Genomic DNA, 72089 nt, shown 5'->3' with positions numbered 1-72089 from the left:
GTCACCAAGAGATTGGAACTCAGAGCAAGCAAGTTGGAAACATAACTGTGGACGAACTTAGTAATGCAATACTAGAAAAATTAAAGGTAAAGTAGGGAAGAGAAACATCTTAATGCATCCACAAGGGAATTTTTGTGGTGCTCTATGTGCAAATTGAATCACACTATCACCAAATGTCCATAGTTAAGAGCAAGGCCACTACTCTATTGTGCACACTGTGTAAAATTAGGGAATCATGACACCTCCATGTACAGATATCCAAGGTTCCAAATAGTTACACAACTTCCGGTGTGTCTAAAGATCCATTGGCCTTACCAACACCACTTTTGTGCAAATCATTGCAGCTGCAGGACAACCCAACTCTTCCTATTTACCTAGGGGTATGTTTCGGGTACAGGACACTTCACCTCTACCACCACCTGTTCTACCACCACAACCACCACAGGCTAAAATCAACCAAGTATTGATTGAAGAGCCATCATAAGATATGAATATGGTGCGTGAAGTAAAACTTAGTGGAGAGTACTATCATTAGGAAATTTTTGAGGTCATTTTGGGGCCTTGTAAGGAAGTTTGACCGGAATATTTCGTCCAAAAAGGGGCACCAGATAAAATTTTTGCAAACGAACTCCAAATTTGTCGGACCTCACATATTTAGATTCTACTCTTCAAAAGTTATCCATTGATATATAACACGATAGGGTTAGGAGAAGGGACAAGATAGATACCTAGAAGATTCCTTTGTGCCTGGGGAAGATTCACGTTACAAGATTCACGTAACGTGAATCTTTCCCAGGCACAAAGGAATCTTCTAGGTATCTATCTTGTCCCTTCTCCGAACCCTATCGTGTTATATATCAATGGATAGCTTTTGAAGAGTAGAATCTAAATATGTGAGGCCCGATAAATTTGGAGTTCCTTTGCAAAAATTTTATCCGGTGCCCATTTTTGGAGGGAATATTCTGGTCAAACTTCCTTACAAGGTCCCAAAATGACCTCAAAAATTTCCTAATGGAGGAAGCTGTGGAGATCGCACCAGAATTAGACTATGTTCTACAGAATAACATGCCAGTATCTGGGTCAAAGTAATGGAGGAAGCACTAAAAAAGCATTGTTTGGGGGAACAACATGCTGAAAGCACCTCATTTGTGCTTTAAAGGGATTTTCCTATGTTCTAAAAAGTGCATATAGGTTATTTTTTGTTGTTTGTTATTCCAACCATTTTACAATAAAAGAGGAGTGGATTGTTAAAAACAGAAAAGCATGGGAGGTTTTGTGTCCCTCTCTCTCTATCACAGTATACTCTCCAGCACAGTGATCTCTTTTAGCAATTAGGCAATTTTCTCTCCACTAAGATCAGATCTCTCTCTCTCTCTCTCGCTCCCCCTCTCTCTCTCTCTCTCTCTCTCTCTCTCTCTCTCTCTCTCACTCACTCACTCACTCACTCACACACACACACACACACACACAAAAAGCAATTATGCCTAATCTCTCTTCCACTCTCTCTTTGTCTTTCACACACATGCACACAAAGAAATTATACCTAATATATGTATCTGCCTAATCTTATTTGAGGACCTGTTGTTATCTCTCTCTCTCTCTCTCTCTCTCTCTCTCTCTCTCTCTCTCTCGCCACCTCTTGAGGCACCATTAAAACATGTTTGGGCAAAATGCATCGTTCTGCGTTTCCAAAGGATGGTTCTGTGTGGGCCACTCGCAAATTGTAACTTGTACATAGCGATGTATGTGGGCCTATGCAAACTCCGTCATTTGGTAAAACACTTGTACTTCGTGACTTTCATTGATGATTACTCAAGGCATGCATGGGTATATCCACTTAAGGCAAAGACCGAAGTGTTTTTGTGCTTCAAATTTTTTTTTTTTGCTTATGGTTGAAAATGTATCCAATTGTACTGTTGTGGGCACCCTCCATTCTGATCGAGGGGTGAGTACATGTCTAAAGAGTTCGATGCATTTTTGGCTAGTCGTGGGATAAAACACCAATGTACAGTGCCGTATACCCCTCAGCAAAATGGTGTTGCTGAGAGGAAAAACAGGTCACTTATGGAGACGGCACGATGTATAGTCAAGAGCCAAGCTTTGCCACATGCGTTTTGGCTTTAGGCTGTCATGTATGCTACATATGTACTCAACATGTGTCCCACTAAGGCCTTGCAATCTGTTACTCCATAATACGAAGCTTGGCATGGTAGGAAGCTCTCTACTGGTCTTGCGTGTCTTTGGTTACTTGGCCTATGCTTTAGTGCCTGTGCACAACGTAGAAAATTGGATGTGATAAGACTGTCAAATGCATTTTTATTGGTTACAGTGCTGAGAGAGCAAGGGTTATAGATTGTATCATCCGCAGTCAAAGCATATCTTAATTAGTCAAGATGTTGTTTTTGTGGAAGATGCTATTCAGCCTTTGTTATCATGTACCAAAGAAACAAGTGTGAGCTCATGGGATGTATTTGATACATTGTTGCCTTTGTTTACAGGTGGGAATTCAAATGTAAGTCCTAATGAGGCAAATATTCAACCTATGCAGATTTCAAACGACATCATAGATCAGCCTATTTCTAATGCAGATTTACAGGATATAATTTATGAGGACAGGGCTGAAAATGAGCAGGCTAGATGTATGCCTAAATGGCTGGTGCAAACCTTGCGTGATAGTAAAATTGATGCACCTATTTTTAGTCGTACTCGTTCAGGTTTTCAGCATGCCTCATGCATCAGATTGTTATGCTTTGGCTATGTCTAGTATGTGTGAAGAGGAAGAACCTCTTTCATTTGATGAGGCACAAAAATCAAAAAGTTGGTTGGTTGCAATGCAAAGTGAATATGATGCTAATGAAGAATGGTACGTGGTCTTTGTGTGATTTGCCTATTGGTAAAAAGGTCATTGGATGTAAGTGGGGTTTTAAGTTGAAACGAAAGCCAGATGGCAGTGTTGATTGCTATAAGGCTAGACTTGTTGCAAAGGGTTATGCTCAAGAAAAGGGCATTGATTTTGATGAGACCTTTCCTCCCACTTGTCGTATGACTACCATTCGTAGCATTTGTGCATTGGTAGCTCATAATGGTTGGAATGTACATCAGTTGGACATAAAGACTGCGTTCTTGAATGGAGATTTGCATGAGGAGGTGTATGTATCGCAGCCTCATGGTTTTGTTCAAAGAGGACAGGAAAACAAAGCGTGCAGGTTGAAAAAGGCTTTGTATGGTTTAAAGCAAGCTCCACGAGCTTGGTATGAAAAGATACCTGCATACTTGACTGCACATGGTTTTCAAAATAGTCCAACAGAAAGCACTTTATATGTTAAACGTGTGGATGATGTACATCTAATCATTGCTCTCGATGTCGATGACATGCTCCCAAGGATTTCACTGACGTAAACGAGAACATGTGAACATGTTAATAACATATGTTAATAACACAAAAAAACTTGTGATCACATGTTATATTCACAAAGCTTTCACAAGGGTCTAAAAAAATTATCTTTGTCGGGCATAAAAAATCTTCTTAGGTGGCCACCACTGACCTGCTATTATGTGAAGATGGTAACATGAGAACATGTGAATAGCTTATTCCCATGTGTAGCCAAGCTTTTAAGGGGTTTTCAAATGGCAACGACCTGTTATTTAGTGAACAGTAACATGAGAACATGTGAATAACTTGTTCACATGTGTTATTATCACAAAAAATCTTGTGATCACGTGAATATTAAATCCTTGCATGCTACTCACAAGACCAAATGAGAGTCATATTGTTGATTTTAAGCTTGATTTGAATGCCTCTTTTGAGATGTCAGATTTGGGGCATTTGCATCATTATTTGGGGATACAATTTAAGCAGTGTGATGGAGGTATTGCTTTGTGTCAGACAAAGTATATTAAGACATTGTTGCAAAAATTTGGCCTTGAAGACTGCAAGCCTATTGCTACTTCAATGGAGACAGGTTTGAAGTTGAGTCTTCATGATGTTGGAGATCACTTTGATGTCACACTCTACCAGATACCTGCTGGTTACCTCATTTATGTATGCATTACGAGGTCGGACATTCAGTTTGCAGTCTCACAAGTGAGCAGGTTTATGCATAGCCCAGGGTCTCAGCATTGGAAGGCAGTTAAACGCATCTTTCACTACTTAAGTGGCACCATACATCTTGGGCTGTTTTTATCCCTGTTGAGAGATGTAATCGCGGTGATGTGTGTATGTGGGAAAGCACCCTAGAGGTGCAAGATATTGTGGTGAGATAGGAATGCCACATGTAATATTGCATGGTGTGTGAGAGCTGACCAAAAGAGTGGAAAAGGAGTTGCCACATGGATGATGATGTGTAAAGTGGGATAAGGCTAGAAAGCCTATATCATTGTATGGTTCACTGGAGATATGCAATAGAGTCTTGTTGAGTGTGCAATCTCTCTTTCTCTCATGGAGTTTTTAGTGTGGTTTAATCCACCTTAATCTTATGCTTAATCTATGTCCTTCACCATGATCAATCCCATTTTTAGAATCTTAACATGGTATCAGAGCTTGGGTGGGCTCTTGGTCATGGTGTTTATTATGTATATTAGCTTGGTTGTGTGTTTCTTTGATTAAGCTTTATATTTTTAGTTTATTATGAAAAAAATTATGCACACTCATATTATCATTTGGATTTGCATTTGTGAGGATTTGAGGGGAGATTTGCATTTGTGAGGATTTGAGAGGAGATTTGCAACAACGAGGTTACATAGAAGCTGCCCAAGAGAGTTGCAAATGGAGTTTTGCAACATGGAGAGCTTGCTCATCATCAAGGAAGCTGAAAATGAAGATTTCAGCATTATGAAGGCTACGGAGTCTTCATCACCGTGAAGGAGAAGCTGTCAAGAGAAGATATGTTGCTCATTATGCCTCAAGAAGGTTGGTTTTGTGAAGTTTTGCCTCAAAGTTTTGTGTTTGAGCATGGAAGAATGCTCTATGAAGGGTTGCTATGTATGGGATTTGTGTATCCCATGAATCTTGTGTGGAGGTGCATGCTTGTCAAGATGATGGCAAGTGAGATGGTGAACTCAATGGAGTTCACATGTGTGTGCATCAAGAAGAGGATGCACTTGTGAATGTTTGCTCAATGAAGGAGAGCAAAGAAGGGGATGGAAACCTTGGCAGTTTCCACATGTTTATGCACCTTCGTTTCTTATGAGAAACCACTTTGAAGAGCTCCCTTGTGAAGATTTGGCATGAAAAGAGGAAAAGCATGCATGTTGTAAGCTCAAAGTGAGCCATGGTGGTCAAACTAATGGGTATGTTAACCTCATGATAGAGGTTAGTTTGTGATGCAAGATAAAAGAAGAAAAAAAGAGGAGGAGGTTACTGTGAGGGTTCTTCGTATAGAGAGAGGCCATGTTACTCTTACTACTAAACAGGAAGTGGACTACAACAAGATAAACGAGGCCCTCAACAAGGATGTGGTAGGGGGGGCTACTAGTCCCTTCGAAATAGCTTTTCGCAGGAATGAGCTGATTGCCAACTTCTTGGCAGAGAGGGAGAAGCTGAAGATTGAAGCAGAAGCTGAGAGTATAGCCAAGGGAGAGAAAGTGGAGGCTCCATTGGATGAGGGTGTCGTGACAGAGCCTGTAAGTGAAGCAACTTCAGAGGAGCTAGCTGAGCAGTTGATTCTATTGTGGAAGTGAAAGATGCAGCTGAGGTAAGCCTTGCGGAGGAAGTGTCAACAAAAGAGAGTTCTTACGATGAGGAAGCAGCTCCATCAGAGCCATCTGATGCCGAGCCTATCGAGGATACGTGGATACACTTGAAAAGGCAGTGGCTGCTGTTGAAGAATCCATTATTGAACAAGCTTATGCTGCAGTTGAAGAAGTGGTAAACCTAGTCGAGGAGAGTGGGTGACCCGCACAGAAGGGAGTTACCCGCCATAACTGCTGTGCAAAAGCAGTCGAGAGGAAAGAGAAGAGACCCTATGTGTGTCAGGGAACCTGACGACTGCAGCAGCAGAATTGAATCATCAAGCACACAGGTGACAAGCTCGTGGTGGTGATGAGCTCATCGTAATCCATCGTGTGTGGTGTGAGAAAAATATTTTTTTTAAAAAAACCTAAAAGATAAAGGTTTTTCTTTTAAAGTCCTTAAGATTTATAAGGTCGTGTAAAACTACCTATATAAAGGGTTGTTCTCATGCCCTTGTTGTAGTCACATTGGTATGATAAAAAGAGAACCATATAAAGGCATATCAAGAAGGATGTATCACCACAAAGCCGTGCAGGATGTTTATCATTATTTTTTTAGACAGGTGCCCTGTCCTTGCATAGCTCATAAAAAGGTTTGTAAAATTATCTCACCCATGTATATGAGGGCAACCGTACCCGAGCCTGCATGCTCAAAATGAGATGGGTATGAGGGTCGTCATGCCCGAGCTCACCTAGAAGCTCAAAATGGTTGTTGTGATGTGTGCATGAGCGATGCACGTGTGAGGTGCATGCGCATGGGTTGGTTCCCACCCGAACTTCTACGTTCAAGCGAACTCAGTGGTTTCACTGTGAGCAAGTCGGCTCAAAATAGACTAGGTGTCTAAGATGGTAGACACGTGCATACATGATTGGTTGATGGACACTCCAATGTATCATTGAGGGGGAGTGTTGAGAGGTAGCGATTGCGGTTATGCAATGCTACATTGATATGGGTGATGGATGATGGGTGAGTTGTGGAACACCTTGATTAAGAGGGGGTGTTGAGAGGTAATCGCGGTGATGTGTGTATATGGGAAAGCATCCTAGAGGTGCAAGATATTGTGGTGAGATAGGAATGCCACATGTAATATTGCATGGTGTGTGAGAGTTGACCAAAAGAGTGGAAAAGGAGTTGCCACATGGATGATGATGTGTAAAGTGGGATAAGGCTAGAAAGCCTATATCATTGTATGGTTCACTTGAGATATGCAATAGAGTCTTGTTGAGTGTGCAATCTCTCTTTCTTTCATGGAGTTTTTAGTGTGGTTTAATCCACCTTAATCTTATGCTTAATCTATGTCCTTCACCATGATCAATCCCATTTCTAGAATCTTAACAGTCCCAAGGGACATCGTTGTTGCCATATTTACATGCTTTTTCAGACTCAGATTGGGCTGGTTTCTATGACACAAGAGTGTCCACAAGTGGTTTTTGGAAAGCACACAAAGCTTAGAGAAGAAGAAGCGAGAATGCACACAACACACAGTGTATTAGATTGTGTTAATGTACAAAAGATAAGTTAGCCCTAGAAGGATGGGCATATATACAAGCCGAGGGAAAAAACCTCCTAAGGAGGGAAAAAGTGCCCCGACGGTCCTAAGTGTGTTCACACACATCATTGCCTATATATATGGCAATAAATCCCCCCTGGGAGTGATGGTGTGAACGAGAACTAGCACTTATGTATAGGGAAGTGCCATGCCCAAAGTAGATCAGTCCACAAAGGGGAGAAAGCCCAAAGCTTTGCAGAAAAGGCTTCAAACTTCTCATGAGGAAGCATCTTTGTGAAAAGATTGGCGAGGTTGTCCTGTGTTGGCACATATGCCAAACTGATCTCTCCTGTTGAGAGTCTCTCCCTGACATAGTGATAATGCACCTCAATGTGCTTTGTGCGAGCTTGAAAAACTGGGTTTCTCGCAACTACCAATGCGCTCTGACTGTCAGTGTAGATAGAGGTGGTAGACTCCTGTCTCAACAGTTTTGCACATAGCACCCTTAGTAGAATGGAAACTTGGGTGATAATTCTCTTTGTCTTCAACATGAGCTTGTCAAACCTTGTGAGATGGTCCACCCTTGTCTTCATCCTTGGTCTTCATGTCTCCATGCATGCCCCTAATCTCTTGTACAAGTATTTGAGTTATGGTGTCCATAATCTCTTGCAAAAGTGGTTGCATCATGATTTCCATCATACTTCTCATCATCATCATCATTTGTGACATATCATTTGTCATAGCGAGCACTGCTTGCTCATTTACTTCCCCGAAATGATTTGATGTATTGACCACATTTGTAAAACTTGGCCCAATTTGCACATGATTGGTTCTACATGCTGCATTTACAATGTTGTCATCTTCTAGATTCACACCCTCATCACTAATCTCTTCTACATAATCCTCATTCACCATTTCCCTATCTTTCCTTATCTCATGAAGTTCAATTGCTTGCTTAGCGAGACGGACGTCTCCTTGGCATAATGGTTGAAAATGGAAAATGGCTAGTAGAAGGCTTGAATGATGTCAAAATTTGATGATCTAAGGCTCTCTTGAAAGACCTTGTGTGGCGTAGAATGCAAAGATTCAAGAATAAAAGATTTTGAATAGCCCTTATATTCTCTCTTTTAGGGTTAATGCGACATTTTTGAAAATAGGAATTAGGTCATAAAAAACTCAAAATTCATCAGATTTAGATGAAGTTTGGCGTGTGGGCTTGTGATGACAAGTACTAACTATGCCTAAGAGGTTTTGACCAAAGTCAAAGTATAAATATCCTCTGTTTTGACTTTTTGGTCAAAGTCAACGTGCTAGTTTTGAACCCTCAAACGATGTCCAAATAGAGTGGTTCTTGGTTCATTGGATAGCCATAAGGGAGTATTATGAAGACTTGTAAACAAAGTTTTGACAACCCTAAGGGTCTATGATTGAATTAGGGTTTCTAGTTCATTACTAAACCCTAATTTGGGTGCCCTACTGGTGTCCGATTCAAAAGGTTAATAGCTCTCTTTGTAGCTTCCAATCGGCTCTTCCAAGAGGTGTGATTTCCCAATAGAAACTCTTAATCACCAATTAATGATTAGTGATTTTCTTGATCAGCTGTGAAGGACTTTTGGAAAAAATCAAGTAGCATCTCCTTTGTATTTATCTAACATTCACATCAAATCTTGTCAACACCCCACCAACAAATTTGCATCACTTTGCATCCCAAAAAAAAAATCATTTGCCCAATCATATATGTAACATAGGCTCATGCAATGCCATTGCCATTGCCATTGTCCATCCTTTCTTTACCATGTGACATAATTGCATCCCATGCAATTTCTTGAATGCAATGATGAATGTAGGATGTTAATTCCTAAATAAATCCCAATTTTTGTTGATGTAGAGCGTTGATGCTTGCCGATCTCCCGGCCAAGCACTTCCCACCCTCGTACCTAGGTCGAAACTAGGCACAAGTTGGGGCCATTTCTTCACATTCAATGTACCTAATCCTCTTCCTTACCGCTTTACCATGGCACTCACAGCAGCAAGGAAGATTTAAGCCATGCTCCCCTTGGCCTCTCCAACCAAATGCCAAGGTACCCTCACACACGTCAAGATTCTAGAATAGAATGTGGGGTACAAAGTGATGTGATAGGTGTGATTTGAACTTCAAAGATGTAGGTATGATGACTTACAATGCTTTGCATGAACGCATACACAATCCATTATTACATTAGCATGTACTTATGCTATACTTTCTCTTCCCAAGCTTCATTGTCCAAACAACATCAACACCAATGCAACAATCAAGGTGAAGCAAATAGCATATGGATTGGCATGTATCTTGACATTCCCAAGCATAGAGATGGCTTGAATGTCATGCCAATGATTGAAGAAGCATCAAATGGTTCCAATGGCATTCAATGGTGTATGAATTTGATCAAGAACCCACAAACTTGAAAAACAAATGGCTTGATCATTGGTCTATTTGAAGCATTAGCCTGTGTAATGGAATCATTAGTGTAATTAAAGATGATTAGATAAGATTAATGGCAAGTTGGAATGGCCAATGTCAAGAAATGAGGGTTTCTTGGAAGAAAGCCCTAAATATCAAGGGAAGATTCAAGAACTCCAAGATTCAAGCAAGAAATGCAAGGAAAAGCTTAGCAAATGCTCAAAGATCACCACAAAGCCATGATGCCCTTGCCTTGAAGAAAAAAATGTGGATCTCTGTTTTTAGCTTTGGGAGAGTCCAATGGCTTCATAGATCAAGAAATAGGCCTTCCAAAGAGTGGAATATGTTTGGAAACTCCATGTATATGCTTAATAAAGCATTTAGGCATGGCATTGAAGCTTCCTTGGTGCATTTTTCACGAAAAACACCACCACCACTATTGGAATTCACCGCCTTGCTGTCCTCTCTCCAAGGCTCAAATGAAATGGATAATATGCTCAATAATCCTCTCATAGTGTTGCCTAAATGGTGATTAAGAAGGATCGAATGATTAGAACAATAATGATGATAAATCTAGGGTTTTCCTTGAAGCACCTAATGTCTAGAAATTTCTACAGCAAAACTTGTTCACTCAAAAATCACTAGGAATCCATAAAGGGGACAAGTGATGTTAGCATACATAAAGATGAAATGTCACTAATAACCGACATGTCCCATGAATCGTTGGACTCCTTTGAAGTTTGTCAAGGGTGGTAGCTCAAGAATGAGTCACACCTTGGTGCTATCATATGTGGAGCTACCATGTTCTGAGATAACGATCCCTAGGATCACACCATGCCTAACCCAGAATTTGCATTTTAGAGAGTTGAGAGAGATCCTATAGATTCGATATCTCTTTAGCACTTTCCTCAAACTCCACAGATGTGCTTTCCATGTAGAGTTGACACAAAGGTCATCCATGAAGACTTCTATAAATTTATGTAGATATTCCTTTTACAGGCTACTATGAACATTAGGCATTGGAAGGTGCCTGGGGCATTGGCCAACCCAAATAGCATCACTCAATATGAATACATGTCCCATTTGGTGGAACGCGAAAGTCATTTTATGTTAATCTTTGGGTCGATCAACACTTGATCATAACCAACAAAAAGTCCATTAAGGAAGCTTTATGCTTCCTTTCCTGGGACCCAATTGAGCACATGCTTTGTGAAGGGCAATGGATAGTGGTCCTGTATCGTGGTGGCATTGAACTTTTTGAGATCTATACACACTCTCATTTTACCATTCTTTTTGGCCACTATTAGTATGGGTGAGAACCATTCCGTGTTCTCTCTATCTCATTGATGAATCTGACATTTATGAGTTGATTGATTTCTTCCCAGACCATCTTGGAGTATTTGGGGTTCATAGCATATCCTCTCTACTTTACTGGGGTCTTGCTCCCTTGACCATTGGTGTGTGTTTGACCACTTCGGGAAGTATATTCTTCATATTTGTATACTTCCTTGTGAAGCAATCTTGAAATTCTATGAGAAGAGCGATAAGGTCTTTCTCTTCCTCTTAGAGAGGTCTTCTCCTATGTAGATTGGTTAATTTTCTTGAGCTTGGCCGGACCATCATAAGATGTTCGTGGTTTCCCATCGTGGATTCTTTGGGCCTTCTTGTATTGTATAAAATGGTCTCCTACCTTATAGACCTTTAAGTGTTTGGGAATATGTTTAGTCTTTGCAGCTTTAGCGCTTTCTTCCTCCATTAGCTTTTTAGCTTCTCTTTCATCTAGTGCCAATTTTTTGTTTCGTGATTTACATGCAGAGTGGAAAAGTTTTTGGGGTTCGACTAGCTGATTCTTCCTCCTTTTTGTGGTCACAATATTAACCAAAATTGGGAACTTGTCGATCTCATTTTGCTAGCTTCTCTGATGAGGATGTGTGGTATGAGGTCGTGGACTAGGTGCCACAGAAGAAAGGGGAGTGGGCTCGTCTCGCAACCTACACGTGAAGGCCCATCACCCTAAAATGGACTAGATACTCTAATGGGAGTGGATAAGGGTATAGGAGTGCGTAACCTAGGAGTAGAACTACCCATTGGAGTACCCCCATAGGTGTAGGGTTAATTGTGGAAGGAATCAAGGGTGGAGCAAAAATGTTCCACACATTCTCTCTCCCATACCATGCGACAGACTTGTGGCCAACTGTGAGAGTTGCTCCATATCTCAATGATGGGCTACGGAGCTTCTTGAGTCTGGATCCTCTCCCCACATGTCTATATTTAAAAAACAAGGCTATCATGTTTATAAAATAAGGACGACTTAAAAAACAAATCTATTATATGTATACCTTCTGCATGCATAGAGCTCTATGCATAAGGCTCTATGCATAGCCACATAAGCTCTATGCATAAGCCTTATGCATAGAGCTTATGGATTATGGCTTATGTATAGAGCTTATGACATGCATAAGGCTTATGCTGCCTAAAGCTCTATGCATAAGCCATAAGCTTGGTGTGCGCTTTTGCCGCACAGGTCGTAGGCTGGGGACTTGCCAGACACCGTATGCGAGCCACGAATGGCTGCAAGCATACAACCAGGAAAGCAAGCTCAAACAAAATGAAAAGGTGTGTCACTCACCCCTCTAACCGCCGCCGTGAAGGATTCTCGCATCGCAGTAGTGAAGGAGGAGCCGCCGTCGCCACTCTACCGCCTCTCCGCCGCCGTGCCGCTACACAGTGCTCGATCGCTCTCTCACTCTCTCTCTCTCTCTCTCTCACGCAGGAGAAGGAAACCAAGGAGATAAGGCAAGAGCACTCTTGTATTCAACACAGGAGAATGAGGATTTTAGGGTTACATTTGACTCTTATAGGTGACTTGGCCGTTCACACTTGGGCGCCCATACATGGTCGGCCGATCCTAACCCTTATCCTATTGATATTCAAGGTGCGCCTCTCATCGGCGATCACCCAATCCCTTCATCCTTAACATATGGTGCCGACAAGCCCGGCCCATGACTCAGAATATTTAAATTAATGACGTAAAACATAGTACGTCTCAATGTCCGTCCATAGGTTAACATGCCCCCCTTCCTGATGTAGATTCCATCCTCGGAAGCTATGGTATGGTAAGCTCGTTAGGGTTGTTGTGGTAGACCGTCTGTAAAATAGGGAAGTAGAGTGAAAGTATGCTGGAATTCAAAAGATATAAAGTGTATAAATTCAAGCATGTTAGACCACAATGGATATTGCTATGAAAACTTAGTTTAAGGGGTCACATGAATGAGCTAGTGTAGCAAATTAACAGGAGTTTAAAATCATTGAAAGTAAATCAAGAGTTAGCAAGGTGTCAAAGGTAAATCAAGGTTTATAACTGGCCTAAGTCATGGAAAATAACCAAGCTTAATAAATAAACAGATGACCACACTGTGTCTACTCTAAGAACAAGTTAATACCATGAGCCTAGGGACACAAGAAACATCAGAGTTACAGGAGCCTTTTGCCTTTATTTCTTTATGCACGTGACAATTTTTAAACACAATGGCGACCTTCCTAAGGCAAAACTAACATCGATCCTGGTACCATGTTTAACACAAGGCATTATCTAGGAATCTATTAGGCAAGGCTATCCCCTACCAACCAAGGCATCGGAGTAGAATACTCCTCGCCTACCAAGTATCAATAAGGCGATAGGCCAACATTAGAGCACATCATAGACTTGCATTGCCATTTATTATAGGCTTTTTTTTTTAATTTAAATTTTGTTTGATCTTCGCTCCTGAACTAAAATGTGTTCTTACATCCTTTCGATGACAAGGGGTAAAAGCTATGTCCTAGAGGTCAACACACACACAACCAGGTGTTCAAACATTAAGATGGTTATAACCCTAGTCTTAAGACAATCATATTCCAGGCTAACTAACGACTTCATGCATTCTCAGGAATATATCCAATAAGGTTAAACTCATTAATAATTTACACTAGCACGTCAAGCAACTTCAAAAACTAAGTAGTATTTACAATTTCCATGTGGTCAGGCATTATAGTTCATGCAATTAATTGAACAGTAAAAAATTAAAGAGAGTGGGCATGGAAGAATTACACCTGAGATTGGAGATCTCCTTGATTTGACGAGACAGCTTTCTATTTGATGTAGATATATTTTGATGAACGTTGTGGCAGTCTCAGGACTTGGAAGCGAACCCACCTCAAACTTTTTAACCTGTACAATCAACTAACAAGCACTATACCTCAAGAGGCACATCAGTGTGAAAATTTCAAGACTCGTTTAAGGAATCTAAACTAGAAAAAACTTGAAAACACTAACCTACCTACCAGCTAGAGTCCTGGCTCTAGCCCTAAGGCTAAGCCTTTATCCGCATCATCCAAATAAATAAAGTCAACCTCAGTAGTGCCATGAGTTTCATCCGTCCATTTATCATTGTCAGATATTTCCTGTTCATTTTCCCATCCACATAAACTCATCAAGAATGTAACCATGCGAGGATAGTTATCTTGTGGAAAAAGAAAGCATCGGGCTATCGGGGATATGTCCTCTACGGAGTAGGGGTCAGTCATGGTCAATAGGAAAATTAGCCATTCTAATTCTTCAACATTTTCCTCTCTGGCTAGTACATCTATATGATCCCATTTAGTTTCAATTACAGGATAGCACATGTGAAATATTTGAGAAAGGTATAGATGATACCTCTCACCAAAGGTGGATGAAGTGTGTGATGCCCTTGCATTTACCATATCTGCAAACACAGATATAGCATCAGTAGGTTTATGACAGGTCAATCTAGTTCCTGATTGTATACGGATATTTCTTCTCTTTTTGCGCTCTTGCTCTTTTTACTATTTTTTATTTTTCTTTCCTTTTCTTTTCTATGTATGAAGCTATATATATACATCCCCTTGAATTTGGCAATTACATGGTAAGGGGAGAAGGTTAGGGAGAGGAAGCAATAGAATGTTGAGCGTGAGTACATGCTCCCCCTTTCCTTGGGTAGATCATATTTTATGCAATGATGTTGCAGCTTCTTGGAACCAATTTGTCCAGCGGGTCATAGGTTGTGATGTGGGCAGATAGCTTTTTATGACCCTTGTAGCCACATCCAACTGCAGAGATGGTAGTGTATGCTCCCATTGACGAATGGAGGAAATGGTTTTTGATGATACTTTTACAAAGGGAGACACAGACTCATTGGTCTCTTGTTGGGTGTTGACAAGAGTAGGTGTAGAGCATGAAGAAACTTCTATATCAATGTGTGTTTGGCATGAAGAGCTAGAAGCTTCATGTGACTCCCCCCTTCCTGAGCTAGGTGGTATTGATCGATATCGTTTGGGAATCCAAACTAGCTCTGGAAGAAGTGGTGCGGAGCACTGTGTTACCTTTTCCTTACCACGGTCTTGAATTGTCGTTTTGGGGTGGCAACAATTGGTTTGCAAGGTTTTACAGGTGATGTAGAGGGATTCAGCTTATGTTTAGGGACCCAAATCTGGTCATTCCCCTCGTAGTACCCTTGGGCTACTAATAATTTTTTAGGGATCCATCGTGATGTTACATTGCCCTTTCTTGGGTGGGTAGCTGCTTTCCTTCTACGAGGCTTCTTGTCTGAACGAGATTGAGCAGGGGAAGTAGCTGTAAACGAAGCTTTTGGGACCCATTTGTATATACTCTTTGGAATAGTAAGCGGAACCTTAGAGACCACCTTGCTTGTTTCCACTCTTGGCATTGAAGCGTTAGAGGGGTGGCAAACAATCAAAGATGGTTTTGCCACTGGACTTTGTGATTTTTCGTTATCCAGCATTTTGTCCAGAGTCGATGGCTTAGGAGAAGGATTTTGAGCGGTCAGACCTAGTGTTGGTTCTTGCGTCGTGACTCGTCTGGTTGCCCAATCGATATTGCATTTGGTGGCCATCATCCATTTACACCCTAAGTTTACAGTCCCTTCCATGGTACCAGCAGGCATAACTAAAAAGCTTTGAATTATGGTCCCCTTGTCATAAGCAACCGGAGTGTGCAGAATTCCTGAGACAGGGGTTTTCTTCTTGTTGATACCTTTAATTTGGATAGCACTCTTGGATAAAGGTGGTTTTCCAAGTTGACACCACACGCCATATGATAGCAAATTGTGTTGAGCTCCTATATCCAATAATGCATTATACAGCACCTCCCCGTAAGGACTCTGTAACTCAATTGGGTATCTTAGAGGCGGGTCGGATTCCAGTGAATCCTCCTCTACTTCCTCTAAAAATACTTGCGTAATTCCCAAGTCGGCTTCTCGTTGTTGCCTAGCACGCTGTTGACGTTCTTTGGCTTCAACTCTCGCTTGTATCTTTTTAAGCTCAGCTTGTTCTTTAGCTGCCTTCTTTTGATGGATTGCATGTAACTCCTCTTGGCCTAGGGGGTCATAGTATCTTTTGAATTTACTCCCATCAAGGAATCCAACGGTTTCAACTCCGTCGAGAGTCTCCACTCTGATGGTACCTTGTTGCGGGGTAATTTCACATACTCTATATGGTCCCTTACCAGCATATTTGAGCTTCTTCTTTTCGTTTGGCACTCCATACATCAGGACTTTATCCCCAACCTTGATGTCCTTGTCCTTTAGGTGGCGATCAAACCATTTTTTCCTTCTATCCTTCTCCACAAGGGCATTGTACACAGCCAATTGTCTTTCTTCATTTAGCCGCTCAAGGATATACAGACGCTCTGCTAAGGGATTACCATCCCAACCGTCTTGAGTAGCAACACGAAGACTTGGAATGACAAATTCCCACAGCATGACTGCTTCTTGGCCATATACCATTTTGAACGATGTGCAATTAATAGCCACTTTGTACGCAGTACGATAGGCCCATAAAGCTATCGTAAGCTTTAGATCCCAATCCGTGCGGTGAGCAACTGTCTTTGTCAAAACAGAGATTAAGGTCTTGTTGGCACTCTCGGCTTGGCCATTCGCTTGTGGATAGTAAGGAGTAGATTTATGATGGGATATCATGAAATTTGTTGTGAGCTCCTTAATCACTTCATTTATAAAATGCGTGCCATTGTCGCTCACAAGTTCAAAAGGACAACCGAAGCGTGTGATTATATTTTCAAAGAGGAACTTGGCTGTTGTCCTTGCATCTGCCTTACATGTCACCTTCGCTTCAACCCATTTGGTCATATAGTGAGTGGCCACAATAATATAGCAAGATTATGTGTTTCGGGCCGCTGGGCTAATTGGACCTACAAAGTCTAAACCCCACTTTTCAAATGGTTGGTTTACTTTGATTGGATGTAGGGGCATCTGATCTTTCCTTTGGGGTTTCTTGTATTATTGGCATTCATCGCAACCCTTCACAAAGAGTGATGTATCTTGGAACATAGTGGGCCACCAATACCCCGATTGTAAGATCTTTCGCGCAGTTAAGTCTCCTGAGAAGTGACCACCGGCTACGCCCATATGTGCCTCTTGCAAAATGTATAGATACTCATCCTCTCGGGGCACAACGCCTAAGAACGTCATCCTTTCCTCTTTTATAAAGAGTCCCTGCTATAAGACAATAGGGTTCGCATTCTTTGATCAGCTTTTGAGCTAGATCTTTACGAAGCTCCTTGGGTGGAAAGCCATTAACTAAAAAGTTAACAATCTTCTCACTCCATTCAGGCATTGTCTCCACCATGAACAGGGAAGTGTCAGGTAAGTCATCATCAACCCCGGTAGGAGCTTCACCATTAGGTATGCGAGATAGATGATCAGCCATAACATGTTTTTTGCCAGGTCTCACAACAACAATGAAATCAAACTCAAGAAGAATCAATAGCCATCATGTGATTCTTCCTGTGGAGCATGGTTTGTTTATCAGATACAACAATGCTTGATGATCCACATAGAAAACAAACTTGGTGGCAAGGAGGTAATAACGAAATTTCCTTACTGCATATATCATTGCCAACCCTTCTCGCTCTGTAGTGGTGTAGTTCATCTCAGCATCGTTCAACTGGCGACTGGCAGAGCTAATGGGGTAGTCTAGCTTATGTTCTCCAGGTTGAGTTAACACACACCCAATAGCAAAGTTTGATGCATCAATATGCACATGGAAGAGTAAATCCCAGTTAGGCATTCTCAAGATTAGAGCACTCGCTAAGGCCTTCTTTAATAGCTCATAGGCACGGTCACATTCTTCGGTCCAAATAAACTCGATGAGAAGCTTATACAATGGTCGAGCTATCTCGGCGAACAATAGAATAAACCTTCGATAATAACCAACGTGGCCCATAAAGCGTTGGACTCCCTTATAGTTGGTGGGTGGAGGCAATTCTAGAATGACCTTGATTTTACTCTTGTCAGTGGAAATCCCATCTTTGGAGACTATATGTCCTAAGATAACTCCGTGTTTAACCCAAAATTGGCATTTGAAAGGATTCAATGAGATGCGATATAATCTACACCTTTCAAATATTTTTCGTAAACACATCAAGTGCTCGTCCCAAGAGGAATGAACATAAAGATCATCTAAGAAAGCTTCACAGAAGTCCCTTAGATATTCCTTAAAGGCCGTGTTTATCAATCGTTGGAATGTTGCAGGTGCATTGGTCAAGCCAAAAGCCATGACATGAAAGGCAAACACTCCAAACTCCGTGATAAATGTTGTTTTAGCTTGGTCCTCGACTGCAATTGTGATCTGATTGTAACCCGAGTATCCATCTAAAAAGCTATATGCCTCCTTGCCTGCCACTCTTTCAAGAACATGTTCAAAATATGGCAAGGGGTAATGATCCCTTCTGGTGGCTACATTAACCTTTTTGAGATCAACGCACACTCTGAGTTTCCCATTCTTCTTTGGTACGATGACTATCGGAGAAACCCATTCTGAGTGCTCAATAGGGTATATAAATCCACATTTTACAAGCTTTTCAATTTCCTCTTGTACAATCTTTGCATACTTAGGATTCATTGGGTAGGGACGTTGCTGGACTGGTTTAGTAGTGCTAATCATTGGAATCGTGTGTTGTACCACCGAGGGTGGAACACCCTTCATATCATGATTTGTCGAGGCAAATATGTCCTTGAATTCCTTAAGAAGCTTCGTAAGTGCAGCTTCTTCTGCCTTGGTGAGGTCTTGAGCAATAAAAACTGGTTTAGACTCCTTACCTAGATCTGCTAAGTCTATCTCCTTAACTACCGCAGGGCCATCGTAGACACCGCTACTCCCGTTGGGCTTTTGTGTAGACCACTTTACGTTCCCCTCTTGTGGTAAACGATTTGAAATGCTCGGGTGCGGGGTGTAAGTCTACTGGTTCTTGTTGTACCATGTTTTTTTCTTTCAATTCCGCCTCCTTTTGTTGCTAAGCTAACTCTTGGTTTTTCTGCCTTCTTGCAATACGACTTAGTTTTGGCTTCTCTTTGATTTCTAATTGGGCGACGTCATGAGGTTGCGGAATACACCACATGACACTTTGGAGGTATTGTCCCCAATTATCCGCTATCTTTCGATGAGCGTCAATGGCTCCTACATAACTAAGCCATTCTGCAGTGGATCTTTCCTTGTTTATTGCAGTGCGTACATTAGCTCGATAACGTTGGCGCTTATGTCTCGTTTTCTTCTTACCAAGTTTTTGATTTTTGTTTCTATCAGATTCGAACTCACTTGGTGGATCTTCACTTGTGTCCCCCTCACTCTCGGATGAACTATAGGAGGTCACTATCCTAGGCCTTAAGCACCTTGCTTTCACATTTGGGTGAATATTTGATTCATCCCTCCCATCAGGCTCAGAGTCAATTTCTTCTTGAGATTCAGATGACTCAGAGTTGCATTGGTTAGAGTCTTCGCTACTGTCATTGTCAAGGGAGTTTGCCACTTTCTTGCCAACAGGAGTCAAGTGCATAACACCTATCATGTTTATTGGCACTAACCGTGGCATATCTTGCCCCTCAGGTGTTACCCAGCTTGTCCCTCTATTTCCCCATGTGTCTATGGTTGCCGCTAGGTGTACCCAATCCACGTTATCCAACTCAATCATACCCGGTAGGACATCTATATAAGGAGAATCTTTCCCATCATCAGTCTCTTTTTTGCATGTATAGCAATACCTTAATGGGGCAGAGTGAACAGTGGTATCCGATCGATTATCGATGATAACCTTGCTTCCTAAAGGATGCGCACGACCATTCTCAAGATCAACTCGAATGACAGAGTCCTGGAATTGTAGATAGACATGGTTTTTCGACCAGTCATGCACCATTTGTGCTTCCCTCACATGAAAGGACGTCCTAAGATCATTTGATATGACATAGGATGCTCGGAGAAATCCATTACAATGAAGGTATGTTTTACCTTGTATCCTAGGACCTTGATCTTAAGGTCCCTTAACATTCCAATAGATTTAGCTATGGTTCCATTTGCCATCTTAACCACTATTTTTGTGACTTCAAGGTGAGGTCTTCCCATGGACTCCCAACAGTTTTTAGTCACAATGCTCACTCCAGCACCACCATCTAGGATTCCCTTTAGAGTTAATCCCTTGGTAGTAATGGGGAGGGTGGCATTAGATTTGTCACCTTCAAAGTACTGTCCCAACTTGTTCACAGGTATTTCAACGACCGAGTCTTCATCTACGTTGGGTTGTAGATCCCAATGTTCCCCTTCATCTTGAAGCATGTCGGGTCTATCCATATTTGCAAATTGTGGTAGCCCCGCCTTTAGTTCTCCATTGAGAAATGCCCGAAGAGCTAAGAATAGCTCAGGATCTCCGTATAATTTGGATATGATCGTGGTTCTGATCTCAGAGGACATGAAATCCATTAGCTTGGACACATTCAACGGTACTTTTCGAGATATCGCCCCTTGACTAAGGACTGGTGAAGATGGAATTACTTCCTCTTCGATGGGGTCAGGCATTCCCTCACTAAACATTCTTTCTAGCAATAAGGGTGGTTGCCCACTTCCTAATGTCTTATCCTCACTTGCTTCCCGAATGATACTCGGTATAGCTAACGGTTTATGGTTCCTATGAGGCTGAACTTGCATAGGAAACACTGCGTCTGGAATTTCGACTTTTCTCAGGTTTGGCTCCAGTTCTCTTTGTGTTTCTTCCACCAAACCCCTTAAGTGTTGCACTTGTTCAATCTCCTCAACTGGGTTTGGGTAAGTTCCAATCTTTTTCTTGAGGGTTTTTGGCCCACGTGGCTTGTCTTGGGGAGTCTCAGTCAGTTTGGGTGGTCGAGAGGGCATTATTTAACTTAGTTGTGGGGCCGAGGAAGTTTCCTTTTGTTTCCCCTTATTTATGTATTCACTTGATTCTCCTTCGTTGAGCTCCCGAGTGGGTTCACTTGATTCTCCTTCGTTGAGCTCCCGAGTGGGTTCCTCCCTTAAGGTAGTGGCTTTGGTCCCCATGGTTTCTATTGAATCAGAATCATCTTCAGGATCATTCATATACACGGGGTCGTCTCCTGTCCCTGTGTTAGTCTTTGAACTGGGCTTGGAGCTCGTGGCATTAACGATCTCTTCCGTCGCGTTTTCTTTTTCTTTGCTCGAGCAATTGATGCAGTATCCCTCTCTTCGAGAATGTAGTTTTGATTTTGAAGCATTGATCGTGTAACTACATTCGCGGGTACAACAGGTATGGTTCCTCGTGCCTCATTGGTGACCTCAACCAAATTCAATGGCGTAATCTTGGGTGCATTAGGATTATGTGGACATTGAGCAATCAAATGATCTATGCCACAACGATTACATGTAAGTACCGGCATTCCCGATGTGCTCCCTTGATTTGGTTGCATCTGAGTAGCAATCTTCTGTAGCCTATTAGTGCACTCCGCTACACGATACGGTTCACCACAATCATAGCATTGAAGAGGTGGTCTCCTCGCCAAGGTATTAAGGTTTTGCCCTCTTGTGGCGAGAGCAGCCGCTTGATATACAGGCTTGACTTGCCCGAAATGATCCTCCATGTAGTACTGGGGAATCATTTCAAACGTATCAATCCCATATGGAGTAGTGGAGTCTATCTCCTCTTCATAATCCCCACATGCACTATGTGACTCACAACCCATCTGGTTTATTGGAGTAATCCTTGGATGTGGAGGTTGTGGTCCTAGCACTGGCGGTGGTAACGGCACAGACTAGACTACATTCGGATATGTGCTGTGACGGTTGCTTGACAGGTTGTGCAGGCATTAGCGTGCGTACTTGAGGTGTGTTTGACCAGGCTAGTGGTGCCTAGTTTGCCAACATTCGCTTAAGTACTAGGCAATCTTTAGATTGATAGCCATACTTACCACATGCATTGCAATTCCCATTAAATTTGACTCTGAATGTGGGACATTCACTCGTGCTATGTGGTCCTAAGCACACCGAACACCATTGTTGCTCTCTCCTTGGTGGGTACATATGGCTATTCTGAGGAGCTCGTTACCCCTAAAGTATTCTTGGAGAGCCTTAGTAAGGTCGGTCCACAGACATTTTAGATATCTTGGGTGTAAGATTCCTCCCCAGCCTCTCAAAATGTCCAGCATCTTCCCGTGTAATCAATCCCCTCTTCAGAAATATAAAAGACCTTGTTTCTAACTGTTTTGACTTAGAGAGAGAGAATATTCTAGAGAGAGAATATACAGATTTTTAATATTTTTGGATAGAAAATTATCTCATCTTATTAAAATAAGTTCCCTTGAAACAGAAATTCAAAAAGAACTTTCCAATGTGCAGTTAGAATTTATTGGAAATGGGTATAAAGGACCTTAGCCCAAGGGTCTAGATTTTTCAGAAATTTTTGGATTATGGTCCAATTAAGGTTCCTATGGGCCAATAGCATCAATCCATGTGTAGGGAGGAGATAAATCCAAATTGTAAAAGAAGATACCCAAAAATGAGTAAATGCTCACATAAGATGAAGAGTTGAAAATATACAAGGTTTATTAGTAAAAAACTATGAGCAATATTAAAAATATGAGATATTTTGGGTATCCAAAAATGAGTAAATGCTCACATAAGAAGAAGAGTTGAAATTGTACAAGGTTTATTAGTAAAAAACTATGAGCAATATTAAAAATATGAGATATTTTGGGTATAATGATTCCATTTTGACACATATATAAGGAAGGGGAGTTCTTTAAAGGAGGTGCATATTTCACATAAGATGAAGAGTTGAAAATGTACAAGGTTTATTAGTAAAGAACTATGAGCAATATTAAAAATATGAGATATTTTGGGTATAATGATTCTATTTTGACACATATGTAAGGAAGGGGAGTTCTTTAAAAGAGGTGCATATTTCACATGCTTGAATGAGTTTTAAACTCATAAAAATTGAAATATTTTATCTCTCCTCATTCAAGTCTAGCTCCAAAAAGTTAGCTTAACTGACCTAAAAATGGTCAAAAATTGACCAAACTGATTTGGAAAATTCTAGAATCAATTTGTTTGGTTAGGAGCTCAATTTTTCCTATAAATAGAAGCCTCCCCCTTGTTGAAAAATATATAGTGTTTATGCGTCGTTACTCTACTCCACCTAAGCCAAGAACTATGAATTCATTAATAATTCACTAGTTTTTGGAGCTTCCCTCTTTCTTCAATCCCCATTAGTGGCTCCATCAACATACTTAACCAATTGATTGGTTGGGGGTCTCTACCGTGAACAAAGAATCAAGCAATTTGTAAGGTAAATGGTGAATTTTGATCTTTTCTATAATTTCTCAATGCTTCTCTCTTCTCAACCCCTCTCAAGCTTGAGAAGCTTAATTGGAATGGTTTTTGAATGCTAATGAAGTTAATTGATGAATGGTAGTGAAGAGTTATATAATTTGATGAATGCTATTGAAGTAATTGATTAATGATAGTTAAGAATTACATAAATTTCTATTTATGATTAATTCAAATGGTTTTTTATGTAATTTCTCTCTCTCACTCAAGAAATGGTCATACTCATGACCCATTGTCAATCCAAATGAAGCTTTTCATAAAGCTTTTCCTTAATCCAAGATTAATCTATACTTGAGGCCAAAGTAATGACTTTTTCTATGCTTTTAGTTTATGTATATTGATAATTCAATCCATTATGGATTAATGATCCAATTAGGGATCATTCTAATTATTTTCTTAATGATAAGCTTTATCCCTTAGAAAAATTGAGATTTATCAGTCATAGCAGCGGATCTATGGTAAAATTTTTATAGAAATTACGCATAAAATAATTTCATTCAAACCATAAAAAGAGGACTTCCTACCATATTCTAGGAATTATCATCCTAGATTAATTGAAGATATTCATTGTAATCATAGAGAATTTGATTTTTATAGTATGCATAATTGATTTTCATGCATAGAGGTATGCATAAAAGATTATTATTTTAAGATAAAAGTGTTACTTTTGGCATAATCGAATTTCATGCATAAAGGTATGCATAAGAGATGATTATTTTATTATAAAAGTGTTACTTTTAGCATAATTGAATTTCATGCATAGAGGTATGCATAAGAGATGAATATTTTATTATAAAAGTGTTACTTTTAGCACGATTGAATTTCATGCATAGAGGTATGCATAAGAGATGATTATTTTATTATAAAAGTGTTACTTTTAGCATAATTGAATTTCATGCATAGAGGTATGCATAAGAGATGATTATTTTATTATAAAAGTGTTACTTTTAGCATAATTGAATTTCATGCATAGAGGTATGCATAAGAGATAAATATTTTATTATAAAAGTGTTACTTTTAGCACGATTGAATTTCATGCATAGAGGTATGCATAAGAGATGATTATTTTATTATAAAAGTGTTACTTTTAGCATAATTGAATTTCATGCATAGAAGTATGCATAAAAGATATGGGAAGTGATAAGATATGATAAGATGCATATGAGATGAGTTAGGATGTGATAAGATGAGTTAAGAAGTGATAGGATGTGTATGGGATGAGGTAAGAAGTGTATGTGATGGGATAAGATGTATATGGATTGTGATAGGGTGAGAATATGGATGTGAATGTGGATGGGTATGTATGGATGTATGCACGTAGATGTGGATGCATGAATGTGGATGTATGAATGTGAATGAGGATGTGGATGTGGATGCATGGATGTAAATGTGCATGTGTATGTATGGATGTATGCATGTAGATGTGGATGCATGAATGTGGATGTATGGATGTGAATGAGGATATAGATGTGGATGTATGGATGTGAATGTGCATGTAGATATGGATGTATAGATGTGAATGAGAATGTGGATGTGGATGTATGTATGTATATGGATGTGGATGTATGAATGAGAACGTGATAATGGATGTATGCATGTGGATGTGGATATGGGATGTGTATGTATGAATGTGGATATGGATGTGCATGTAGGAATGTGGACATGGGATGTGGATGTATAAATGAGGATGTGAAAATAGAGATAAGCATGTAGATGTGGATGTATGGATGTGAATGAGGATGTGGATGTGGATGCATAGATGTAAATGTGGATGTGGATGCATAGATGTAAATGTGGATGTGTATGTATGGATGTATGCATGTAGATGTGGATGCATGAATGTGGATGTATGGATGTGAATGAGGATATAGATGTAGATATATGGATGTGAATGTGCATGTAGATATGGATGTATAGATGTGAATGGGAAAGTGGATGTGGATGTATGTATGTATGTGGATGTGGATGTATGAATGAGGACGTGATAATGGATGTATGCATGTGGATGTGGATATGAATGTGTATGTATGAATGTGGATATGGGATGTGGATGTATAAATGAGGATGTGAAAATGGAGATAAGCATTTAGATGTGGATGTATGGATGTGAATGTGGATGTGGATATGGATGTGAATATATGATATGTGATGTGAAGGAATCTGAAGTGAAGAGATGGAAAATGAGGTGATTGGATGAGTACACATATAAATGGAATGTGGAATAAGTAATGTGGATTAATGAGGGATAATGTGGAAAAATGAGAGTTAATATAGAAACTGTATTTGTAAACTGTTTGTAAATGCTGTTTGTAAATGGCTGTTTTATGTCAAGAATGCTGGAGAAGCATTTTGACCATCTTGTGATTAAGGTCGTGGAGACCTAACTGATAAAGTTGCAACTGCTGAGGGAGAGTCAATGGAGGACGTCTCGCGTAGCAAGGTCGGCCGAGGTCTTGACCAGCCTTGGTGCGATTAAAATGGTGAGCTTCCGGTACGGTGGATGAGGGGCCAAGGAAGCGGCCTATGAGTGAATCGCTAGGTCACCTGCGAAGGATTCTAGAGGGTGCTGAGACCATACGGTACTCGGGCTCTGGGTCACCCAGGATACCCACGCGTGCGTCGAGGAAGATATTGGAACAAGGAGTAAGAGTTGTTTTCTGAAATCGGGCATGGATCTGGTTGACTGACCTTGCTGGTCCTCAACGGATGAGTCCATGGCTCTTTATATGGATCTGTTGGTTGATCTTGCTGATCTTCAACGAGAGTCCATCTTGATAAGTGATTATATTGCCGAGTATTATGGGCTAGGAACTATAGAAACGGCCCCTGAGTGGACAGGTGGTGAGCGTTCTAGTTGCCAATGATGCCATAGATACTTTGATGAAGGAATGATGGGGAATTTGAGAATCAACTGGATAATTTGGAAGACTGTGATCAGTGGTACTATGGTTTCATTAAAGGATTGTTTTAAAGTTAGCTGATGCTTAGAAAAAGGCAATTCATATTGGGTGTGTAAGTGGTGTGCCTAATTTTATGTTTGCATGAAATTCCGGCTAGGGGGCCTTGAAACTCTTTTCCTTGGTACCCGAGACAAAACCTAACCAAATTCCAAATTGGATCCCATCACTACAGTGGTTGGGCGGTTGGCTAACCCATGGGATCGGATGGGGTTAGGCTGGACTGATGGATCTGTAAATCGAGACTCAACTTTTGTTATTACAATAGATAAAGTAAATCTCGGACAGTAATTGTTCTATGGATAGGAATCAACGGCTGTGCCTCTTGAATGGGAAAAAAAGCATTGATCCCAATGATCCAAGTGCAAGTTTCTTCCTTGATCTGATCAAGTATCTTGAAGATACAATTGGATCAGCTTGATTAGAAATGATCTTGACTACGTTAGAGTAAGGAGTTATCCTGGTGGAATCGCCCGTGCTTTCCGGGTAAAGAAAGTTTTTCCAGTTTCGGTTTTGGATAAACCAACAGATTAGTCTCTTGTCCGGATATCCGTGGGCGAGGCCCCGAGTAGTGTGAGACCCCTACCCCACGCACGATGTGCTACTTCCGCTGCTAGTACCCCGAATCCGTTGCGCGGTGGAGACCAGGATCTCACAGTTGGTATCAGAGCACTTGGTTAATAAAGATCAACTGAGAAGACAAATATGTTAAAAATTTATCAAGAAACACAAAAAGGTTATAATTGTGTGATATAATTCATACAATTTGATATTCAAACTGAAATTCATAATTTGGTAATTGGGTCTTCAGATGGAAGTACCGCAATTATATAGAATCCCTGACTTGCTTGAGGCCTAGACATGATGGTATTTACCTTATAATTCCAAGGGCCGTGACTACCGTATATACCGAGTATAACTGCAGCTCTTTACTGACAGTATATACGAGTAAATCTAAGACTTGAAATTATAAGCGTTAATGCTATCCAGATGGTGATTTTGAATGTGGTTGATATGATTTTTAATTCTGTTTGAGAAGAATTGATGAATTGATTTGGATGCTGATTGAAAAATGATGATTTCTAAAATTTAGCTGAAATATAATAACCTGAACGAAACCACAATGAGGGCGAATGGGACGAGTCCCTATGATGATATTCATAACTGGAATGATGATAATGAATTCAGCAAATCACTATGAGATTAGTGGATTGTGCTGTCAGATTGCTACTATTAACACTTGATCGGTAGACCAAGTTAAGGGATGAAAAATTGAGAACTTACTTGACTGAAATTTTTGTGGAGGAATGTTCAGAAAGAAATTGCGGTCTAATAGACCATTATCGCGTTAAAAATATGAATGTTATGATCCGAATGAATTATATTTAATGATGAGTTCTATATAAGGGATATTTATCCCAGTATTCTGTTGAGTTGACCAAAATATAAGGAACCCCAGAATAAATTGGATCTTAAGAAAAAGAGTTGTCCTCTACCTTGCGAGATGAGGACATCTCGCATTGGGGTAGAATGGAAGATTCTCCTCCAGCCTTCGTATACAAGAGTAAGAATATCCCTTTTTTATCTTATAATTATTCCCTCTCTAAAATAAAGGAAAGATTCTGTTTAAAAAAAAGGAAGACCCTTTCCCTAGAATACTTCTCAGGAGTCACGCCTGTTTTAAGGATTCAGAACAATGAGTTCAGAAGTAAAAATCGGTGTTTTGGATACCAAGGTTTTGGTCTTCATTCGACTACGGCTCAAAAGAAGTTCTTTATCTATTGGGGAGTTTTAGAAGTTATCCCCCAGATATTGTGAGCCTTATCTGAATTCAAAGAAAGTAAGTGACTTAGCTTACAAGCTTCTTTTATCTCCTCAGCTCAAAGTTCTTAATGCCTTCTATAGAAAATTGTGCCAAACCCAAATCATGGAAAGATGGTAAAACTTCAGTGGCAAGTTACCGTTGGCTTCTAAGTTACGCTAGCTCCTTCCTTTATATAAGTCGTAACTTTTACTTGTCGCTCACAGTAATCTTACTCCCATCAATCTCTCTTCTTCTTAATCTCCTTCATGGCTTGGCAACAGGAATTAGTTTTATCCATGATGATTTCTCACCTTCAAGACGCAAGCGAGTCTGTGAAGAAAGATTTTATAGAACAGTATGAGCGCTCACTTTTTCCTCACTTGGGAACGTCTGTAGCTCAGACCAAATGGCGAACCTATCAAGACATAACTAGGGTAACACCTTGGGGTCAGCAGCACTTTCGTAACAATGTCCGCTTGGCCATGGTTATTGAAGCCTTGGGTTTGGGTCCCCGATACTACTGCGTCATGAGATCAAGACATCTTGGGTTTTCTGAGCGGGTCTTCTTACTGGCGTGTTTTCTTCCTCATTAGAAGATATGCCTTTACCCCGTTTTTGGCTTACCTCTCAGAGGTCCTTTTGTTAGATCACCTCATACCACTGAGATAGCTGCGGCAATAACCAATAGAATTATTCCCATAGATGAGTTACCTTATACGTGCGTAGCTTGTGAGTGCTGCTTTTGTGATCATATGATGGACGGGCTTATGGAAGTGTAAAGAGTTCTTCTATCTTTACTGTATATGTGCCAAGAATGAATAAAGATTAAATCTTGTTCTTGTCTTGACTCTTACTCTCTTGAGACTTTTTTAATTGGTGGTTAATCTTAATTAAATTTTTCTCTAAGTCTCACGTTCGTGCATCTTGCGAAATTATCACAAGTTATGAGATGAGGACATCTCGCATTTTTCAAGTGGGAGAGAATGTAAGATTCCTTCCCAGCCTCTCAAAATGTCCAGCATCTTCCCCTGTAATCAATCCCCTCTTCAGAAATATAAGAGACCTTGTTTCTAACTGTTTTGACTTAGAGAGAGAGAATATTCTAGAGAGAGAATATTCTGATTTTTAATATTTTTGGATAGAAAATTATCTCATCTTATTAAAATAAGTTCCCCTGAAACAGAAATTCAAAAAGAACTTTTCAATGTGCAGTTAGAATTTACTGGAAATGGGTATAAAGGACCTTAGCCCAAGGGTCTAGATTTTTCAAAAAAATTTGGATTATGGTCCAATTAAGGTTCCTATGGACCAATAGCATCAATCCATGTGTAGGGAGGAGATAAATCCAAATTGTAAAAGAAGATACCCAAAAATGAGTAAATGCTCACATAAGATGAAGAGTTGAAAATGTACAAGGTATATTAGTAAAAAACTATGAGCAATATTAAAAATATGAGATATTTTGGGTATCCAAAAATATTTTGGGTATCCAAAAATGAGTAAATGCTCACATAAGATGAAGAGTTGAAATTGTACAAGGTCTATTAGTAAACAACTATGAGCAATATTAAAAATATGAGATATTTTGGGTATAATGATTCCATTTTGACACATATGTAAGGAAGGGGAGTTCTTTAAAGGAGGTGCATATTTCACATAAGATGAAGAGTTGAAAATGTATAAGGTTTATTAGTAAAAAACTATGAGCAATATTAAAAATATGAGATATTTTGGGTATAATGATTCCATTTTGACACATATGTAAGGAAGGGGAGTTCTTTAAAAGAGGTGCATATTTCACATGCTTGAATGAGTTTTAAACTCATAAAAATTGAAATATTTTATCTCTCCTCTCTTCTCATTCAAGTCTAGTTCCAAAAAGTTAGCTTAACTAACCTAAAAATGGTCAAAAATTGACCAAACTTATTTGGAAAATTCTAGAATCAGTTTGTTTGGTTAGGAGCTCAATTTTTCCTATAAATAGAAGCCTCCCCCTTGTTGAAAAATATATAGTATTTATGCGTCGTTACTCTACTCCACCTAAGCTAAGAACTATGAATTCATTAATAATTCACTAGTTTTTGGAGCTTCCCTCTTTCTTCAATCCCCATTAGTGGCTCCATCAACATACTTAACCAATTGATTGGTTGGGGGCCTCTACCGTGAACAAAGAATCAAGAAATTTGTAAGGTAAATGGTGAATTTTGATCTTTTCTATAATTTCTCAATGCTTCTCTCTTCTCAACCCCTCTCAAGCTTGAGAAGCTTAATTGGAATGGTTTTTGAATGCTAATGAAGTTAATTGATGAATGGTAGTGAAGAGTTATATAATTTGATGAATGCTATTGAAGTAATTGATTAATGATAGTTAAGAATTACATAAATTTCTATTTATGATTAATTCAAATGGTTTTTTATGTAATTTCTCTCTCTCACTCAAGAAATGGTCATACTCATGATCCATTCTCAATCCAAATGAAGCTTTTCATAAAGCTTTTCCTTAATCCAAGATTAATCTATACTTGAGGCCAAATTAATGACTTTTTCTATGCTTTTAGTTTATATATATTGATAATTCAATCCATTATGGATTAATGATCCAATTAGGGATCATTCTAATTATTTTCTTAATGATAAGCTTTATCCCTTAGAAAAATTGAGATTTATCAGTCATAGCAGCGGAGCTATGGCAAAATTTTTATAGAAATTACGCATAAAATAATTTCATTCAAACCATAAAAAGAGGACTTTCTACCATATTCTAGGAATTATCATCGTAGATTAATTGAAGATATTCATTGTAATCATAGAGAATTTGATTTTTATATTATGCATAATTGATTTTCAAGCATAGAGGTATGCATAAAAGATTATTATTTTAAGATAAAAATGTTACTTTTGGCATAATCGAATTTCATGCATAAAGGTATGCATAAGAGATGATTATTTTATTATAAAAGTGTTACTTTTAGCATAATTGAATTTCATGCATAGAGGTATGCATAAGAGATGAATATTTTATTATAAAAGTGTTACTTTTAGCACAATTGAATTTCATGCATAGAGGTATGCATAAGAGATGATTATTTTATTATAAAAGTGTTACTTTTAGCATAATTGAATTTCATGCATAGAGGTATGCATAAGAGATGATTATTTTATTATAAAAGTGTTACTTTTAGCATAATTGAATTTCATGCATAGAGGTATGCATAAGAGATGAATATTTTATTATAAAAGTGTTACTTTTAGCACGATTGAATTTCATGCATAGAGGTATGCATAAGAGATGATTATTTTATTATAAAAGTGTTACTTTTAGCATAATTGAATTTCATGCATAGAAGTATGCATAAAAGATATGAAAAGTGATAAGATATGATAAGATGCATATGAGATGAGTTAGGATGTGATAAGATGAGTTAAGAAGTGATAGGATGTGTATGGGATGAGGTAAGAAGTGTATGTGATGGGATAAGATGTATATGGATTGTGATAGGGTGAGAATATGGATGTGAATGTGGATGGGTATGTATGGATGTATGCATGTAGATGTGGATGCATGAATGTGGATGTATGGATGTGAATGAGGTTGTGGATGTGGATGCATGGATGTAAATGTGGATGTGTATGTATGGATGTATGCATGTAGATGTGGATGCATGAATGTGGATGTATGGATGTGAATGAGGATATAGATGTGGATGTATGGATGTGAATGTGCATGTAGATATGGATGTATAGATGTGAATGAGAATGTGGATGTGGATGTATGTATGTATGTGGATGTGAATGCATGAAAGAGGACGTGATAATGGATGTATGCATGTGGATGTGGATATGGGATGTGTATGTATGAATGTGGATATGGATGTGCATGTATGAATGTGGACATGGGATGTGGATGTATAAATGAGGATGTGAAAATAGAGATAAGCATGTAGATGTGGGTGTATGGATGTGAATGAGGATGTGGATGTGGATGCATAGATGTAAATGTGGATGTGGATGCATAGATGTAAATGTGCATGTGTATGTATGGATGGGTGGTCGCAAGATCAGGGTGCCCAGTTTTGTCCACTCAGGCACCCTATAAACAGTAAAAAAACAGGCATTTGTTTACCTTTAGTAGCTAATCTCTCCTAGTAAATGAAGGAATTTCATTTCAAGTTCTTTTGTTGGAACATCATATTCAAAGTTGGAAATATAGTTGCATAATTTGATTAAGCATTAGATAGTCAAAAGTCCTCATTTTCTTAGGTACAAAGTCAATGTCTACACCCTGTCCCAAATTTGAACTAATTCTATAAAATGCTAATATCTTTTACATATAAACTCATATGATATTCCCACCTTGTACCTTAGATCTTCACATAATATGGAGCTTAACTTGAATTTTTGAGAAAATTTAAAGATATCTGTCTATGTTCTTTAAATATTTCAAGGTCTTTAAAGTGTTATAATATACGCCACTTTTTGTACCCACAATAGCTACCACTTAAAGTCCTCAATCTTGTAGATCAAAAGAGTGGGTAGATACTGAGACATTAGTAGAATGTGGTGGTTAGTAAAAATTGCAAATCCAATGGTTGGATTTTTAATGATCTCTTTTTCAAAATTCTTTCAGACTATCAGAAGGCCTGCAAATATTAATAATCTAATTAGTAAAATTACATTTTTGATGTGAATCATCTAAAACCTATAGAGACTAGTGTACTTATAATGGTGCATCTATGGAAAAATAAATTGGATCACTCTAAGTATGGAAAGATCATTTGTTTATCATTTCATCATATTTTTGATTAATATTAATTAATTAGACTAATTTATATTAATTTAAGTTATATTGGATTAATTTAAGGGCATGTGTATTTTCTATTATTTGCTTGATCTCATTTTAAGTACCTTGCCCCCCAAAATTTGCTCTCTCCAAGCATTGTCCCAGTCCAGCATAAACTGGATAAAACTGGACACCCTGATCTTGCAACAACCCAGATGTATGCATGTAGATGTGGATGCATGAATGTGGATGTATGGATGTGAATGAGGATATAGATGTGGATGTATGGATGTGGATGTGCATGTAGATATGGATGTATAGATGTGAATGAGAAAGTGGATATGGATGTATGTATGTATGTGGATGTGGATGTATGAATGAGGACGTGATAATGGATGTATGCATGTGGATGTGGATATGGATGTGTATGTATGAATGTGGATATGGGATGTGGATGTGTAAATGAGGATGTGAAAATGGAGATAAGCATGTAGATGTGGATGTATGGATGTGAATGTGGATGTGGATGTGGATGTGGATGTATGGATGTGGATATGGATGTGAATATATGATATGTGATGTGAAGGAATCTGAAGTGAAGAGATGGAAAATGAGGTGATTGGATGAGTACACATATAAATGGAATGTGGAATAAGTAATGTGGATTAATGAGGGATAATGTGAAAAAATGAGAGTTAATATAGAAATTGTATTTGTAAACTGTTTGTAAATGCTGTTTGTAAATGGCTGTTTTATGTCAAGAATGCTGGAGAAGCATTTTGACCATCTTGTGATTAAGGTCGTGGAGACCTAACTGATAAAGTTGCAACTACTGACGGAGAGTCAATGGAGGACGTCTCGCGTAGCAAGGTCGGCCGAGGTCTTGACCAGCCTCGGTGCGATTAAAATGGTGAGCTTCCGGTAGTACGGTGGATGAGGGGCCAAGGAAGCGGCCTATGAGTGAATCACTAGGTCACTTGCGAAGGATCCTAGAGGGTGCTAACCATACGGTGCTCGGGCTCTGGGTCGCCCAGGATACCCACGCGTGCGTCGAGGAAGATATTGGAACAAGGAGTAAAAGTTGTTTTCTAAAACCGGGCATGGATCTGGTTGACTGACCTTGCTGGTCCTCAACGGATGAGTCCATGGCTCTTTATATGGATCTGTTGGTTGATCTTGCTGATCTTCAACGAGAGTCCATCTTGATAAGTGATTATATTGCCGAGTATGAGCTAGGGACTATAGAAATGGCCCCTGAGTGGAGAGGTGGTGAGCGTTCTAGTTGCCAATGATGCCATAGATACTTTGATGAAGGAATGATGGGAAATTTGAGAATCAACCGGATAATTTGGAAGACTGTGATCAGTGGTACTATGGTTTCATTAAAGGATTATTTTAAAGTTAGCTGATGCTAAGAAAAAGGCAATTCATATTGGGTGTGTAAGTGGTGTGCCTAATTTTATGTTTGCATGAACTTCCGGCTAGGGGGCCTTGGAACTCTTTTCCTTGGTACCCGGGACAAAACCTAACCAAATTCCAAATTGGATCCCATCACTATAGTGGTTGGGCGGTTGGCTAACCCATGGGATCGGATGGGGTTAGACTGGACTGATGGATCCGTAAATCGAGACTCAACTTTTGTTATTACGATAGATAAAGTAAATCTCGGACAGTAATTATTCTATGGATAGGAATCAACGGCTGTGCCTCTTGAATGGGGAAAAAAGCGTTGATCCCAATGATCCAAGTGCAAGTTTCTTCCTTGATCTGATCAAGTATCTTGAAGATACAATTTGATCAGCTTGATTAGAAATGATCTTGACTACGTTAGAGTAAGGAGTTATCCTGGTGGAATCGCCCGTGCTTTCCGGGTAAAGAAAGTTTTTCCGGTTTCGGTTTTGGATAAACCAACGGATTAGTCTCTTGTCCGGATATCCGTGGGCGAGGCCCCGAGTGTGAGACCCCTGCCCCGCACACGATGTGCTACTTCCGCTGCTAGTACCCCGAATCTGTTGCACGGTGGAGACCGGGATCTCACATTGGGCTCCTTGGCAATAGGTTTCACCGTCATTGGCTCGTGCCCAGATACTTGCGAACTAACGGATTTTGTCTCCGAAGACACCTTTTTACCTGCAATCATCAAGTTGTCTTCTAACTGGATTGCATTGGCAGTGATTACTTCCCACGTTGTAAGACCTCTAATGGCTAGGCCATTGTATATGTCCTCGTGGCGCAATCCTTGAATGAATCTATCGAGCAGTTGGTTATTATTGAAGCGCTCATCGGGAGTGCAGTGAGAATTTAGATGCTTCAATCAACTTATAAAGTCTCTCACTGACTCCCCTTCCTCGCGTTCAGCTTTTTGGAGTTGAGATGCTACTCCCCAAAGCACACCCTCACGTATGTATTCTTTCAAGAACAATCTCTTGAGAGTGGGGTAGTGAGTGCGCTCTTCAACCCTTAAGGTTCGATACCAATCTCCGGCCTTCCCACTCAAGGCTAAGCCTAAGGCTTTACACTTATATGCAGCTCATTGTGCTCTTCCAAAGAATCACACACGTGTTCGAAGACTTCAATGTGCTTCCTGACATCTTCGTTACCACTAAAGTTTTGAGTGAGCTTGGCCACTTGTACAGCCTTGCTTCTAGGTTCTGTCTCAGGCATGCCCCGCATGTTTTCCGCAATAGATCGTCCGATCGTCTAAGCAAACGCTGCGAGATCACCTAGGTGAGCAGGCATAGCTGGTGGAGGCACTTCTAGGATAGCTTGGCTGATAGGAGTTGGCGTTGGTCTGAGTATGTTGGCAAATGACGTAGGATATGATATGTGACTAGGCCTAGCTCCTCTTGGATAAGGGTTGTGATAAGGCGGTTGTGGAGCATACGCCATTGGCATACTAAGAGGCGTAGGAGCTACATGAGCATGAGTAGCAATAGGTACATAAGGTCGATAGGCACTGGCACACACTATTGTAGGTACTATTCCACTAGGTAGCGGCGTTGTACTAACTACAGTGGTCATAGGTGCGCTTTCTATCATGCTCATCATTGGGGTAGACATTGTGGATTCCTTAGTGGAAAGTTGAGCCAAGGTTGAAAAGCTAAAGTTACTGCTCGTGGGCTCAACCTGCATTGAGACTCCAAGCAAAACAACATACGAATGGTCTATGGGACTCACCGAGGGAGTCTCCAATTGTGATAGGGTTGGTTGTTTGGCCTTGCCCGTATCCAAAAATCTCATAGGGCCAGTGGAAACTAAGTTCACTCCCCTATTTTGCCTCTCAATTTGGATAATTCTATGAATAACCTCACATATCATTTGTTGTTGCTCCTCTAGATTAGTGGCACTAGATGTAGATCGTAGGACTTCTAACCAACCTACATGGTATGTGTAACCCATGTATAGGTCAGTTAGAGTCTCTGTGTGTAGATCATATTCCCAATTTTCATTGAGAAATATCCCATCCAGACCTTGTGTGCCAAACGGTTCTTTTGAAGTGGACGCAATGTCACTTCTTATGGATTGGCGCCTAGGGACCTCTACCTTAGGAAGAGCATCGGAAGGTGGTAGCTCAGTAGGGCCCTCATTAAACGAAGTGAGTAGAATATCCACATGGACACTCTTTGGGAGGGTAGGGTCTACATGGGATGTGAATGGCGAATCCACTACCCCTCCTTCTTCATTTACTTCGCTTGTCGCATGTTCAGAGCGTGTAGCTCTACTAAAGGTCTCTATTAGACGACTAAACATGCTAGATCCGAGTTGTGGGGCCCACACTAGCATGTTTTGACTTGTCTCCTCAGGGTTCTTGGTAGGGTGCCCTTCCATGGCTTCTGAGTCAGAGGACGAGTCACTATCCACTATTCGTGGATCTTGGGTTGCACTCCCTTGGGTTCCAGCAAGGCCAAGATGCAAATTTTTTTTTCCTTTTTTTTTCCGTAACGTGAATCTTTCCTAGGCAAAAAGGAATCTTCTAGGTATCTATCTTGTCCCTTCTCCGAACCCTATCGTGTTATATATCAATGGATAACTTTTGAAGAGTAGAATCTAAAAATGTGAGGTCCGACAAATTTGGAGTTCGTTTGCAAAATTTTATCCGGTGCCCCTTTTTGGAGGAAATATTTCGGTCAAACTTCCTTATAGGGCCCCAAAATGAGCTCAAAAATTTCCTAATGTAGGTTAACACTTGGAATCCAAATAAGCCATAAGCTTGGAATCCAAATAAAGCATAAGAGAATATAAAAATTTAAATCCGGGCACCCAAGGGTGCAATCCAAATAAATGAGAAGAATAAGAGAATTGGAGTTTATCTCAAGACATGGAATGATGCTCGGGATACTCGAGTCACCATATGTAGATAGGACTATGTAGATAGGACATAGACCTTTTTCACCGCTCTAACACAAGAATGCTTAAAGCTTAAATAACATAAGAATGATTAAATCTCTATGCATAAAGCTTGATAAGCTCTATGTATAAGGCTTATTCATAAAGCTTGCATAATCCCTATGCATAAGACTTGCATAAAGCTTGCATAAGCTCTATGCAGCATAAGGCTTGCTTATGCAGGCTTAAAGCTCTATGCATAAAGCTTGCATAAGTTCTATGCATCTGAAAGTAGAGCAAGGCATGGGCATAGGGCTGATTTTGGCACTTCAAGTATGGGAAAGACTTCAAGTGGTGTTACATCTCACACGAGTCCTCCTAGATTCCCAACCGTTTATGGAAGAGGAAGAGGTGAGAGAGGAAATTTTAGATTTGGCAACTCATTTGGTAACTGTTTTCTTAGACCTCCAAATGTTGATGGGAAGAAATTTGATGTGAAAGCATCTAACAAGGGAAAGGTTAGTGAAGATGGCATTGATGAGTTGAAGGACAAGGGCTTGTGCTTCAAGTGTGGTGACAAATGAAACAAGGATTATTGGAAGGTTTGTAAGGCCAAGAAGATGACGCTAATCATGATTCTCATTGAACCTTGCCCCACAAAAACATTAAGGAAGATGCGGATGATTATTGGGAGTGCTTTGAAGATGCCAACAACAAAGTTGAGGATGATAGAAAATTCCCTTTTGATCCGGGCGGATCAAACAAGAGTGAAGTTTACTATGATGATGGTTACCGTTGCCTATGTGTGTTAATTGTGACAAGGATAATATTATGGCTACCTTATGTAATATCTTAAGTGACGTCTATGCTTGTTACAAGGGTGCAAGTACATCAAGGCTGAAGGCAATGGAAGTTTGGTGCATGTTTTGGTTTGATAATGGGAGCACACATAGCTTTATCAACACAAACTCCATGTGAAATCTCAAATTACAGCCCATAGCTTTACCTTTGTGGCATGAAGTTCAAGTGGCTAATAGGGCAAAGATAGATTGCACATTGGTATGCAAAGATGTGAGTTTAATACTCACAAGTGATTTTAATTGCAAGTTTGATTTACTTATCTTGGATATGGGTCCCATTAGCATCATATTAGGATGTGATTGCAACTCTTGGGCTATTTCACATGAATTTACAACAATAAGGTTATATGAGCTTCATGCATGGAAATGATTAAGTTACATTGCCCAAAACTCATGTGCCAATATCAAGATGATCAATGCAACACAACTCAAGAGGGAGCTTAAGAAAATGTGATGCATATATGTTTTACAACTTTGCATAGAAGAAATCAATGAGGAAAAGGATGAAGTTATGCATAAAGGTATGAAAGAATTGTTAAAGGAGTATGAGGATCATGGGATAGAGCCTGAGCCGCAAACCAATCCCTTTAACAAACCATCCTATAGATTGTCAAAAGTGGAGAAGGATGAAGTGGTGAAGCAAGTGCAAGAGCTTATGGACATGGGAACTCCTAGAGCCAATCACCTTTTACATCATCCATACTCTTGGTAAAGAAGAAGGACGTCACTTTTTAATGCATGTGTGTAGACTATAGGGATTTGAATAAATCCACAATCAAGAATAGATTGCCTATTTCAAGTATTGATGACTTGCTTGATGAGATTAAGGGTGCATGTTTCTTGTCTTTGAGATGGTGATATCACTAATTAATAATCAAAGAAGGTGATGAGTACAAGGCAACATTTCAGACTAAGAGGGATCTCTACCACTATTTGGCTATGCCGTTTGGGTTGTGTAATGCATACACAACAAGACAAAGCACCTACAAACGTGCACACAGACGCGTTTACTCAACTAAAAGAAAAACTTATGGGCGCGTCTATTTTCACGTCTATCAGCGCGTCTACAGACCCGCATCTAAAAGTGCGTTTAAAAGGTAGAAAATAGACGCACCTATAAACGGACCTATATATGCGCATATAGACGCGCATATAGATGCGCAAATAGACGGTCCGAGAAAAATTAAAAAAACATAGAAATGCGTAAATAGACGCTTGTATAGACGCGTTTATACACGCAAACTAGACCAAAGTAGACGCGTTTATAGACGCACAAATAGATGCATTTTGAAACAGACAAACGCATGTATAGACGCATTTATAGATGCGCTACAGAATATTTTTTAAATTTTGTGTGCTTTAACAGAATGCTGTGTATGTTGTGTATGCTATGTAGTTACAGGAATCCCATTTCCACATTGTGTAAGTCAATTCTTACAACCAAACGCATTTTAATTGGCGCTCTTGCAAGCACGTCTATAGAGTAGTCGACATTAATTACAATTGCAAATAAAAACATTACATTTCTGAAACGTTTAGTTACAAGGCATTAATTGATAGCTCAAAAAGTGCTTGTATGTACATATAGCACGAAGCTAAGCCACGTCGTGTGGGTTCAAGTGCAAAAAATAAGAGGAGTGTATATACAAGAGGCACGAAGCCAAGCCAGTGGCTAAGTACAAAAAAGAGTAGCTAGCACTACTCCTCGCTCCCTTCTGTGCTCCCTTCTCTGCCTCCTTCTTCCTCGTCTTCACCCTCATCTTCTTGTGCAGGGTCCTGTAAACAAGGGACAACATATATTAATGTATGAAAAATAAAATCTTTATTTATAATATTAACATTATTTAATTACTTTCAAATATCTCGGGGGACTCTCCAGTAGCCCGGATATACTGCTCCTCAGTAATCAACCCGTCATTATAGAAGTGCCTCCATGCATCTCCTCTGCGATGGTGGCGGTGGTAGGCTGTCTCGACAGGAGTAGGGTACCTGCCCCCCACGATATCAAGCTACAAGATGACACAATTTGCGGAGGGGTTAGTACAAAGAAACAATCTCCTAATAAACTACATAAATAATATAATTTGAGATTGATACTTACAAACTGGGCCTCCCATGATTCAACACCCCCTGCTCCAAAATGCACGCTTCCATATCGCTCCATTTGGATCCTTCGTGCCTCCACGTGCTTTAGACTGGGTTCCTCCTTCGTTGACTTCATTGCTTTCTTCCACTCACGCTTGTGAGTGGTGTGGGGCAGGCCCCTTGGTGGTTGACCTCCCTGGAGCCTGGAAAGCTCCGCTAGTGCATGCCTCCTAAGCGAAGATCTTTTATTGCTAAGTATCAAAACAATCTTTGACTTAGCCCATTTATCCGTGAACTGAACATTGGGGGGGTTAGGATACCTAGAGCGAATAGCAGCAGCGAGGGTCTCATCAGCTAACCTCTTTGGGTTGATCTTTGTAGTGAATAAAGCAATCTTTGTAATTGTTACATTTATAGAGCGCATGAATAAAGCAATCTTTGTAATTGTTACATTTACAGAGCGCATGAAGGCCATGATGTCCTTCCCCCGTGCATCCATCAAGATGCCTCCTATCTGAGTGATGTCATAGTAGATCGTACCATCACCACAAGGCACGTCTTGATCATCTGAATCATTCTCGCCCCCACCACCACCCCCCTAAAGCACTGTGCCATGCGTCCCCCTCCACTCTCCCTGCTGCTACTACGCTGCTACTACTGTGTCGTGTTGAGCTACTATGCTGGCCACGTGTCACTGCTGGGGAGAACCAAGTCTCGAGGGCACGGGAGTACATCGACGGCTCTGCGAGGCAGAAGGGTCTCCTGACGGCATGGGGGAAGGGACATAGAACGGCATGGGGGAAGGGTCTTGGCTATGTAGCTGGCTGGGCTGTGTTGACTCCACTGGGGTAATCTCAAAAGGTGTGGGATTGGGGTGGTTTGGAGTCTCTATTTCCAACTCCTAGGGGGTGTTTAGAGTACCCGTCATGTAGCCGTATAACTCTGCAAGACTGGGAGGGTGCCCCAAAAGGTTAAGTCCCGAAAGATGGATTCCAGAGGATCAGGTGAGCCTGAAGCGCTTCCTGGCCACATGATGAATTGGAAAAAAGAAAAAAAGAAGATTACTGATGAGAAAAAGAAGAGAAAAAGAGAGAAAAAGAGAGAAGGAAAGAGAGTAGAAGGAAAAAGACAAGAGAAGGAAAGAGTAGACAAGGCATGCACAGGGTTTTTCTTTGCTTCTCTTTCTTCTATTCCTTGTTCACCCTCTTCTCTTGTGTGCTTGGAGATGATTGTGTAAGCATGGAGATAATTGTGGGTGCTTGAAGAAATGTGTGGATGCTAGGCTATGAATCTGTTAATAGTAATGCAAGCCCGTTAAAAGTATGTGAAGAAAAGCAAGCACGATAAAAGTAGGTTTGAAAATGAAAATCGCGCCTATAGGAGCGTCTAAAACGGCATCTAACAGCGCATCTAAAACCGCATACCACACAGAACAGACACGGTTTTAGACATGCAAATAGACGCGCCATAGAGTTTTTAGATTAAATATTTGACATAGGAGCAATTTTTTTTGGATTCTTTATTCGTAGGATGTCTTTATCTTCAACAAGTAGCTCCAGTGAGGATGAATCCCTTCGTTTCCACCATCGCGAAATGTGGTTCGAGCAAAAAATCAAATGTATGTGTGATCAATGTCGAGGAAACATGTATCGTGCACGTAGGATTATTACACTCAATCACATCTCAAAGTATGGAGAATGGGATGCGACCGTAAACATGGTAAGTGTTAGAGAGTTAAGGTTGATTGAGACACCTATGGGTGTTCATATTTGTGAGTTATGATCCCATTTTAATTTGATACAGGATGCAGTGCCACACCCGCATATGTTGCCCTACGCTCGTCTCGTGAGGAGGCAAAGCGTCGGCGATATGAGGTGGGATCTTCAGGAGGGATCATTATTACGGATGCATGGAGTGATGGTGATAGTAGCCCTCCGCCATAACCTCATGAAGCCGTGGAGGAGGAGGTGTTTGATGATATGGTGCGGGATTTATATGCCCATTAATCCGAAGGGAGGGATGATAGCATGGAGCAGGACGATCTTTTTACAGCAGCATTGACTCCACTGTTTGAGGGGTGCACATTCTCTGTTCTACGTGCCTTCCTTGAGTTACTAAACTTGCAAACCATCTATGGATGGAGCAATACAAGTTTGAATGCATTACTCAAGTAAGCTTTAAAGTCTATTTTGCAAACATGGTGAACTATGCTAGTGGGTCAATTACTCAAATGCTTTTCCTCATTTATGGTCTTCACGTGTAGGCTATTGTGTAAAATGCTTCCAAGGGAGAATAAATTACCGACCTCAAGAGATATAGCAAGGCAACATGTGACCTCTCTTGGAGGATTAGATTACAAGCGGATCCATGCATGCGTCAACGATTGCGTTTTGTTTCGTGGACTACATAAGGATGCAAGAGAGTGTCCTACTTGTGGAGAGGCAAGATATAGAGCAGATCTCAAAACTTTGGACGTCCCTCGTAAGGTTCCACGACATTTTTCCATAATCCCTCGCATCCAACATATGTTCAAGTGCAAATCCATTGCAGAGCTCATGTCATGGCATTCCTCCCATCGATCAACCGATGGCAAGTGGAGAACTCCCGCAGACACTCTTGCGTGGAAGCATATTGAAGACACATGGCCAAGCTTCAAGGAAGAACCTCGGAGCTTGAGACTTGGATTGGGTATGGATGGTGTGAACCCATTTGGTCTCAAAAGCACCTCTTACAGTGTATGGCGAGTGATATTGGTGAATTATAATCTTCCACCCTCTATGGCGTGAGAGGGTGTGAGACTTACAGTGTATGGCCAGTGATATTGGTGAATTATAATCTTCCACCCTCTATGGCGATTAAGAAAGGACATGTTATGTTATCCCTTCTAATTCCAGGGAAACATAAAGTCAAAAATCCTGATGTTTATTTGGAGCCTTTGATTGACGAGCTAGAGATACTTTGGAGAGGTATCGAGGTGCATGATGTGAGCAAGCCTCCCTTGTCACACGAGACTTCAACTGCAAAGTAATCTTGATGTGGACGATGCATGACTTCCCAGGCTATGGCGAGTGTTCAGGTAAGCATTGCACTTCTAATTATGAGTAGGCAAAGGATGTGGCACCCTAAACCCACCTTCAACTCTTAATTACGTCTATTGTTTAGGTCTCACCACATCGGATTACCATGCATGTCCTGTTTGTGGTCCTTTGCTTGTTGCCTCACGGGCAGACGCATTGAATAAGGTCATCTATGAGAATTACCATCGATTTCTCCCCACCTCATCATCCTAGAAATGTTGCCCCTTGGATTGAAGTCCTCCCACAATCACTCATAGAGCGGGAGATTGGATGAGAATTTGGGGCAGTTCCACGACTCCTCCACCACTTGGCATGAGACGGTAAGGGTTAGTAACTATTGTGTGCTATATTGGCAAGAAATAAAGATTTCCGGCTACTAACACCAGCTTTTGTTTAGATACTCCATCTTTTATCGTTTACCATATTGGTCCCACCTCAAGATCAAACACCTGCTTGATCCCATGCATATCTTCAAGAATGTGGCATCTACCATTTGGGAACATTTGAATGGGACACGAGATTTCATAGGCATAAGGGAGGATCTACGTACCACAGGGAGGATGCGTGAAGCTTGACCACAAGAGAGACCAAATGGACATGTTTTTTTACCTCGTGCACCGTGGAGATTATCAAAGCTAGAGATGGTCGCGGCGATGAAGTGTGCTATTACTACAATTCGTACTCCCACTGGTGCATGAGGTGTTTGAAGGGGACCTTTACAGAGAGCAAGAAAAGAGGTGTAGAGTAATTATATGGCTTGAAATCTCATGATTGGCACAAGATGCTCCAAGTAAGTATTTTATGTGCATAATATCTTTTTCCTTTCAAATTTGTGAGTGAATTAGAAGAAATTAATCAAACACCATATTGGGGAATATGGGAATTTCCCACAAGTTTGGGACACGTGGTCAAAAGTTTGGATTAACCATAACTTGAACACCACTAATCCAAAATGAGCGCTTTATAGCTCTTTAGATTCCATTTTTCAAGCGCTTTCCAACAATAGGTCATATGATAGGGTTTTGAAAAACTTACAAACATGTTATCCATGTCCCCTTTTTTAAGTATTCAAAAATGGGAATTGGGAAATTCCCAAATTCACTAATATGGTGTTATCAACCATTCCTCGTGTGTTTAGTTCATACTACCTACTAGCATTTCTAGTAGTGCATCGAAGGACGTGAAAGATTGTATTTACAAGATGGGCGAGCTTGTGAGAGGTACTTTACATGATACAAAATGTGATGCGTATCAATGCTCCATGCAAGGTGTTCATATTGCTAATCTGGTGTACTTTTTCATTTCTAGGTATCTGAGCTCAAAGGAAATAGATCCCACCACGCTTGAGAATGCTGGAGTTATGTCAGTGGAGGTGGTTTGTTTACTGGAGGAGACATTTCCACGTTGTATTCTCACAAGTCAACTACATCTCATAGTGCATTTGGTGGATGAGATTGCTATATGCGGTACTATACATGCACGATGGTTTTTCTTCCTCGAGCGCTTCATGAAGACCTTGAAGGGTTTCGTGAGACAAAATGCAAGACCCGAAGGTAGCATGGCCGAGGGTTGGTTGATACAAGAGTCACTTGTATATATTTCTGAGTTTCTTGTTGATGTGGATAGCTCTCTCCCACGACTATGGAGAGATGATGAAGACCTAAGGATGACCTCTATTGTGCCTCAAGGGAAAGGATGCAACAAAGTAATAGACACGGAGTATCAACCTCTATTGCGTGCTTAATAGTGATGTGATGAAAAGATGGGTGACAAGATATGAGGATGCAAAGGCAAGAAGACAAGAAGAAAGGGCCCTCTTTCGTACACACCACGGATCTCGTGTGCCATACCCTCAGTATCTAAGAGCACTTCCAAAGAATATTCATGTGGATTGGCTACTTGACAAAATGGAGAAATCAGAGAAAGACAAGGGGATGCATATCACAATGGAAGAATGGGAGTATGCCAGGGGATGCATGAGCAAGGTCGGTATATAGAATGTTATGTATAAGTTAGGAGATTTCAATAATTTAGATTGCTTATTTAATTGATTTTGTCTTGGTGTAGTGCACTATGCTCAATGCTATATGGTGTCAGGGCAAGCATTTTCGAACACAACGGATTGATGATAAGAGAAACACACAAGATTGCGGTGTCATTGCTAGCTTTGAGGGAGCCAATGGAGCCATGGATGATTATTATGGCATAATCCAAGATATTATTAAGCTTGACTTTCGACGCTTCTTTGTGTATGTTTTGGATGTAAAGTGGTTGACCCTAATGCAACAATCAAATGCCATGCAAGTGGCTTTGTAACTATTGACTCCACAAAGTTTTGGCAAAGTAAGGACACACTAGTACTACTGCAACAATGTGAACAGGTACTGTACACACATATAAAAGTACTCACTTTTAAATATTTGATACCTTCAATGCAAGGAAAATAACATGATTGTATTTGTGTTTGAATTAGGTTGTCTATCAACCAATGGTGGATAATAATAGATGGTGGCATGCCTATTATGCCACGTTCCAAAGTGATGTATGCTCGGGGGGTGCACTATATGGAAGCCCCTCCTACGACGTGCGTTCAAGGGGTATTTAAAAAAACCCTTATCTGTGAATTTTGAGCTAATAAAACTACCCCTTTTTCTTTATAGACTTACGGGTTTTTTTCCAAAGTACAATTAAAATACCCCCTCTTGTAATTGTATTTCTGTAAATTTACCCAATATTTTGGATTAAAAAAACCCCACCTAATGATCGCACGTGGTAGACTTACATTTTTTGAGGTGCACCCCCCGAGGATGTATGGTACATTTGCGAATATGGAGCGTGTATGGAGGATGATCATGGCCATGGAGGTGATGATGACCGTGATAGGAGAGAGGAGGATGATCATGAGATCGAAGATACAGATATTGAGGCCATTACCCGTGAGGACGAGCCTACCATTGGTGATGCTGATTTCGATGAGCACATGACTAGCACAAGTATTAGTGGGTTGAATGTATTTGTAGATCTAAATACTTGTTTGGATTTTGAAGTAGATAGTTTGGCAAGGGTTGATCTCATTGAGGATGAGATTGAACCGTAGCCCATCATTGATATTGGCTAAACTATTTTACATATTGTCTCATTCTCCTCACCTTATTTATTTTTTGTATATGTGGATTTGCAAAAAAGCATTGATGTTTTTGTTAAAATTATGTGCTTTGGTAATCATGGGCAATTTTTGGAAAAAAGCAGTGATGTACATTTACCAGCCTACACCAAAATCTCACTTCTTGTACTCTCTGTTTTGCATCTAAATATGTGTCTAGTTCTCAGTGTAGACGAACTAATAGACGCCCTTATACACGGGTAAATAGATGCTCTAATATACGCGAAAATAGACGCGCTGTTAGACGCAGTATTAGATTTTCAGTGTAGATGCCCCAATAGATGCGTCAATACAAGCGCAAATACACGCGCTATTAGACGCGTTGTTAGACGCGCCCGTAATTTCTCTATTCAAGCAACGCCTATAGACGCGTCCGCTATTTTGCGCGTCTATCAAGTACGTCTATAGTTGCTTTGTGTTATTGTGATCGACAACGTTTCAAGACCTAATTAACAAAATGCTTGGAACCTTTCTCTACAAATGGATGCTTTCATTGTTCGATGATATTTTGATATATAGCAACGAGGAGAAAGAGTACTTAATAGATGTAAGGGCTATTTTTGATGCCTTAAGATCCAACAACTTGTATGCAATATCTTCAATGCATAGTGAATAAGGAAGGCATTATGGCAGATCCCAAGAAGGTGGAATGTGCTAAGAATTGGCCCACATCTACAAATACCACTCAATTGAGGGGATTCTTGGGCTTGTCTCATCATTCTATAGGAGGTTCATTAAGAAATATGCTCATATTATTTCTCCTCTCACCAACAAGCTTAAGATTTAGATGATTTCTTTTGGGATGCCATAGCCAATAGGAGCTTCCAAGAACTCAAGGGAATACTCACATTGGCCCCCATACTTGTAAGCTTGGACTTCATGAAGCCATTTGCAGTCCAAGCCAATGCATATGGAAGAGGCATTAGGGCTGTTGTTTCAAGATCATGGAGTAATTGCATTTGAGAGAGAGAAAGAGATGGTTATGCATGCTTATGATCAAGAGCCGTCGTCTCCCCCATGACAACGGCATCGATTCACCTTGTAAGGTCGCACCCGCTCGACTACGTCGACCCCTTTTATGCCCCTACTCCTTGCTTTCTACACAATCTTAATACTAACTATCTAAGGAGGCGACCCTATGAACTTAATTGGCTCCCTGCTTGGCATGGTAGGCCTATACAAGTTCTTTATTGACCGTTCGCTTCTTAAAGTTCTATTTACTATTCAAAAGGTTGACTGCTATTCTTACAAACGAGAATAGCTCTATACGTGCGGTGCGGACAGGTAGAATTTGTCAACAGATATCGCGTTCAATACCCTTTGGGAGGATGAGAGTAAGAACGACATAAGGAAGGATGGCCTCGGCTACTGATTTGAGCACATTGTGATGCTGTCAAAAAATGAAGAAAATCTTGTAAATATGTGTGAAGGATATGCTTCATTGCATGTGTGTTTGAGTCGTTTGCATATGGCATATTGTACAAATATAGCATGAATGCTTGCATGGTTTAGCAGTTCAAATATTTGACAATGATGACATAGCATCAAGGACAGTTGTACAAGGATGATACTCCCTTGGTGCAACTCCACCAATAACATTTCAAATAATTATGGTTCATGGAAGGCTTGCAAAATGACAGTTCAAGGATGGTATGGATATCAAGCTTATGAGAAGGTGGCCTGGATGCTCGGGGGGGTCACTCACAAAAAAATGTGAATATCACGTGCGTTCAACAGAAGCATAATTTTAATTTATGAAACTTACAGAAATATATTTACATAAGGGTATGATTTAAATTTTTTTCAAAAAAATTTACAGATTCATAAAGAAAAGGGGATATTATATAGATTAAAAAATTCACAAATAAGGGATTTAAAATATAGGCCTTGAACGCACGCGATAGGGATATTTTACATATAGTGACCCCCCCGAGCCTGGATGGTGATGAAGATCTTGATGTAGAGGAAGTTTTCATTGGAATCATTTTTTGGCACTTTGTGATGGCAGAGGTATCATGGCATTGTATATATTAGGTATACTGAAGAACTTTGTCCACATTATTACCCACTATCTTTTCCTATTTTCTTTGTATATATTCTCTACTCCATTTTATTCTACAAAACTACCACCATTATCTATTTTCATTATTTTCTTATCTAAATATTATCTTATAGCCAATCAAATGCCTATAATGTGCCTATTCCATGTAGAGTGGGAAATACCCCTAGTGTGGGAAATACCCCTAGTGTAAAGTGTGTCTAAAAGAATTTGAATCCATATGGTTAGGGGTGGAAAGGTTTAGTAATTACACAAAAAATAAAAAAAAAGGATTTACTAACGACAGTTGTGAATACTGAAAAAAGGAAGGTTGTCATGTGAATACTAACGACAGTTGTGAATACTGAAAAAAGGATTTACTAACGACAGTTGTGAATACTGAAAAAAGGAAGGTTATCATGTGAATACTAACGACAGTTGTGATTACTGAAAAAAGGAAGGTTGTCATGTGAAAAGATGTAGGGGAGAAGAGAGCTTGAGCTCTTGCAAGCACACACACACTCACATAAACCCTAGAAGAGAACACACAAGGTGAGAGGCTGAAAATTCTTTTTCTTCTTCATACACAAAAGAGGTCTACAAGGAAGATAAAGTGACTAACACACATAATAGAGTATACACAAGTGGTCCTTATAGAGGAGTGGGTAGGTGTGGACTAGTCAGTGTAGTTTAGGTGTAGAATCTCTGGTGAAGATATGTCGGTGCTAGCTACCAAACTTGCCAGTGATGTAAACGTCAAACGGTCATGCAGGCGTCTCCTGAGTGTCGGCTCATGTTGAGCTTGACATCTCAAGACTCGCCCCCTCAAGCTTAATTTCAGCTCATGAACTCCAAGCATCTCTCAAAATCTGCAGAGCTTCTCAGCTCCCAAGGCCTTTGTGTGAAGATGTCAGCGACCTGATCTTGTGTGCTGACGTAGGCCAAGTTGATGTCACCAGACTTGCTCCACCCTAATGATGAAGTGGTAATGTATCTCAATGTGTTTCGTGTGCGCATGAAAAACTGGGTTCCTAGCCAATTGTATACTGCTAAGATTGTCACAATATATGAAGACATTTCTCTCCACATGCAACCCCAAATAAGCAGTAGCTTGCATAACCAAGCTACCTCACACACTGCCATCGCAGCTCCTCTGTACTCTGCCTTTGTACTTGACATGGAAACTATGGGTTGCTTCTTACTGCTCCATGTCACAACAGCACTCCCGAATGAAAATATAAATCCACGGTAGATCTCCTGTCTGAGATGCTACCCGCCCAATCTGCATCTGTGTATCCAAATAGCTTCAATGGTACACCTGCTGCATAAAACAATGCAAAATTAATAGTGGCCCTCAAATACCGAAGTGTGCATTGTACATTTTCAAGATGTGGTTTGTGAGAAACCTACTTAAACTGGCTCTATAAGCCAATAGTGTAACTCAAATCTGGCTTGCTGATCAACACATAGATCAAACTCCCCAATCTTCATGTACATAGTGGGATCCTCCAACACATAACTTGCATCCGTGCACTAAGCTTGCCATTTTGATTTAATGGCATCAAGATTGACTTACAATCCGCCATCCCACACTTGAACAACATGTCCAATACATACTGTCTTTGTGACAGTCAAATACCATCAAGTGTGCGAATGACCTCAATTCCAAAAAATTAACATAGATCTCCCAAATCCTTCATCTCAAACTTCCTTTTGAGAAGACTTTTCACATGCTCAATCTCATCCAAGTTGTCACCCTCCCCCAACAGTAAGATCATCTACATAGATGGTGATGATCACAATACCCTTATCACTCTTCTTGTGCACATACAAAGAGTGATCTGCATTTGCCATATGAAAACCAATACTGATAGGATACTCAGCAATCTTGTCATGCCATTCTCGTGGAGCTTGCTTCAGCCCATACAAAGCCTTACGAAGCTTACACACATACTCTGGGTGACCTGTATCCTCAAAACCGGGTGGTTAATCCATATACACTTCTTCTTGCAAGTCGCCATGCAAGAACACATTTTTTACATCCATCTCATGTAAAAATCAGCCTTTAGCCCCTGCAGCCACCGAATCACAACTCTCATAGTCGTCATCTTTGCAACTAGGGCAAATGTCTCCTCATAATCAATCCCATGTGTTTGCCCATATGCTTTGGCTACCAATCTGTCTTGTACTTGCTTATGCTACCATCACTGTTATGTTTCACCTTATATACCCAATTACAACCAATAGCTTTCTTGCCTTCAGAGGCAACGGCACCAAATCCCAAGTCCCATTTCCATACAATGCATCCATCTCCTCATCCATAGATTTCTCCCAACACACATTTCCAATAGCTTCATCTCAAAACATGTGAGTTCTATAACCTGCACAACTTTTTCCAAATAAGCATAGTGATATGCCACATAACCATCATAACTCAATCTCTGCACAGGGTTTTTGACTCTTCCAGATCTTTGTAACTTTGCATTCATGGCTTCCATAGCCTTCTTCACACAAGGCCTTCTCATTGCTCGTCGAATCCCATGCTCCTCATCAAGGCTCATCTCTGATCTACTACTCTCCATCAATAAGAGAATAACTTGCAGAAATATCAGGCATACCAAGGGACTTAACCACTTTCTCTTTACCTTTATGTGATGTACCAACTACATTTCTAGGACTAGTATTATGACGCAGCTTGCCACTCCATGGTCTATCAACAAAACCCCTAGATGAGAATTATTCTGGTCCACTTAATGACTGTGATTGCTGACTTGCATTCTCTGTAACCATGTTTCCACTCATATCAATCCCAACATCTTTTTCAGCAGCATACCAGCTGATCATCTCATCAAATACAACATCCGTTGTTGGCACGGAAGCGGTAAAGCTGTTTACGCCCTTATAGCATGCCACACTTCCACACACGCATGCAAACACACCAGAACACCAGACCAAAGAGCATGAACAGGACTTATATTTCAGAAAAGACCTTGACCTTTACAGAGGTGGATATCCCAAAATATCCCAGACACCAGCTTCATCAAGCACCCGCTCGCAATCAGCCCTCTCCAGCTCCTGGTCGCTCCAAATCCCTTCACTCCTTTGCTTTTCTGTAGCAGCCTTCTTCGTTCTCTGCTCTGTACCTTAGCTGAAGTCCTCTCTGCTACACCACCATCCTTCGTCTCGCACAAGCCTGCAGCTGCTTCCACTGCAACTACCACCAGCCCATCTCAAACCACAAGGCTTCAACTTGTAAGAGCACCTCACCCGTGTTTTCTCTCGCTGCAGCTGTAACACAAAGCTCCTTTAAACAACACCAGGCGGTCATCTCACCCTTTTCGCTGTCTCCAGCCCGTCACCTTACAACTGGCACCTTTCACACCAGCTTCCACTAGCTCCCACAAGCTCCCACACGTCGGCTCCTTCAGCCAACCTCACACAGTCGGCCTGCCACTTCTATGCGCTCCCCAGCTCTTCGCTTTATCTTGCAGCTGCGCGCCTGACCTTGCCAGCTGTTTTTGCCTTCGCTCGCTACACCAGTAGCACCTGCCAGTCGAGGCCTTCTCTGCAGCCTCCTGCTACGCTCGAGGCCCCCCTTCCACTCAAACAACACGTCCTACTTCCCTTCACGTCTGTGTACTCCCGTGGCTGCAGCTAGCCACCACACAAGCACCAGCACGGCTCTCTTCCCCGTCGGCTCCCAGCCGGATCACCCGCGGCTGCTCCAGCCACTACACACCCCTGCGCAGCAACCCAGTGAGGTCCTCCCCTTCCTAACTCACCACGTCGATGGCTACTGCAACCACTGCTTCTCGGCGACCGTCCTAGGCCGTCGCCTGCACGCTCCAATGGCTGCACACGTCCCAGCGTCTGCAGCTCGCCAAATAGAAACACACGCCTTTTTGCGTCTGTGGCTACAGCTAGCCACCCAAACCACACGGGCCCTCTTCTGTCTTGCGCCTCTCTAAACAACAAGCCCCCTCTCTTCGTCCAGCTGCGCCGACCAGCTTCCAGAAGCACCCCGCTGGCGGCAGCTCAAACTTCCACGCCATCTTTCCAGAAAGTCATTTCTTATTTTATTTTATTTATTTTTATTTATTTGGAAAATGGCCACCATAACATCTCTTTTCACACGAATGCCCATGGCTGCATTGGGCCATCAATCATTAAAAAACTCCACGCTTTCCATACTCCTCTTCCTCAAGGTAACACTGGCCCTCTCAGTGTTTAATGCCCATGCCTCCATACACATTCCAAATACAGCATACGAGTGCCCACTTACTTTTTGAGGACGTGCACACAAACAAAAACAATCGAATGGCTAACACCATCTCCAGCATAACACGCTCCGGACGAGCTGTGTCTCCAGAATTTCATCTTTTTCCTGCATATTCACTTCCATCAAAGCCAGAAGCCTGACTGCCGCATCCACAACGCCCACACTGAGTTAATGGGTGCTCCCATGACTTTACCACAACACGAACAACACTCATGTACACATGTACAAGTTGAGTTTGAGGTTTCCACAAAACATCACACATATTTAGCAACCCCCTTTCTTCTGCTGAGACATTTATGTCCAGCACAGCTGCACAAACAGAAACCATTTATCCTCCTGGATCAAACAGAAACCTCGGTGCATCTACCTTCCAGCCCTTCAAGCATCTTTCTCCATCAAACAACCGTTGATACACCCTATCATAGCCTTCCAGTTTCAGCAACCCCCTTGCTTCTTCACATACGGCATCCTCAATGTATTCCCTTGTATCTCCTCCTCCATACCAGCTCACATAACCTTGTGATGGAGACCACCACTCCTCACCTTCACTCCCCTCTAACACATCTGACTCCCACTCATAATCATATGCCGAAATAACAGACATCTCATCATCAACTCCCATCTCATGGTCACTCAATTTGCCACCCACATCACTTGCTTCCAACCCTTCCTCTGGGCAACTTGCCAGACTCGAACTATAACCAAACCGCTCATCCATATGCTGAGCATCCACATGTGGTGTGTTCTTCATACACCCATTTCCCTTCAACCCATCAACATCACACACAGCAACTTCGTGCACTGTAGACTCATCATTGTTGCTTTCCTACAGTTTCTCCAGCTTCAAGACCATTGGCGATCCTGCAAGATTCTCCACATCTTGTACAGGCATCCCTACCAAGTCTAAGCTCCCCAAACTCCCAAGCAAAGCATCTTGGTCCCCCTGACCAACAACAATAGCCTCACATGCATCCTCACCGCTCACAACCACCAACTCATTCTCTTGGGCATGATAAGGAACACACACCTTATGATCAGCAACCGCACATCCAGAATCCATCACACCATCAACCAAAGGAGCATCCACCAGCTCACCATCAGTCACACCATCACTCCTTTCCTGCTGCACAACTGGCATGCAAGCATTCTTCTCCAAGGAAGCCAACTCCAATAGATCATCTAGTGCACTATCCAGTACACTGTCCAGCTCATCATCCACACTCTCACAGGCTGCTATATCCAACTCATCACCCGGATCATCCATATGCACTTCATCCACAGCATCTCCACTAGTAATACCTTGATCATCACACTCTACCTTGACTGGCTGAAGTACTGGCACCTGCAAGTCATTACTCTTCTCTGAATCAAAGAGATCATCCAAGTCATATCCATACTCAAACTCATCAGGCTCCACAGCTTTAGCATCACTTTCACAATCCACAGCACCATCAATAACCTCATCCTTCTCCTCCTCACCTCATGTAAGCTCTTCAAGGCTGATTCTAGAAACCTCACCCTTCTCCATTCCCAACAAATTAATCTGTCCTATATCCTGCTCTGCAAATGTGACCTTATGGGCTTCACAAACATTGGGCTGAATTACTTCCTTCACCTGCATATTAGGACCCATCACCCTATCACTCATTCCCAAAGACAATTGATATATGCCACCATTAGCTTTGGCTGATCTCTCACATTGTGGACTGATATGACCCCACTCATTACAATTCCGGCATTGCACATCACACGGATACCCTTTCCCTCTTCCAATATCTGCTGAATTCCTTTCAAAACCACATGATGCATCAGTCTTCTTTTCCATATCACCTATGCCTCTTCCTCTTCCTGCAGACTCTATCCAATTCAAGCTTAAAGACTTCATGAGCTCCACTGCATCATGAACCTCCCTCTTCAAAGAATCCTCCTGTTTAGGAACAACAGCAGCTTTTCTTCCAGGATGCATACTCTCAATCTCTGGCATCTTCACAAACCTCTTCGGCTCTTCCTGTATTCCCAACTGCCTCAGACGCTTCACCTTCCACTCCTTCTCACGAGCAACTCTGACAGCCTCCTCAAAGCTATCCAGGTTCTTCAGCTCCACCTTCAGACGGATCGTTGGCTCCAGACCAGCCACAAACCGCTCCCTCTTTATCATGTGCGGGGGTACTTCAGGAATCAGAGCCTCACACCATAGACTCCACAGTCTACCAAACTCTATCAGATACTAATCCACATCTTGACCATCTTTCTGCTGAATGTTACACAACTCCTTCCACACTTCATTCGGACTCTTCACATGGACAAACTGTGCCAAAAAGGCAGCTCTGACTACACGGTACTCAGGATCCTGTTGATGAGCATTTCTGTGTGCAGTCACAAATATCTGTAGCCATGCTTTTGCATCACCTTGCAAGCAATAAGTCAAAATCTGAGAAAGGATCTCCGGGCTTGCCCTGTCTTTCATCAAAGCTGTAAATTCCATTTTCTCCAAAAACCTGGTTGCATTTTCCTGTGGCAATCCCCAATACTCCGGAAAATCCTGAGCCATTTCCAAAACTTTCTTCACACAGCCCTATTCTCTTTCAAAAACCAAAGGAAATCTGCTCCTCTGTGGAGGCACCAAAAAGTGATGGCACGGAAGCGGTAAAGCTGTTTACACCCTTATAGCATGCCACACTTCCACACACGCATGCAAACACACCAGAACACCGGACCAAAGAGCATGAACAGGACTTATATTTCAGAAAAGACCTTGACCTTTACAGAGGTGGATATCCCAAAATATCCTAGACACCAGCTTCATCAAGCACCCGCTCGCAATCAGCCCTCTCCAGCTCCTGGTCGCTCCAAATCCCTTCGCTCCTTTGCTTTTCTGCAGCAGCAGCCTTCTTCATTCTCTGCTCTGTACCTTAGCTGAAGTCCTCTCTGCTACACTACCAGCACGCTGCCAGTCCTTCGTCTCGCACAAGCCTGCAACAGCTGCTTCCACTGCAACTACCACCAGCCCATCTCAAACCACAAGGTGTCAACTTGTAAGAGCACCTCACCCGTGTTTTCTCTCGCTGCAGCTGTAACACAAAGCTCCTTTAAACAACACCAGGCGGTCATCTCACCCTTTTCGCTGTCTCCAGCCCGTCACCTTACAACTGGCACCTTTCACACCAGCTTCCACTAGCTCCCACAAGCTCCCACACGTCGGCTCCTTCAGCCAACCTCACACAGTCGGCCTGCCACTTCTATGCGCTCCCCGGCTCTTCGCTTTATCTTGCAGCTGCGCCTGACCTTGCCAGCTGTTTTTGCCTTCGCTCGCTACACCAATAGCACCTGCCAGTCGAGGCCTTCTCTGCAGCCTCCTGCTACGCTCGAGGCCTCCCTTCCACTCAAACAACACGTCCTACTTCCCTTCACGTCTGTGTACTCCCGTGGCTGCAGCTAGCCACCACACAAGCACCAGCGTGGCTCTCTTCCCCGTCGGCTCCCAGCCGGATCACCCGCGGCGGCTGCTCCAGCCACTACACACCCCTGCGCGCAACAACCCAGTGAGGTCCTCCCCTTCCTAACTCACCACGTCGATGGCTACTACAACCACTGCTTCTCGGCGACCTTCCTAGGCCGTCGCCTGCATGCTCCAATGGCTGCACACGTCCCAGCGTCTCCAGCTCGCCACATAGAAACACACGCCTCTTTGCGTCTGTGGCTACAGCTAGCCACCCAAACCACACGGGCCCTCCTCTGTCTTGCGCCTCTCTAAACAACAAGCCCCCTCTCTTCGTCCAGCTGCGCCGACCAGCTTCCAGAAGCACCCCGCTGGCGGCAGCTCAAATTTCCACGCCATCTTTCCAGAAAGTCATTTCTTATTTTATTTTATTTATTTTTATTTATTTGGAAAATGGCCACCATAACATCTCTTTTCACACCAATGCCCATGGCTGCATTGGGCCATCAATCATTAAAAAAACTCCACGCTTTCCATACTCCTCTTCCTCAAGGTAACACCGTCCCTCTCAGTGTTTAATGCCCATGCCTCCATACACATTCCAAATACAGCATACAAGTGCCCACTTACTTTTTGAGGACGTGCACACAAACAAAAACAATCGAATGGCTAACACCATCTCCAGCATAACACGCTTCGGACGAGCTGTGTCTCCAGAATTTCATCTTTTTCCTGTATATTCACTTCCATCAAAGCTAGAAGCCTGACTGTCGCATCCACAACGCCCACACTGAGTTAATGGGTGCTCCCATGACTTTACCACAACACGAACAACACTCATGTACACATGTACAAGTTGAGTTTGAGGTTTCCACAAAACATCACACACCGTGCTTACCCTCAATTCATATGTAGCAGGATTATAGCATCTGTATCCCTTTTACTCCATCAAAGGAATACCCAATAAATACACATTGTTTTGCCTTTGGATCTAGCTTGGTACGTAGCTCATCCGGCACATGTACATATGCAATACATCCAAAAAAATTTAAGTGAGACAAATCAAGTTTCCTGCCCAGTAAACTTATCCTCTGGCATTACATCATGTATGGCTGCAGTAGGAGTTCTGTTCATGATATAAGCTATTATAGACACAGCCTCAGCCCAATAGCTATGTAGTATATTCTTCTCTGCCCATTAATGCTCGTGCTATCTCTATAATGTGCCTATTTTTTCGCTCAGCAACTCCATTTTGGTGTGAAGTGTATCTACATGTAAATTATCTCTAAATGCCATTCTTTCGCAAGAATTTAGAGAACTTATTGGAGGAGTATTCTCCCCCTCCATAGGCACTTCACATGCTTTCATGTCTATTTTTCAGCCATCACTCTCAAATTTTGAAAATGAGTGCACTTCACTCTTCTCCTTCATGAAATACACCCACACTTTCCTCATCTGGTCATCAATGAATGTTACGTAGTACGTGCAACCACCCATAGACATAGTCTTCGCAGCAAGCAAGACCCCATACATCTGAATGCATAACATCTAGTACATTCTTGCTCACATTTCTCTTATGTGGAAATACATTCTTTGTTTGCTTTCCAAATTGACATGCTTCACATCCTTTTTGCATCCCTTCAACTTTAAACTTAGGCAGCCTTGTCACAATTTCTTTAATCTGCATAGACTTCATTCTTTGCACATTTACATACCCAATTATCTTATGCCAAATGTTTGTATCTGCAATAACTCCTGAACCATTTGCAAACATTGCAGCACTCACTTCTTCAGGCATATTTACTTATCTTTGTAAACATTATGGCCACTCTATTGCCTTTCGCAAACCAACTTGCACTTATCTTTAAAGTCTTCTACATAACAACCATCAGGTTTAAACTGGACCTGCAAACCCTGCTCAATCATTTGGCCAACAGAAACCAAATTCTTTGTAATGTTTGGAACATGAAGTACATCTACAAGGTACTTCACCTGACCATCCTGGAGAGACAACGGCACATCTCCAACAGGGGCAATCAGATGAGCAATGTCATCCCTTGATTCAACAAAACGTGGTCTTTCAAGACTCTTCATTTCTCTGAACCACTCACCATGACGTCATGTGGTTCGAAGCACCTGAATCAACATACCATACATCATCCTTACATGCATGCTGCTACATCATTTCTAGACATAACATTGACTACATGTTGCATAACAAACAACCTCTCATTATCCTCATTATTTTTGCTAGAGGACTCATAGTTGTTTTGCTCCACTTTTCTATTTTGCATGTCACTTTGCTTCTTATAGCAATCTGCCTACACATGTCCGGGCTTACCATAGTAAAAACAGCCTCGTGTATCATTATGGTAATCTGCCTGCACATGTCCAAGCTTACCATAGTAAAAACAGCTTCTTATAGCAATTTGCCTGCACATGTCCAAGCTCACCATAGTAAAAACAAGCTCATGTATCATTATGCTTCCATTGCCAATTACCACAATCTCATTGACTCCCCTTGCCTCTAAACTGGCCTCTTCCACCTGTGTGTTGTTGTTGTTGTGAATCCTAGGACTGCTGCTACCTGCTAATCATAATTCTGATTACCTATTCGGCCACCACCTTGGCCATGTCCATGACCTCCTCTACCTGAACTCATGTAGAAGGCCTGTGAACTATTTTTGTTTTGTGAAGACTGTTGATCTTCACCCAAATTCTTCTCTTCTCAATAATCAACATTGAGACCAAATCTGTGAAGTTGGGAATGTTCTCTCGAGTTTGAATAGACATCTTAACAGCTTGTTTTGTGGCTCGAGACCACGTAGACACACTTCCACCTTAGCATCATCATCAACAGAAACACCAATAGATGTAAGGGATTCCACAATGCCCTTGATATTCAAGGCATAATCATTCACGAACATATTTTTCTTCTCCAAAGTATGAAGGTCATTCTTTAACTAAATCTTTCATGCCTTGGTGTTAGTTACATATAGCTTCACTAAGGTATCCCATGCCTCCTTAGGTGACTTGGCATCCTGTATATGCCCAATAATAGTGTCTTGTATGCTAATAGAAATCCAATGCATGACTTTACTTGCTCCTTGATTCCAATCCTTGAATTCTTTTACATCTGCTACAAACAGTTGGATTAATCTCTGGTATCTCTGGTGCCTCCTCATGTTCAGCTTCAATGTAGTCCTCGTAACCTTTTCGTATCAGGAAATTTATCAATCCAGACCTCCAAGCATGGAATTTGTTCTTGTCAAGCTTCTCTGCAACAATCTGGTTTATTCCATCATTGAACATTTTGTCTGCAACACAAATTTAACCAAAACAGCACTCTTGTTTGACCCACACAAACTGTTGTATTCTCTGCACAACGGTACTATACTGCACCCAAACTGTCACCTCACTTTACATACATACACCCAATGGAAACTTTAATATTTCTTTGCAGTACACATAGTGTCTACATAACCAATTGCCCTTCCTGCAGTTTCAAAAAGGAGAGTTCTACAGAAAATTGAAACTTACTCGGTTGTGCCTATGAACACCTGCGAACTAAAAAATGGAGGCCCAGACGCGCTCGAAATGCATTTTTGACCTAAATTTTATGTCCAACAAACAATATAGTTGCCTTGTAGATTCTCTCCTGCAAAGAAAGGTCCTTAATTAGAGTTCGTTTGCCGGTGCCTTCCCAAGAGCTCTCGACGACAAGTGTGTAGTAGCCAACACAAAGAGGGAAGAGTAGATGAAGCTCTTACCCTCGTACCGCTTCTTGTGCTTCTCTTGCTTGCCGCTCAGCCCTTAGCATGAAACTAGGATCTGATACCATGAAAAGATGCAAGGGAGAAGAGAGCTTGAGCTCTTGCAAGCACACACACACACTCACACAAACCCTAGAAGAGAACACAAAAGGTAAGAGGCTGAAAATTCTTCTCCTTCTTCATGCAAGAGGTCTACAAGGAAGAGAAAGTGACTAACACACATAATAGAGTATATACAAGTGGTCCATAATGTGAACACGCTAAGAGGAGTGGGTAGGTGTGGACTAGTCGGTGTTGTCTAGCTGTAGAATCTCTTGTGAAGATATGTCAGTGCCAGCTACCAAACCCACCTGTGATGTAAATGTCGAACGATCATGCATGCACCTCGTGAGTGTCAGATCATGTTGAGCTTGACATCTCAACATCATGGACATCATTGCTGGGCACGTAGGTGATTCTGATAATCTCATATGAGCCGTTTGACTGGTAAGCTAGAGCTAGCTATGGAGGCCATACAATGATATATGTATGTGGATAGCAGTGTAGAGAAGGTGGACACGTGATAGTCATGAAGCACGCCATTTCGTGGTTGCAAGCTTGGCTAAGCGTAGTTGTGCTGAATACTCCATGTTGTGGGCATAGGTGAGTTGATAATTCATCACAAATATGTCACGTAGGCTGTAACGCCTGTGACCGACGGGCAGACTGGATGGCCATGTCCGGGGTTCAGTGGGAGAGGACGCCCATGCGGAGTCATGGGCGGCCAGGCTAGTGTGGGTGGCAGGCCACACACCAGATAGCCTGGGGGTGAGGGGCAATCGTCATTCTTCCTCTATGGCTGGGTGGTGAGCCAGAAGCCGTCCCCTCCTATGGTAACGCCCGTAGCGGTGTTACGGGTATCTAACACTGGTATCAGAGCGTCGATTCGATGGGGTCGTCAGAGTCCGCGCGTGACCAAAGCCCACTCAATGGTTTTCAACCATTCATCTCCTCATCCTTATCTCCACGATGGAGTGTGTGGAGGGAGGCGGCCAAGACATTTTTGAAGGGAAGAACTCTCTCTCTCTCTCTCTCTCTCTCTCTCTCTCTCTCTCTCCCTGTCACACACAGCAAGCAAAACGCAGGTAAGCAATTTTTGTTTTGTTTTTTTTCCTATGTTGTCGAAGCTTATCTGCGAGTATATTTTTCGTTTGGTAGAGAAGTCACCTGGTTAGGCAACGTTTGTCTACTGTTTGGGGGGGGCGAAGACCAACCCCACGACCCAATACGGACGAGAGAATGCTGAAAAATCATAGCATTGCGCCGTTTGAGGTGGGGCAAAGAGCCCATGTGCACCGTCTGAGGGGGGGACTTGCTCGGTTGTGGCAACACTGCAGTGGGTGATGGTGTCATGCCTGGGTTTGTGGGTCGTAAAGGCATAGGGAGTGGGCATCTTCAGGGAAAGGGGTTTCCCAAGGAGCTCTGCCTTCCCAAGAGAAATCTTTACACAATAAACGTTGCGAAAGGACATAGTGGCTTCATGATACTGATAAGCTCCTAAAAGAGAGCAGGCCGGCCCTGGAAGGTTCTGCACCGCATCCTCCATAGCTGATGTGAGAGAAGAATCCTTCAGTTCAGCTGAAAATTACAGTGAACACAAGCGCCCACCATAACAAAAGAGTAGAAAAGCTAGCCACAGCAGGGAGAGGAAAAGCTCAAGGGCTTCAGCTTTCCTTCGACCTCTGTTGTTGCTGAAGAATTCTCCTTTGTGGGCGTGCAGTGCCGTCAAACGGGGGGGGGGCAAAGACCAGCCCCACGGCGGCGCCTAGGCAGGCAGGCAGCCTAGCGGGTGGCCAGCCTAGGCGGCCATGCCAACGGACGGCCAGGCGGGCGGCCAGCCCAAGCGACCAGCCAGGGCGGCGGCAACCACTAGCGCAGCAGGCGGCTAGGAGGAGAAGGAAAAAGAATAATAAATAAATAAATATCATTTATTTTTTTATTTTAATTGTTCATTTTTAATACAATTAAAAAATGAAGTAAATTCATACGGACCTCTCTCTCTCGGCTAGGGAGGAATAATCCCAGCACACGAGGGATAATCCGAGTTTTTCAGGCACAACTTCCCGAGCGAATTAAATTTTTTATGAGTTGCAAGCAATTTTTCTCGTGGATCGGAGCATCCCGGATTAGCAACGCTTGTAGAGGCTCACAGGAAACACAAATCGACAGGCAACCGTAAAGGGGGGTGACTATTCTCTCTCCACCATTGCTCATTTTCTTAGCATTCTTTTTTAGTAATTTCCGAGTTCTCGCATTGTTTTTTGCAAGAATTAAAGATGTCTGCTAGGCGTAGTGTGTCCCCACCGCCTTCTACTTCTCTAGGTTTTTCCGGTCTCTTATCCTCGGTCACGGGTTTGTTGACCCCGACCAAATTCTCAGGCCGTACACGCCCGATTGTTGTTCGGTCTGGAGTGCGCTCGTTGATCCGCCAGTGCCCTCCTCATCTATTGACTCCTCCTTTAGGACCCAGAGCCCGCAGCGGCCGCATTGGCAGATGACCCCTTTCTGGCCGACGAGCCAGAGGACATGAACACCGACGTCGCCCCGAGGGGACCGAGGAGGACCTCTTGGATTATGACGACGATGATTATGACCTATTGGTCCCTGCTGATGTCCTGACAGAGACGGAGCTCTCTAGTGGACTGTTTAAATATCTTAATGCCAAACTAAACAATATGGATAAAGTCCAGGCTGATTTAGTCACGATGTTACAGAGAATCTCCACATAGTTAGATGCACTGACAGCCGCCTCGGCTAGTACTCCGACTCCTCGAGGTAGCCGAGCTCCTGCGGCACGGGTGAGCGTAGCCTCGCTAGTGGTTACAGGAGTACAGGCCGATGCACCTCCGGGGTCGTCCGTAGAAGCGACAGCTTTGTCGTTATTAAAAGACTTAAAACCGCCGAGTTTTGGTGGCAAGGAGAAGGAGAGAAACAAGGTCTCGGTCAATATGTTTCTAGCGAAGTGGTCAGATTTGCACGCGCTGCGACAGCAGCCTAGCCGGATATAGACCGTAAGGCTAGCCTCTCATTAACCGGCAAAGCGTACAAGTGGTGGATGAGTTTGACAACTCGCCCTGTCACTTGGACGGAATTTGAAACGATGTTTTGAAAAGAATTTTTGCCTGTTAATGAGGCAGAGAGAAGCCGGGAGTTATGGGACAAGTGCTCAATGGAGAACAAATCCCTAACTCAGTACATCTCAGACTACAGGGAGATAGTACTCAAGTTAAAGGGAATCGATGCATTCTAGACATTATGAGGCTTTAAAAGAGGTCTCAAAGATGATTACCTTGAGTACATAGAGCCCTTACAGCCTAAAGACTTAGCAGAGGCAATTAAGTATACACAGATATTTAATGACATCAAGCGCCGTAGTGCGCGTGGTGGTTCTAGCAGGGCCGAGGGTAGTGAAAAGAGGAGGTCAGGGCTCAAAAGAAAAGGGTTCCGCAGTGATAAACAAGGGGATAGGACGGACCAGGAAGGACAGGGTGGTCAGTGGTCTAAAGAACCGCGACCATCCAAGAAGAAAAGAGACTGTGAAACAAAAGAAAGAGCAGTATATTAAAGTGCGAAAGGAAAATCGCTGCTTTAATTGCAATGAAGTAGGGCACACAAAGGCTGAGTGTCCAAAGCTTAAAGCCAGCACGAGTGGCAAAATGAGCCCAAAAAAGATGGTAAATCTTCTAGGCAGTTGCATACAGTGCAGAGACTCCCTCTCAGTTCCGCAGAGTTCAGAAAGGTGACAGTGTGTCATTGTGATGAGCATCACGCTTGTTCAGTGACACTAGTGATGTGGTAGCCTATTGTAGGTCCGCATGACATGGTGCGCATGTATGGCACCATAGGTGGCCGTAGAGTCACAGTTTTTATTGATGAAGGAGCTAGCCACAACTTCTTGAACTACTCGTTAGTCAAGAAGTTGGGGTTGACTGAGACCCGGAGTGATCATGAGTATACTGTTGGCCTAGCCAACGGATATGACAAAATGGTATGGAATACCGTAGTATTGGGGGTCCCATTATCTATGCAGGACTACGAGGCTCCGCTTGACTTTCAGGTCATGCACTTAGCCAGAGCACACGTATATCTAGGCAGGGAGTGGCTGTATGGCTTGGGCCCTAGTCTAGCTCGGAATTACTTACATAATACGCTATGTTTTGAGCACGGAGGTAGAGTCATTACCCTGCAGGGCGACCGTACTGTCCCTGCCACACCACTTATTACCTCCATGGAGCTGTGTACAGCGGTCCGCAGAGACCAGATAACAGAGGTATATGCTTGTTACCCTCTTTTGAATTCTGTTTCTGTAGATGAAACGATAAATGATGTTTGCGTAGACAAACAAGGAAAACAAGATAGCCTTGGACGAGACCCACTGTTTGAAAACCCTGTTTGGCATGCATGTGATTCAAACAAGAAAAAATCCAAGGTGAATGAGACATTAAAGAAAAAGTACGTAGATACTTTAATGAATTTATTAGAGGAATTTCAGGATGTTTTTCCTGATGATTCACCAGATGGTTTACCACCATCTAGAGAAGTAGACCATGGCATCAAAGTTATGCCAGGATCAAAACCTATAAGCAAACCTGCTTATAGATCAAGCCACTCCGAGGCACAGGAGGTGGAAAAACAATTAACGGAATATTTGAACAAAGCCTTATATCGGCCTACGTGGGCATCGCCTATTCTTCTGGTAAAGAAGAAAGACGGAACTATGCGGATGTGCATAGACTATAGGGCTCTTAATCAGATAACGATTAAGAATAAGTATCCAATGCCATGCATGGATGAGTTGTTTGATCAACTCTATGGATCGAGATACTTTACAAAAATAGACCTGAGATCTGGGTATCATCAGGTTAGAAGAAAAGCAGAAGATGTTGCGAAGACAGCATTTAGGACCCGTTTCGGGCATTTTGAGTTTTTGGTTATGCCATTTGGGCTAACCAATGCTCCAGCGACGTTTATAACGCTAATGGACAGTATTTTACGTCCATATCTGGGAAAATTTGTAGTAGTTTTCCTAGATGATATTCTTGTGTACAGTAAGACACAGAAAAAAGAACACATAGAGCATTTGCGTCTAGTGTTCGAGTTGTTGCGAAAGCACAAACTATTTGCAAAGAAGAGCAAATGTGAATTTTTTGAAACAGAAATTCACTACCTTGGCCATATTATATCCGCCGATGGTACGCGGATGGAGCCAGAGAAAGTAGAGGCTATTCTTAAATAGCCAGCGCCGAAGAATCTCGAGGAACTACAGATTTTTCTTGGCATGTCGGGGTTCTACCGACAATGTGTGGGAGTACGCGAAGATCGCAGTCCCGTTGATGACTGACCAATTACGGTCAAAGACTAAAAACATTAGTTGGGGGGAAGCCTAGTAGAAGAGCTTTGATAAGCTCAAGGTGACCGTAGAGCAGCTGCACCTATTTTGACTATTGTCGATCCAAATGAGCCGTTTGTTTTGGAAACAGACGCTAGTAATGAGGCCATTGGGGCCGTACTTATGCAAAGGGGACGCCCAATTGCATTTGAGAGTAAAAAGTTAGATTGTGCGCAGCGTAACTACTCGGCTTATGAGCGAGAGTTACTAGCGATAGTTCATGCACTGAAAAAGTGAAGACACTATTTATATGGTGCTACTTTTGAGGTCCGGACAAACCATGAAAGTATGAAATGGCTTTCAAGTCAAAATGAACTGAAGGGTAGAAAAGCTCGGTGGGCGGAGATTCTACAAGAGTTTGACCTTCAGATACGTTACCAGAAAGGTAAGTATAACGTGGTGGCAGATGCATTTAGTCGCATGCCACAGATTAATGAACTTAGTTTCTCATTCTTCAAGAATGATTTCTTGGAGTCACTACGTGGTTTATGTGATCACGATCTATCTTTTACAGAGGTCTGGCGTGCTGTACGCGTTTACCCAAGACGAGTCGAGGGAATGACTCGGTGTGGGTGGTAGTGGACAGGTTAACTAAAATGGAAAAGTTTATCGCCACGAAGAAAACTGTTAAAACGCCAGAGTTGGCAAAACTCTTTATTGAACATCTCTACAAGCTATATGGCCTGCCCGCCGTCGCAGATATAGTGTCGGATAGAGATAGAAAGTTCAACAGTCATTTTTGGAGGGAAGTCTTCAAAAAGTTAGATACTACTCTGAGTATGAGTACGGCAGATCATCCGGAGTCTGATGGTCAAACAGAAAGGGTTAACCAAATACTCGAGGATATGTTGCGTTCTTATGTAAGTAAGAAGCAATCAAATTGGGAAGAATATTTGCCCATATTGGAGTTTGCTTATAACAGCTCCAAGCATTCAGCGTGACGACGACTGGATTTACACCATTCATGTTAACGTATGGATTCTAGCCGGCCGAGATCTCCGATGGCTGTAGGCCTAGAAAAGGAGAAGATTCAATCTGTCAAGGATTTCCTTGAAGATATGAATGATATGCTGAGAGCCACACGTGAGAGCATTCGTAGCGCTCAGGATCGCGCTAAAACTTATGCGGATAAAGGACGTAGAAAGGTGACCTTTGCAGAAGGTGACTTTGTATTCCTCAAGGTTCCTGCGCAGTCAGAAACCATGAAAACAGGAAAGTGTGATAAACTTTCTCCGAGATATTGTGGTCCTTTTAAAATCCTTAAGAAGATTGGGGACGTAGCATATAAACTTGAGTTACCGGAGAGTTCTCAAGTCCATCCTGTCTTCCATGTCAGTAAACTGAAGAAATCAGTTCACGGGTTAGAGAACGCAGTTTCTCCAGAGATTTTGGTGGACTTGATAGAGCCACCAAAGATACCACATGAACCTGAAAAGATTCTACAGTATCGTGACAGACAAACCCGACATAAAGTATACCTGGAGGTACTTGTTAAATGGACAGATAGGGATGAGGAGGTAGCTACCTGGGAACACCGTAGTGCAATTTCCAAAAGGTTTCCCCAGTTTGTTTTTGAGGATGAAAACTCTTCTTAAGGGGGGGGTAATGTCACGTAGGCTGTAACGCCGCCTGTGTGACCGACCGGATGGCCATGTCCGGGGTTCAGTAGGAAAGGACGCCCATGCGGAGTCATGGGCGGCCAGGCTAGTGTGGACGGCAGGCCACACACTATATAGCCTGGGGGGTGAGGGGCAATCCTCATTCTTCCTCTATGGCTGGGTGGTGAGCCAAAGGTTGTCCCCTCCTGTGGTGGTAACGCCCGTAGCGGTGTTACGGGTATCTAACAAAATACTATTCCTAATGCTCTCTCTTCCCAAGAGACTTAGTGACTACCTCCTCTTGCTAATTCTAACCATGAAGGAGGAACAGCTATAAAAGGAGATAGCAAGGTTGGCTGAGTATGTAGTTTTTGGAAGCTAAAAATGAGAGGAAGCTGTCTACTCACAATGGAGTTCTTCTTGTAGAGATCAGGTTGCCTCAATCACCATGAAATCATGATGTTATCATGCTAAGCTTGAAGGCTTGAAGATTCAGAAGGGTAGGCTAGTTTGCCTATCAAGGTATCTTTTGGTGTTACTATGTGATGATATCATCTTTGTTTTTTCAAAGAACTTTGGCAAGATGAACTTGTGGTGTTCTTTGATCATGATACTTGGAAAGTTTCATGCTTGTGAGGAACCTCACCCATATTGACATGCTGTTGGAAGGAAGACACAAAGGGGATCATCCTTGTACAACCATTATGGGCGAAAATTACAAGATAAATCATTTGCATCTTGCCTTACTCTATGTACAAGTCAAGTATGAGCTGGGTGTGTAAAGTTGGGACAAATTTTATCTCCTTGTAATGCCAACATGGGGTTTTATATGATAGGTTTGATGAGACCACATGTGGGAGCCTTGAGTAGTCTTTATCTAGCACTCCAAATTTTGAATGTTTTTAGAACTTCATTATTCTAGATTTTTCTTTCTAAAATTACCTAAAAAACACAAACCTTTCCTTCCACTTTTGATCATGACTGCTATGATTGTTGGGTCTTCCATCATGACTCTAATGAATGAATAATTTGAATTTTGTATCTTGTATCAATTATAGCATTGGCTTACTTTTGTTGGGAAGATTGAACCCTTGAATCATCATGGTGCTACTTTGTTTATTCAAAACCTTGTAAGCCTCATCCTATCCCAGTATGTATGTGTGGGATATTGGGTGTGTGTACTCTCTTAACATATTCATGTATGGGCATCATTAGTAGTAGGTTTTGAGATAATAGAGCAAGATCAATCCCAAGGAGTGAAGAGTCTAGCATAGGCTAGAGACATATCCCATTGAATACTCACAACTTGTAACCATTAAAAAATTATATGCTATGGAGGTGATAAAAAGATTAGCACCATGATCCTATCACTTGTTTTAAAACCAAGACTGCAAGAAATATCAACAGTGGGTTTTCGCTTGAGCATTGTGGGTCTTTTCATACTGATTTTATGAGTGGTTTGTCATACTTCAGCTACCAGTAGGCTTAACTAATGTACATATTGCTTGAGATCTTTCAGACTCGGTCATAGATGCAGAGTTAGTGGAGGAGGAAGAGGTGGATAGCAACTGATTTTAGATGGACATCTTGTAACTCTTTGTAAGGAAACACCATGTACCTATTTCTTGATAATAACCAATAGTGGTTAATTGTATAAAACCAATTTTTTCTTACTACATATCAAGAGGGTTTGTTTTTTTGGGATGAACATGGTGATACATTTGTTGTCCACTATTCTCATGGGGTTTTTGGGATGAACATGGTGATACATTTATTGTCCATTATTCTCATAGTGTTTTTGGTATAAGGCGGCTCAGGGTTGTGGTTTTTATAATTCCATCCAAGTGTGTCAGTGGGGCTATTTGTTAGTTGGGTGTGCATCTACCCAATATCAAGCATTTACCATATCCACTTCTTTGGGATACTTGAACAATGTGAAATTTTTTGGAGAGGGTTATGTTGGTTCAACTTTTGTGGGTCATTGGTCGTTTGGGATTTAGCAAAGAGTCCTAGGGTGTTCCTCTCAAATATTTTAAGGGTTGAGTGTTGACAGAGAGGAGCATAACCCGATTGTTGCTCATCGCCTCACAACGTTATGCATGAACTCTATATGTACTTCATTCTGGGGTCCATTCGCACCCTTGTATACTTTCCCATGCACATCCTCAATTACCCCCTCCGATGGGTCTTAGATAGACACTGTAAAAGAGCAAACACGCCAATTCACCATCATAAAGGGATTTTTGAGTTTTCTCACTCCCTTGATACTCGTTTACTTGGCCATTGCTTTGCAGAGTAGGGTTCTATTTGGAACCGTTAGCCAATGTGTCGTCAAAAGATTAGTCATAGGACCTGGTAGTTTTTCCTTCTCGTTGCCTTACACCTACAACGTCCTCTGCCTATCCCTATGGCTTGCTTTCTTTCATACCGTCAGCTTTATCTTTATCCTTTACAACTACAAAGAGTAAAATTCCACCTAGAATAGTATAGGATAGGGGCTTGCGCACAAGCATATTTGGCGTCAATTATGCATCTAAAACCCTTTCAAGGTCATTTCTGTCCCTCCCCTTGACCCCAGTTGCCTTAGTATTCGTGTACATCCTACTGTTCTATATTCTGTACTCTACGAGCCAATTTAACTGGTCACCAATTCTGGCAGTGGACTTATCAACACCAGAGGTGAGCACACTCTGTACTCCCCCTATAATTAACTATATAATCCTACAGATAACAAAGAAAAGTATAGGAGGGAGCGCAAGCTCAATTATGACACAAGAGAAAGATAACCATCCGTCGATGGATATGGAGGCCTGAACAGGTCAGAGCCTAGGCCCGGACAGGAGGGTAAACAAATGATTCATGAGAAAGGCCTGAACAGGTCCTCACCGCAAACCGCCCCTTACCCATGGTCCATCCCTGCGGGGCATGGTCGCAACTAAACCCAGCGTGCCTCGATCGAATCCTTATCTTCATTGGGAGTTTACTGAAGAACCAATATTGACTCCTCTTGACCTAGGGTTTCCAGCACGGAACAGATAGCTTAGAGGGGGCGTAGACTACGAGTAGAAGCTTCATTTACTAAATTAAGGAGGTTTTACTTATGCCAATCTATCGATTAAACAATGACCGGGTACTACGGTGCATGCTCCTATCTAAAAGGACGAAAGTACTGAAGTCCTGCGCTGGCCCACCAACATAAACGTTATCTATTCCTTCATGTCTTATTAGCTCGACCATGTCTTCCTGCCTATTCAATCTTCAAACATCAAGTGGCATAGCATGACACTTCGAGCGGGCAGTTCAGGGGGTTTACGTATAGCACGTGAGTTCAAATGAAGGAGTTTTTTAATTCAAAACTTTAAGATAAATTTATAGAAATATATATATGTACAGAAGGGGTTTTTTTAATCGATTTTATAAAAACTCATAAGTCCGTAAAGAAAAAAGAGTCATTTTATTCATGAAAATTTTATAGATAAGAGGTTTTTTTAATACCCCTTGAATGCACGTAATACATAGGGTTTCTTAGTAATGCATCCCCCGAGACGGGCAGTACGATTTAGTCCTACCACGTCCCTCTTCTAGGTAAATATGGATAGCACCATGAGTTCAAACCAATGATAGGATATTAAAGGTCTACCTCACTCCCTTCCTTAGCTTAACAAATAAAAAAAAATTAGATTAAGGGGAGTGGCCGAGGGTTGTGATCACTGTTACGAGCGAGGGAAAAAAATGCTTCCTCGAGGAAGAAAGGGTGTAGTTATCCCACCTCACTGAGAATGGTCTGTGCATGCGTCCCATTTCGAAGACTTGATAAGTCTTGATGCAGGGTCCCTCACCAGCTAGGATTGTGATACGTGATATCAACAGCCCTTAAATTAGTTCGGCCGTATTACAAGAACTCAAGGGTAGCGGGGAGTCCCTCTCAGGCAGTTTGCACGTATGGGGAGTGGTGGACTGCGAGGGGCACATCCCTAAGATTACAGCCCGAGTAGATGGGTTGTAGTATTTCAAACACGGAAGGATAACATTCCTGGGTGCTCACAGGAGCCTAATCTCTTGGATGCCGCTAAGGTCCGTGGGAGTATTTCTTGCCTACTCGACCCCAAGATAGAAAGAAGATAATTTATCAAGGTCGGATTACAATATTCCACGCCTAGAAATTGGATATAAGCTTTTATCTCTATTTTTTTTAGTTTCATGGTGGTTAGTTTATCTCTCTATGTTCTTTAGTTTTATGGATAATTTATCATATGTATTTACCTTCTTGATATATTGTATTCAGCTTTCAACAGCTTGGTTTGCACATGCGGATGTACAAACATTGAAGGATGGCCTCCGATCCTGGATCCAAACTTGTATGTTGGAGACGGCCATGCGGCAGTAGATGAGACTCTCATATGTTGCTAGATGATGATGTGGGTGCTTGTATGAGATTCTATATCTTTTGTATGATCATTGAGATTCCACATCTTATTTATGACATTCTACATCTTCTATGTGAGATTTGACATCTTTTGTATGAGATTTTACAACTTTTGTATGAGTCATGGCTCGTGTAATCTTGTCAAACGCAAGTTATAGTTTTAGGTTTTATATTCTTCCATAAGTGTTGTAAAAGAGACGGTCATTGAGATTCCACATCTTATTTATGACATTCTACATCTTCTATGTGAGATTCGACATCTTTTGTATGAGATTTTGCAACTTTTGTATGAGTCATGGCTCGTGTAATCTTGTCAAACGCAAGTTATGGTTTTGGGTTTTATATTCTTCCATAAGTATTGTAAAAGAGAGTCATTGAGACTCCACATCTTATTTATGACATTCTACATCTTCTATGTGAGATTCGACATCTTCAGTGCTTGAGATTTTGCAACCTTTGCATGAGTCATGGCTCATGTAATCTTGTCAAACGCAGGTTATGGTTTTGAGTTTTATATTTTCCCATAAGTGTTGTAAAAGAGATGGTCATTGAGTTTCCACATACAATTTATGACTTTCTACATCTTCTATATGAGATTCAACATCTTTTGTAGGAGATTTAAGTACTCTCACAGTACTCTTATGCCAGCAAGTGATCACAATATGTTTGTATTAAAGTGGATGCGTATTATGTTTACTGACCACACTATTACCTCT

This window comes from Cibotium barometz, chromosome 52, assembly GCF_041138505.1.
Source record: "Cibotium barometz isolate CiBa-2024 chromosome 52, ASM4113850v1, whole genome shotgun sequence".
NCBI classification, from domain to species: Eukaryota; Viridiplantae; Streptophyta; class Polypodiopsida; order Cyatheales; family Cibotiaceae; genus Cibotium; species Cibotium barometz.
This window is presented reverse-complemented; position numbering follows the sequence as displayed.